At 41.8% G+C, this 72089-nt stretch overlaps 1 protein-coding gene across 1 annotated transcript; it reads right to left on the reverse strand.

Moving 5' to 3' along the window:
• Positions 1-5845: 5845 nt before the first annotated feature.
• On the reverse strand, positions 5846-57481 carry LOC117513499 (IgGFc-binding protein-like). The gene is made up of 21 exons (XM_034173671.1): positions 57464-57481; positions 47402-47456; positions 44694-45914; positions 35661-35917; positions 34962-35541; positions 34282-34880; positions 33626-34193; positions 33126-33391; positions 32948-33026; positions 25421-25671; positions 24722-25301; positions 24042-24640; positions 23386-23953; positions 22886-23151; positions 22466-22786; positions 17946-18519; positions 17638-17837; positions 10244-10624; positions 9847-10130; positions 6289-6333; positions 5846-6187 (listed from the first exon to the last, which is right to left on the reverse strand). Exons 1-20 carry the CDS (start codon positions 57479-57481, stop codon positions 6324-6326), a joined length of 7677 nt encoding a protein of 2558 aa, XP_034029562.1. The 3' UTR covers positions 5846-6187; positions 6289-6323.
• Positions 57482-72089: the final 14608 nt, after the last annotated feature.

The raw sequence follows: 72089 nt of genomic DNA on the forward strand, positions 1-72089 counted from the left end.
GCAGGTTCTGCCATATTCAGGCCAGCCACATTATCAGCAAAAGTAGTGGTTTCTTTTTGCACACTTTGAGGCATTCCATCTTTAAATGGTGTAAATGTTGCCTTGCATATTTCTTAAAGTTATGCATTCATTGGTATATTTAGAGAACAATCTTTTCAATTGTAACAAAAGAGGTTTGACCACTAAAAACAGTTTGAGCCATGAAACATCAACATACCAAAACTATTAGATCAACCCCAAAGCTAGTGCACTATTATAATAGGACAGCAGGTTGTGAAGCATTGATAAATAACAAAATTTAATTTATGATATTTACATCATAATGAGCAGCCTATATACAACACACCATTGGAGAACACAGGCTCTATGCCTGCTTACTGGCTGATTGAAAGGGTGCTGCCCCATCAGCAGTTAGAGCTACATCACTTTTTCAAATGATCTGCAGAGTACCATTGTGATACAGAAAACATGCGTTTGCCTGATACATTATGATCAACGCTAGGCAAGTGATACACATCATGTACACTCGACACTTTTATGTTGGGAAGGTGTCGTAGCACGGACCCACAACAGGGGGCGCAAATGAACGGACAATGAGTAAGCCAAAAGGTAACAATTTAATGTTGTGATAATACACAACGAAACGTGTCGTAATTTTCACAGTCAATAAACACCAGGTGATGTGTGGGCAGGCTCGAAGATAGAAGACGCCCGACGAGAGAGAAGCCGCGTCCCACACGGCCTCCACCACCAACGGTCTGAAGAACACCGGAGCCGCCAAGTCCCGAGTCCCCAGGTGGCCTCTGTCTTCGACTGTCGACCCTGGTACTGCTGGCAGAAAGCAGAAATATGATGTGTGAGTGTGAGTCCGCACACTCAGTAATTTACAGTCCAGACACCGTTAGGAGGGAGCACCTCCACCTCCAAATCACACACACTCGTGCAGCTCCTGTTTGTCCCTCTTCTGGGTCTTCACAGGAATGCGACTGCACACAGAACAATGTTAGACAACGTATTAGTCAGCAGAGAAATTACCTTGGTATTGGTAGTCGATTTCTCGGCGGAGAGGTGGAGTTGCAGTCCGGCTTTTATGGTGGTGATGATAAACGAGTGACAGCTGGTGCAGAGGATGAGTGACAGCTGTCACTTCTTCTGGGTCTGGCGCCCTCTCGTGCTTGGAGCCCGCACTCCAAGCAGGGCGCCCTCTGGTGGTGGTGGGCCAGCAGTACCTCCTCTTCAGCGGCCCACACAACACTTTTATTTTTAGAAAATGTGCAAATGTTTAGAAATACATGTACAAATTGCAAGAAAAGACAAAGCTTGATATTTTATCCAGTAAACTTTTAAAGTTTAATTTACAGCCTTCCAGTAAACTTTTAAAGTTTAATTTACAGCCTGTGGTTGAAAGCTCTCTGCTAAGAGCGAAAACCTTCATTCCAAGATGAAATAGGCTGTATTCTGATATTATATCATAGTGATTGTGTATAGGTTTTATCAAAATTCATGTGGATTGACCCCCCCCCCACCCCCCTCCCCCTTATCAGCCACCAATGCCTGGCATGGGGAGAACCCATCCTTGTTCCTGGGGACAGCATTATGAAGAGTTTACCCTGTATTTATTTTGAAGTTGATAAACATAACGCAGTATTGGCCATTAGGTACAGAAAAATCTCAATTTGAGGGTGCATATTGCCATAATGATTAAACCAGACTTAAGGACTATTTTTAAGTAGGATGGCATATCTACTCATTCACACATGATGTCAAATATCATGGGTGTAATATTGGTAGAGGGGAGTATGGGGATAACAAAGCACATGGAAGAAAGTTACTTTGTATTGAATTGTGTATTTATATTCTTACAATCAAAATGTTCAGTATATGATTAGTCAGTAAATGACAGAATACTCACATTTGTTTTTGCTATAAACAGGTCTGAAAACACTAAAGTTTGTAGAGTTGTTCAAATCTTTTCAAGGAGAGTCAAACAGGTTTGTAGCACCCACGTGCAGCATGTGCAGAGAAAGGATGCATTCATGTCAAGGGGGATATTTGAATCTGCTTGGGTATACAACCAAGCTGGCATGCACACCCACGCTATGTGTGCTAGCCAGCAGCCAGCAGCAGATAGCCCAGGAGTCTGGGCTCTCTTTATAGCAGTAGGCAGGCTACTGAGCTCCTGCATATATGCATAGGGCCAGCGGCCAGCTATTAAAGCTGAGAGATTTGTGCTGGAGTACAACTGCCACTGAGGTACATATGGTTCAACTGTATGTATCAGATTATTGTTAATATTGTTGTCTTAATATAAATTTTTTTTGTTTGAAAATAGTACCAGGTTGTAGCCCATGTCATCGTGGTTCAGAATATGTAACTTTGGGGTTCAACTGTATGTATCAGGTTATTGTTAATATTGTTGTCTTAATACTAATTTTTTTTTTTTTTGAAAAAAGTACCAGGTTGTAGCCCATGTCATGGTGGTTCAGAATATGTAACTTTGGGGAATTCACCTTTTGTAGTTTTAGAGCCTGTTCCGGACAGACAAAGACAAAACTGTATGTATCAGATTATTGTTAATATTGTTGTCTTAATATTAATTTTTTTTTGCAAATAGTACCAGGTTGTACCCCATGTCATGGTGGTTCAGAATATGTAACTTTGGGGAGTTCACCTTTTGTAGTTTTAGAGCCTATTCCGGACAGACAGAAAGACAAAAGTAGCCATTTATGTATATAGATTCTATTTTGTCATTTGATTTTTAAATGGATCACAATAGAAATAAGTGTTTTAACTTTCTTGTGCCATCCATGCATTTTTAACATATTTACAGTTATGTATGTACATTGGACTTTTTTATATAAAATCATGCACGCACATAGATGATTCACCGCCACTTGCTGGATTGGTGTGTGAGTCCAGAATGTAATTATCAATGTCCATTGTTCAGTGTTGTTAGCTAATGCCCATAGTTTCTCCAAAAATATTAGTCCTATCAATGTTCCATGCACACACACAGAGCTTTTAGTTTTTTCTGCATTCTGCCGCAAATTGTAAATGGACTGCATTTATATAGCGCTTTTCCATCTGCATCAGTTGCTCAAAGCGCTTTACAAATCATGCCTCACATTCACCCCGATGTGAGGGTGCTGCCATACAAGGTACTCACTACACACCGGGGGCAATAGAGGATTAAAGACCTTGCCCAAGGGCCCTTAGTGATTTTCCAGTCAGGCTGGGCTTTGAACCGAGGATCTTCTGGTTTCAAGCCCAATGCTTTAACCACTAGATCATCACCTCCCCCAAGCAGGTGCTTTTATTTTTACACATCCACAAACAGAGACAGTGGTGGAAGACAACCACACTACACTTCTCACTTATGGTAATGGCAACATAACATTAACTCAACTGACAAAACCAACTGAACTACAAAAACACAGTAAATCAATAACACTAACAACACTGTTAAACTAACATGAACCACGATAACATTTAAAACCACAAAACCCAAACTCCCATGGTGCATTGCAACACACCGTCCATTGTTCACTGTTGCTAGTTAATATCGCTCATTTCTCCAAAATATTAGTCCTATCAACTTTCCGTTCACAGCGTTCATCCTTGATCCAAAATATATAAGCACACCAAACAGCAAATGTCAGCTCTCCCCTAGTTTCTCCATGATCAAAGTCATACACACACGTACATACACGCTATCCTTTTTATTTTTTCAAAAAATAAATGGATTTGATTCATATGTTTTTACGTCAGACAAGCTTGAACCCTCGTGCGCATGCGTGAGTTTTTTCACGTGTGTCGGTGACGTCATTTGCCTGTGGGCAGGCCTTGAGTGAGGAGTGCTCCACCCCGCCCGTCGGAATCTCTTTGTCTGAATAGCCGTTGCGGATGGCGCACGTTGCTTTATCAACATTTTTCTGGACCTGTGAGGAATATCCGAGTGGACACTATTCGAGAAATTAAGCTGGTTTTCGGTGAAAAGTTTTAACGGCTGATGAGAGATTATGGGGTGTTTCTGTCACTGTAAGGACTTCCCATGGAGCGGGACGTCGCACAGCGCTTCCAGGCGCCGTCGTCGGCCTGTTTCGACCTGAAAACATCCTAATTTAAGGCTTAATTCACCCAGGACATTGTGAGAGAACAGAGAAGATTCAGAAGAGGCCGGCATGAGGACTTTATGCGGACATTCCACTGTTTAAGGACATTTTGTAAAGACGTGCGCGCAAATTCGCCAAGTCATTTCCGTGACGACTCGGCGAATCTGTGTGCGCCGCGACAGGAAAAACACCTCCGTGTTGAAAACGATTTGGAAAATTCAGGCGGCTTTTGATGGCTTTCAACAAGTGAGTAACTGAGAAATTGTTTAACAGCTTGGGCATGTTCCAACTTGGCCGTTAAGATTTCCAACAGAGGTGTTTTTTCTGTCGCGACCCCCCGCGGTCGGGTCTGGCCCGACATGCGACTCTGCCCGCATTCTTTCATTACTCTACTTTTAAGATTAGGCTTAAAACTTTCCTTTTTGCTAAAGCTTATAGTTAGGGCTGGATCAGGTGACCCTGAACCATCCCTTAGTTATGCTGCTATAGACTTAGACTGCTGGGGGGTTCCCATGATGCACTGAGTGTTTCTTTCTCTTTTTGCTCTGTATGCACCACTCTGCATTTAATCATTAGTGATTGATCTCTACTCCCCTCCACAGCATGTCTTTTTCCTGGTTCTCTCCCTCAGCCCCAACCAGTCCCAGCAGAAGACTGCCCCTCCCTGAGCCTGGTTCTGCTGGAGGTTTCTTCCTGCTAAAAGGGAGTTTTTCCTTCCCACTGTCCAATTGCTTGCTCACAAGGGGTCGTTTTGACAGTTGGGGTTTTTCTGTAATTATTGTATGGCTTTGCCTTGCAATATGAAGCGCCTTGGGGCAACTGTTTGTTGTGATTTGGCGCTATATAAATGAAATTGGTTTTGATTTGATTTGATTACAAAATGTCCGTTAACAATGTCCGAATAAACTCCTCATGCTGACTTCTTCTGAAAGTTCTCTGTTCTCTGACGACTTACTGGGTCAACAGAGCCTGAAATGTGGAAGTTTTCAACTTGAAACGGCGAGACGCTGCCGTCTCGAAGCGCAGATCGCCGTCAGGCGCCGTGGGCCGTCCTTAAAGCGACACTACCAGACCAAAATCTCTCATCAGCCGTTAAAATTTTTACCGAAAACCAGCTGAATTTATCGAATGGTGTCCACTCAGTTGTGCCTTACAGTTTTTGAAAACATTTTTATCAAACAAAGCAGCAGTCCCTGAGCCATTCCTAAACAATGAAAAATGACGAGAGGGTGGGCCACTCCTCACTCAAAGACTGCCCACAGGCAAATGACGTAACCGACAGGCGTGAAAAAACTCTTGCATGCCCACGAGGGTTCAAGTATGTCTGATGTAATCACACGTGATTTAAATCCATATGGTTTTTGAAAAAAATAATAAGGTACGTTACTTTTATCACAGACCTCGTAGGTGACACTCAGAATGACTTATGACTTGCACAGTTTTGATTACACTGTGAGATGCCTTCTTTTTGGCACCAGGTCTCAGCTTATTCATCAATGTGTTAAATTAGAAGTGTGTAGTATGATGTTTGAGAATCTGAGTGATTATCAGGCTGTTGAAATTCATCTAATTTATTGTTTGATTTTAAATGCAACTCTCAGGTTTGTACAGGATTTCTTGAGTTCTGCAGTCACAGTCGTGACCATGAGTGAAGTGCTGCAGCTTTCAGCAGCTATGGTGGATGCAGCAGGGCCCCATGAACATTAATAATAAAAAAAAATCTGCATACACAGTGCTGCTAAAGTATTTATTGTCAGAACAGTTAGAAGAAAACATTTTTTTTGCAAAATGTACCTATATTTAAACCATGAAAAGTCCAATATGAAATGTACGAGACAGATTATTATTAGACTTTCTATGTCAGTATCAGGCCTGTGGGACTCTGGTGATGTTGGTTGTTGGTCCACCAGATGGAGGTGTTGCTCAAAAATGATCCATAATTTGTACGGCACAAAAATGAACAGAACGGACCTTCAGTTCACAATCTTTAACATATCAAGAATCAATAGGAAGTAGAAAAGTAGGAATAAGACACAACTTCATCCAAATGACTTCACAGGCTCTTCTTCTTCATCCTGTGCAAAGGATGTAAAACACAAAGATGTCAGTAAGCCACATTGTGCAGAGATTTGGTTCAAGAGAGACATGTTTTTATTTAGCAGAAAATGATTTTTACCTGAACACCAAAGTGTCACCGTAGAACCAACAACACTACAGGCCGCTGTAATGTGAAAAAGGAAAAAAACATTTAAACAGTGGAACAAAATCTAATGAATTTTACTTTGGCAGAACAGAAATAAGCAGCACTTGTGAAATACTCCTCTTAAAGGGGTCATATTTTGAATCTTTTCAACAAGTTAACATAAGTCATGCCTCTGTGATACCACAGCCCCCCCCCCCCCCAAAAAAAAACTTGTATTCTCCAAAAACAGGAGTCATAAGGAGATGACATACGGCAAACGTCAGCTCTCACTATTTTTTTGTATAATCGAAGCTATGTACATGCATGCACGCAATGCGCGCACACACACACACACACACACACACACAGAGGCCACTTGACTATTATAATATAGTATATAAGTATTATGTACAACATATATACAGAATATGTGTCCAATCATTTGACTCGTCGTGCACTTATAAACATCCCATTCAAATAAATAGTTCACCCCTATTTATAATTGTACACATAAAACCAGAAATTGCCCTGTGTAACAGAGACCAGCAGGTGGTGCTGTGCAGAAGAAATGAAGTAAACCTCACTACCCAAGGCCAAAAGATTCTGCCTGTCACCCACAGACTGTACAGACCAGTGGTGGGCACAGTTCCGATAATCCGATAACAGATAATTATCGAAGATAATGTTTTCATTATCGGATTATCTTTTTAGATAACTTTAAAAACCATTATCGGACCAACTATCTTCTGATTAATTTTTGTCCGATAACTTTTAAACCGATAAACAAAGCTGAACAGCGACAAGCATTTTTAAAATTTAAAATCAGTTCAGCACCTACCTGTTAAAAGTTTTGTAACAAATGTACAGTTTTACCCTCTGCAAACAGAAGAGCGCTGCTTCTATGAAAAACATCTCTATCCTCTGCAAACAAAGGAGAACTCATCAAAAAAAAAATAATAACAATTTCCTTTAACACCGTACTGGTATGCTGGCAATATCACCTAAGTCATCCAGTGGCATACATTTTTACCTTATGGTTCAAATTTTAACCAAACTAATTTTGGACAAGTTATTTAAAATTACTGTCATGTCTGAAGTTTTATAAATTGAAAATATCAGATATATGTTTTAGTTTTAACGTAATATGCTAATTTTTAAGGTTTTGTGAGCACATGCTGTGCCCAGCAGTGCATTATGGGTAGGATTATGTAATCTCAGTACGTTCACAACCTATAGACACTCTGTTCAGGCTCCACGGACAACAGCATTAAACTCTAGTGCCTAAAACTCTCGTGAATATATTCTCTGGGTTTATAGACGTTATTGGATTTGCGTTTGTTAAATTCCACACATTTTAAATGTAGCAGACACGGATTTCAAGGCCTCTACCGCCATCTACTGGCCAGTAGTGTTCATGGCAGTATTCGCCCTAAGTACTAAGCGTCTGGGCAACAGTAGATGGCAGTGTTCTATTTATTTTGACCCCGGTTATATCAGATGATTGTCAAATCAACTTTTTGGCTTTGCAAATGGCTTTTTTTTTTACAAATTAAGTTTAAAAAGAAAACAAAACAGCAAAAAAAAAAAAAAAAAAAAAAAAAAAACATTACAAGACAGCTCTGCAGTGTTTGCACATGCACAGTGTGAGCGGTTGGATGCTTGTAGCTTTTCAGCAGCAGCAGGATAACCTCACGACGGCTGACCAGAATAATATCAAACTGGTTTGATTTTCATTCGACCATACAATCGGCGATCAGGAGGTGGTCGTGAGATATTAAACGCAGCTTGTTACTCCATGTACACTACACGATGCAGGACGCGCGATTAACCTGAAACTCGGTCCAAATATTTCTCGTACGAATGAAAAATCATCTGAAAAAGGGCCAAAACTCGCACAGTGTAAAGCCAACATTTATGTAGACAGTACTGAGTGCACGTTTTACAACATCATAAAACGTGTGCACAGCACTAATAAATTGAGCGCACATTCTCTCCACATGCAAAACATTTTGCAATGACACTTCCAGGGCTCCACAAAAATGCCTGATTTAACAAATAAAAAATGGAATATTTTACAAAAGCACATTTATCTGTAAACACCAACACACGACACACATCACATTAACGTGTCAGTTTACATAATGAATGACTGAACCAATCAGTGTTTAGCAAAGGCATTTTTACCCAGAATCCTTTATGATCTGTCTGTGTTTGTTACAAAACCTCAGAATTAGTGCATTATTCAACATTAAAAGATATATGTTATATTTTACCTTTGTACAAATGACAGAATTGACATTAATGGAGTTATTCTATCGGTATTAATGTTATTTGTAAATCAAAACCATAAGTCAGCATGACTTTATTTTTCAAGATCTCCGCCTGACCGGAGAGTTGATTGGTAGAGAGCTGGGGTTTATGGCTGTTCTCAGAGTGTGTCTGTGCTGGAAGCTGTGTAGAAACAAGAACTTCCAGCAGGGGCAGGATGTTCAAAGACAAAAGTGTTGCCTCACTGTTTTGGTCTGTTGTCACTTTTAATTCTAGTAGAAGCCATTGTGGTGTTAAAACTCAAATTCAGTTTATTAGTAGTTGTAAATGTACCAGAGACAACATTGGAAGTTACCGGTTATCTGTAACTTCTGATACATTTTTGGGTGGTTTATCGTTTTATCTTTATCAAAGATAACTTTTCAGTTATCTGATTATCTGTTATCGAAGTTAATTTTTTGGTTATCTGTGCCCACCACTGGTACAGACACATACTCAGTGGGTGTGTCTCACAAGGCAATGGGAGCCCAAATATGGAGTTTTGTTACACATGTCGCAGAAATGTAAAATGAGCTCCATCAGGAATATTTTTTGCTTGTAGCAGTACAGTTTTGTAAATTGATGAACACTGAGGCTGTTTAACATAAAACCCCAAACATATTTAATTGTAAAAGGTTATTTAAAACTGATTCACAAATATGTACACACTATACCTTTAAATGTATACACAAACATCACTTCTTCTTGTTGCACTGTTTCAACCCCTGAAGAAAAAAAACCCATTCTCTAAAGAACTGACTTAAAGCTGAAACACAGAACACAAGAAGAGGGCTGAAATTAATATTACACTCAGATAAGTCTTAAGTGTCCTTGGATGACAAGAGGTGATTGGATTGCCAGCTTGGATACATTTTGGCCATGCCTGACAGCCTCACTTGGTTTCTAATCAGTAATTATCATGGGGGGGGGATTCCCTGGCATTTTGTAATTACATTGGGACAAATGCAATTAAAATGCGCACTCTCATTCCTGTAAAAAAGACTCAATGGAGTCTCTGTTTAGTTCTCGGTGTAAAGGGAATAAGAGGTTGAATGGGTGTATCAACAGTACCATCACACAATAAAGGGCACAACGGTGTATAAGATGAAGATTTTCATTGTACCTGTGATTTAAGGTTAAAAGCACAGAGGAGGACGGGTTGGAGAGCTGTTGCTACATGAGGATGATTTTTTTTTCGTCATATTGCTGTATTAAATTTCAAAACAATCTGTTCAAATCACTCACCACCTAGAGATTTCCTCAGCATTCCAAGAGTCAGTCACCATAGCCACATCAGTCGTGGATTTCCCGCCTGCAGTTCTCATGTCATCTTTGGCATCGTTGTTGTAGTTTCCACAGGCGCCACACGTTTTACCAGACAGACTATGATGAACGATGACGGTGACCTCCTGAGACGAGTAGGTGACCCTCAGAGCCGACGCCCACTCGATGGTCACAGTCATGTCAGAGATGTGGATGGAAAGCTCACTTGTGAGATCCTTGGGAAGAGACACTTTCTTGCCGTTGACCTGGACGAACAGAGGAAGATTGCCAAATAAGGCAGGATAAGGATCATATTGCGGATCTTGAAATTAAACTAAATCTTTAAACACTGTTTTTAATACTTTCCAGTGCCTCTTACCCAGACCAGATGATCTTTGTTTACTATGATGGAGGTGTTGTTCAAGTACACAAACACAGTGACGACCTGCTTTGCTGCACAGTGACTGCAAACTCTGACATCCACGACCACACGGAACCACAGCGCCGTGTCCTCATCACAGAGAGACGCCAATTGAAATGCCCCTGGACCTCCTACTCCTCCAGACATGCCATCAAAGGAGGTCAGGTAGCCACCAGGGCTGACCGTGCAGTAACCCTGCTTCACGTGACAATCCTGGACTCCATCTTGTACAGTACATACTTCCTCAGCGGCACAGGTAAGTTTTGCACACTTCATCTCACCAGATTCTTGGCACACACACTTGGACTTGCACTCTTTATCCACTTCTGCTTGGCCCAACTGGAAACGTATTACATGCAGTGTTAAAATAATCACATTTTTGAGACAACACATAACTCACTACATCACAAAGTTGTGACTGCTGACCTACTTCTGAAATACATTAATAGAATCTTGGGGTCCCTCTGTAGTTAATAGGACACACTGCACCAAAATCATAACAATTTAGATTTAAGTTGTTAGTGACCATCTGATGGTAGCCTGGAAATAATTTGTGCACTTCCATGACCGGTTGCAAAGTATATGGCATTCACAACAAACAGCTATGGAGGCTGCTGAATACAAAGAACTTGTGGAATGTAGTTGATAACGTTAAGAATGGAGCCACAGTTTACATGCCCTGTCAATTTTTTTTTTTTTTTGGCCAGTTTTCATTGCCTTGTGTCAGTGAAAAGCTGGATGTCCAGCAATTTCTTAGTTTTGAACTTGGACAGACCAAAATGATGGTTCTTGGTCCAGTGAGACATCGGCATCAGTGTGACCAGGGAATGCGTAACCAAGGTTTGCGTGTCATACATCACAGTGACAAAGTGAGGAACCTTGTGGTGATTTTTGATCCAACATTGTCCTTTGACGTACTCTTTAGAGATATTACAAGGACTGCTTTCTTCCACCTGTGAGATTCGTCCCATCTTGTTGATGGCTGATGCAGAGACCCTTATCCATGCATATGTCTCTTCTAGACTGGACTACTGTAATGTTCCATTTTCTGGTTTACCACAGTCCAGCATTAGGAGTCTCCAACTGGGTCAAAATGCTGCTGCCAGACTTCTGATAGGAAGCAGAAAGTTTGACCACATTACACCCATTTTGGCGTCTCTTCACTGGCTTCCTGTCCCTGTGAGATCAGATTTTAAGGTTCTGCTACTAACCTATAAAACTGTTCACAAACTAGCACCTCCCTGCTTAGCTGACATAATTACATTATGGAACAGGTCTCTGCCTCAAATTTATCTAAATTCTGGGTCTGTTAGTGAAGCTTTGGTCAAGTGGTCAGTGATCACCTTTGTATTTTCTCTGCTTTCCCGTTGATTTACTGCTGATGAATTATATCTTAAATGTGGTTTTTCCGGCTGACTGATTCTGCTCTTTTTTGCTCTGTCCGAGGTGCAGAGGGCATTGCGTGGTATTGGTGTCTGCAGACAATGGAATGCTGGATTTACCGCAAGATGCCATGCCTGAAGCTGATGCAGCATATGTTTTGATTTCCTGTTTTCTGTTTTTCACCTTCATAAAACTTTGTGAAAACCTTGTAAGTGTCAGAATGGTCTAAGCCAGGGGTGGGCAACGAGGGCCAAGACAGTGCAGGTTTTCCTTGCAACCAATCACCTCAGCAGGTGGGTTTGCTGATGAGCTTCTCCCCTCAACATAAACACCTGATCAATGAAAGCACCTGCTGAGGTGATTGGTAGAAAGGGAAACCTGTCTTGGCTCTTCATGGCACATGATTGCCCACTCCTGGTGTAAGCAGTGGTTCACCCCTCTGAGTCTGGTCTGCTTGAGATTTCTTCCTCAATATCATCAGAGGGAGTTTTTTTTCCTTACCACTGTTGCCTGTGTGCTTGGTAAGGTTTGATCTTACTTGTGCGAAGCGCCTTAAGGCAGCTTTGTTGTGATTTGGTGCTAAATAAAATGAAATAATTTGAAAAAAAAATTGTATTTTTCAATCTGTTAGAATCTTATTATTATTATTATTATTATGTCCAAAAATGTCTTTAAATTGGCTAAAGTGGACATTTAAGGTTTTTTTGGTGGTGGGGGGGTGGGCTTACCCACCCCTGGCCCCCGTGGGTCCGCCCCTGCACCAGAGGTTTGCAGAGTGTGTGTGCAGCTGCAGAGAAATACTTTGCTGTTTGTTCTTATAGACTCCCTGCTCTCAAACAAGGACACTGACGTAAGCCTGGTTCACATGACAGGATTTTAAAATTATCTTTAGGTTTCCAAAACCTGAGAGACCACACACGTGAAGATAAAAAATCATGGATCTAACAGGTTTGGTAGTACAGTGTGTGGTGTTCAGCCACACGGTAATAACAACACCACACACGAACAGATTTAACACACGAACATTTACAGTTCAGACAGGAAATCTCGCCAAAATCTCTTGAGATTAAACGTGACTTCAGAGTAAACAAACGGAGGTACTTTGTGGACTATTTAAAACAGAGGGGAAAACGATAAAAAAAGGAAAAGGAAAGGCATTTTTTAAAGAACTGGAGACAGCAAGACCACCGGACTTTCTGGTAAATCAGAACAGCTATTTTGATTTTATTTTCCGCTCCGTACGTCCGTCACTTCGCTTTCTGATTGGCTGCACATCACATTCAGCAGGCTGTGAGCTCGTTTGTGGTCGCAGGACACAACACATACTGCGATATCGGCCAAAAAACCCCAACATGTTGAATATCCCCGATTTGCGATCGGAGCGCTCCTGATGCCCTTCCGAGCAGATCAGAGCGCTCTTAACCCACCACACACGACAAGATTATCTTTGACGTCATCACGATTGTCGGGGCGTCCTTACGATTGTCGGAAGGGGAAGATCGGGTCCGATATCGGCCTAATTATCCTGCCGTGTGAACCCGGCTTTACTGGATTTGATCAGAGCTTTAATCTTTTCAACAAGATGAAGAGCGGATTTATCAATGCGACTTTTGTAGAAAAGCTGCACTCCACAGCCACTCAGAGGACATTTTTGACAGGCTGCGGTCACAATGTGGACACGCCCCTTGTCTGGAAACTTCCAAAACTCATAATGATGCAATAAATAAATAAATGAATGAATGAATGAATGAATGATTTGACGTCTTTGGAAAGAAAAATTGGACTTGTCTGATTCAGGCAAGGTTATAAAGGATCTATGCTGTCCGATCATAACTTTTACATTAACATCGAGGGCTGTATTGTGTTAATTGTTTTTTGTTTGTTTTGCCTTTTGAGGGCTTGCAGCAGCTCCACCCAACTGGTGGCACTTTAGATGACCACCAAGACCCGGCTCTGCCACGCTGCCACCAACTCACCTGCTTTGTACCTGATGTTTTGGGCTGTTGCCTGTTTTTAGAATTCACCTTTATTTTGTGGTAAATAAATCACTTACTATCTTATTCTTGTATAGACGCCATCTGTTATTGTCAATTTTTGGTTATTTTCTATACAAATTACAACATCCAACTTGAATATCAAGATCTCAATTTCAGTTTAATTTATTTAAAAGGGACCATGTACAATTAAAACAGAAATGTTAACATTTGATGCATTGCACCAGAGTTAGCCTTTGGCTAATTTGCATCTCCAGTCCCTAGACACAAATAAATATAACACATATAAATACAACACAAAGAAAGTGTTAAACATCACTCAACAGATAAAACTTATAACAGTATGTATCGTACATAAAATGCCCCTCACAAGCACACACACACTACACAATCATAGGGTATAGCAGCACGCACAGCACACACTACACCCAGTCGCACATACTCCTTGTCATAAAAAAAGAAAAAAGATGAGCACTAACATATTAGTGGGTGCATTGTTGTGAGAGTTTTAAAAGTTTTTTTAATATTAGCTTGAAAATCACCAAATGAATCACGAATAGATTTCCATTGTGTGGCCGCTTTAACAGAAAAGGCTGCCTGCCCAAATGCTGAGTAGCAAAAGGGTAGAATGCAGTCATGTATGGAAGCTATTCTAGTGGACCTTACAAAGCCACGATAACAGACAAACTTGCACAAACAGGAGTCAAGCCTTTTAAGATTCGGTAAATAGCACATAGATTTGAAAATATCCTAAAATTTTCATAAGTTAATAGATTGTACTGGTGTAGTATATTACAGTGGTGATATCTCAATGGCTTCTTGTCAAAAATTTTCAAAGCCTGTTTGTACAGGGATTCTAAGGGCCTAATTGTTGTCCAGCTAGCCTGGCCCCAGCGGAAAAAAATGAAAGCATGCAAAAATATCTTGGCAGTCTCGGTAGATAGAAAATGATCTAATTTGTCTAAATAGAGCCATCTTATATTTAATAGTTTTTGTCATTTTTTTTTATATGTTTCTTATAGCTCAAATTTGGATCCAGTATCACACTGAGATATTTGAGTTCACCCCCAATGCAGACTTTTACATCTGAGATGTTCAGTTTCATTTTGGAGAACATACCTTTAGTTTTGCCTACATGTAAAGTGAGACAGGAGCGGTGTAACCACTCAGCCACTCCAACCAAAGCATTAGTTAATTTTACAGCTGCTTGTTGAGCTGACTTTGCATGGGTATATAAAACAGTGTCATCGGCATAGACTTGCATCTCCACATCATGACAAGACCGTGGAAGGTCATTAATGGAAAGACTAAAAAGTAGTGTACTTAACACAGATCCTTGTGGTACACACTGGAATGTGCATCTTTCATTTTCACACACTGCCTCCTGATGGCTAGGTATAATAATACCCATGCAAGTGTGTTAACGGAAAGATTAAAATTGGAGAGTGGATATAAGAGCTGTATGGTTAACTGTGTCGAAGGCCTTACTTAAGTCTATGTAAGAACACAGCTCCAACAACTCTACCTTTGCCCTGCAACAGTCAAGTTAATGTCTAGCTCCTTAAGTTTAAAATTATTTCCTAGTTCCTGAACAGACTCTACAGTGAGGAAAATAAGTATTTGAACAACGTGCGATTTTGCAAGTTCTCCCACTTAGAAATCATGGAGGGGTCTGAAATTTTCATCTTAGGTGCATGTCCACTGTGAGAGACATAATACTAAAGAAAAAAATCCGGAAATCACAATGTATGATTTTTTTAATAATTTATTTGTATGTTACCGCTGCAAATAAGTATTTGAACACCTGTGAGAATCAATGTTAATATTTGGTACAGTAGCCTTTGTTTGCAATTACAGAGGTTAAACGTTTCCTGTAGTTTTTCACCAGGTTTTCACACACTGCAGCAGGGATTTTGGTCCACTCCTCCACGCAGATCTTCTTCAAATCTTTCAGGTTTGGAGTTTCAGCTCCCTCCAAAGATTTTCTATTGAGTTCAGGTCTGGAGACTGGCCAGGCCACTCCAGGACCTTGAAATGCTTCTTACGGAGCCCCTTCTTAGTTGCCCTGGCTGTGTTTGGGGTCATTGTCATGCTGGAAGACCCAGCCATGACCCATCTTCAATGAACTTACTGAGGGAAGGAGGTTGTTTGCCAAAATCTCGCAATACATGACCCCATCCATCCTCCCTTCAATACGGTGCAGTCATCCTGTCCTCTTTGCAGAAGAGCACCCCCAGAGTATGATGTTTCCACCCCCATGCTTCACGGTTGGGATGGTTTTCTTGGGGTTGTTCTCATCCTCTAAACATGGTAAGTGGAGTTGATTCCAAAAAGCTCTATTCTGGTCTCATCTGACCACATGACCTTCTCCCATGCCTCCTCTGGATCATCCAGATGGTCACTGGTGAACTTCAAATGGGCCTGGACATGTGCTGGCTTGAGCAGGGGGACCTTGCTGCCCTGCAGGATTTTAAACCATGACAGCGTCATGTGTTACTAATGTAATCTTTGTGACTGTGGTCCCAGCTCTCTTCAGGTCATTGACCAGGTCCCCCTGTGTAGTTCTGAGCTTTCTCAGAATCATCCTTACCCCACAAAGTGAGATTTTGCATGAAATCCCAGACCGAGGGAGATTGCCAGTCATCTTGTGTTTCTTCCACTTTCTAATAAATAATCATAACAGTTGTTGTCTTCTACCAAGCTGCTTGCCTGTTGTCCTGTAGTCCAGCCTTGTGCAGGTCTACAGTTTTGTCCCTGGTGTCCTTAGACAGCTCTTTGGTCTTGGCTATGGTGGACAGGTTGGAGTGTGATTGATTGTGTGAACAGGTGTCTTTTATACAGGTAACAAGTTCAAACAGGTGCAGTTAATACAGGTAAAGAGTGCAGAAAAGAGGGCTTCTTAAAGACAAATTAACAGGTCTGTGTGAGCCAGAATTCTTACTGGTTGGTAGGTGTTCAAATACTTATTTGCAGCAGTAACATACAAATAAATTATTAAAAAATCATACATTGTGATTTCCAGATTTTTTTTTTTTTAGATTATGTCTCTCACAGTGGACATGCACCTAAGATGAAAATTTCAGACCCATCCATGATTTCTAAGGGGGAGAACTTGCAAAACCGCAGGGTGTTCAAATACTTATTTTCCTCACTGTATATTAAAAAAAAGAATTAAAAGTAGAAGCCGTTTTAGCATCATCTGTTGTCTTATGCTGAACTGTGAGCTGGATATCCCCTGTATAATGGCGATCTTTCCCTGTTAAACTGTTGATATTTTTCCAAATTTCATTGCTGTTGCCTTTAGCGTCATTCATAAGTTGAAGGAAAAAGTGTGACTTGGCTATTCTCAGTTCGTTAATCACTTTATTCCTCAGGCCTTTATAAACTAAAATATCTGTCTCTCATCTGGTTTTGGTGGTCTTTTTTAGAGCAGTGTCTCTTCTTATCAGTTGCCATAAATTTTCACTGAACCAAGGTAGGTTGACCTTGCTTGTTTTTTCGATGAATTGAATGAACAGTGAATTTATCCCTACCAGCATTGATCTTAAACGTAAATAACAGACTACACTCCAGATTTTCTGAGGATAGGATGTCTCCCCAATCCAAATGATTTATCTCATTATCAAATGTGTCCCGTTTACTTTTAGGTATCCAGAAGACATCTTTGCAATGGAAAGTTGATATAGTACTCTTAAATCTGTTTTTAGTTAATTTCCTTGCCACCAGAAATAAACTGTGGTCAGACAAACCAGGAATCAATTATTGCTTTTTGTTATCCTTTCAGATGATCATTTTGAAGGAGTGGTGAGAAGGTTGGTTATAACCTTGAAAAGACATTACATTTTGGGGCACATGTGCAACAAGAACAGAAGGGCAGCAAAGATTTTATTTTATTTTTATTTATTTATTTGGAAAAATCAGGAAATAAAGAATATTATGAGAATACATTGCACTCATTGGTTTGTTGAAGCGTACCTTGTATGTTTTTCCATTATCGTAGCAGCCACACTCAGTGTCCTTAACGCATGTCTGTCCATCAAACAGGAAGCCAGCATCACATTCACAGCCCTCAGTGCAGCTGGTTGAACACTGGACGATCTCTGTGAGGCCCAGACAAGATGTGGAGCAGGAATCTGCACACACCTCATAGTGACTGTTTGCTGGGCATTTCATGGCTGCAGGAAATAATCACAAAATGGAACATGATATCAGAGAACATCTTTCATACAACACAGCTACCAATTACACCTTTTGCAAAAATAAATCTCTTTTATGTCACTTACGACAGAATGATGGTGTCCTCCAGTTTTTAATGTCTACTCCTGCCATGTGACAGTGGAAGGCATACGCTGCCACACTATCACACAGAACCTTCCAATCACCATTAAAAACACACACGTCAAACACGCAGTCATCAAAGTAGGACTGTGGGTTAACTTTACTATGGCACGGTGCAAAAGGGCCTTCAGGTGCTGTAATAATTCCACAGTAAGTGGGCTTAGACAACACATCCTTCCAAGCTGGTTCACATACGGGACACATGTTGCCTTCACAGCCATTTTGACACCACACATTGGGGATGTCAGCCATCCATGACTTCCCAAACATGTTCCCATTTTCGGCGAGTTGTCCGTTGGGCATCTGGAAGTCATCTCGGTTGTTTCCATTGAAGTTCCCACATAAGCCACACACCTTATTCTGGTAGTTACCGGGGACCGTTACTGAAACATGGTAGAATAGGTCCGTGGTGACACGTAGGCCAAAATCAGTCTGAATGACATATTTGGTGCCATGTTGATAGATCTGCACTGCTCCATCATTAAGGTTTATGGGAAGATGGTTAACAATGCCATTGACCTAAAAGGCAAATACAGCATTGGTCAAATTCGGAATTGATAATAATAAAAATAGTATTCACAATAATAGTAATAATAATGGGCAGTACGGTGGCTTAATGTTTAGCACTGATGCCTCACAACAAGAAGGTCGTGGGATCACTTCCCTCCCTTTCTGTGTGGAGTTTGCATAGTCACCCCTCCAGGAGCTCCGGCTTCCTCCCACATCCAAAGACATGCAGGTTAGGTGAATTGGAAACTTTAAATTGACCGTAGGAGTGTGTGCGAGTGTGACTGTTTATCTGTCATTATGTGGCCCTATGACAGACTGGCATCCTGTCCAGGGTGTACCCTGTGCATAGACTGTATATGCTGTGCTGAACAGAGCCTGCATGATGTCAACCATTGGTTTTCTAGAGACCCAGTGTAACAGCCCAAAGCAAACCTCCCAGCCCAGAGTGTGTACCTGGGTTGAAAGTGGGCTGGCCTGTTTTAAACCCTGGGTATAACCACCTCCCGCCACATTCAGTAAAACAATATTAAAGGATACAGTATTTTACATTATTATCACTTACTGAGGCATGGCCGGCAGCATACATTTACACTGCCTGTCCATATCCGCCCGATACTCGCCTGCTGTGCATAAAGTGATGTCATAGCATGTGCAACCCAAGAACTGTCCACAGATGATAACATGAAAAGGTGAGTGTGTGTTGGTCCCAATATGGATATTACGGATGATTTTATCATGGACAGTCCGACAATGAACAGCAGCCAAAGCAGCCAGCTTGATGAGGACGCCCTGACGAATTTGGAGAGCGGGGCAGTAGCAGGCAACACGACAAAAGTTAAAGTGAGCCAACTTTTTATATATGTGTTTGCTGGGTGTCGTGGGTTTTGAAATGACATTAAATATTGTTAATGTGTTGTGTATCTCAGTAAGTGATAATAATGCAAATAACATGCAGTTGTCATGCGGTATGCATTTTCAGAGTCCCTCCGTCCATGCCCAGTCGCACGCAATGACAGATATTCGCCCGAGTTACCGCGCTCCAAAAGCATGTTATTGTATTATTATCACCCCATATATTTATTGATTGATAAACCTGCCTGTTGAGAAAGCTTGAGTTATACTATGCATACATATATTCAAACTGTATATGGAACAGAATTTTACAGAAAAACACACAAAATGAACTGTAAACAAAGTCAAACAATGCAAAGTAAAACACTAAAACATACACATTCAGGATCATTATACACTGTATACCCAAATTAAGTATTTAAGAATTAAATGCACTGAAATAGAAGCCAAAGTCAATTTCAAACATTTATTCCCAAACAAGGAAATGCATATGTTAACCCTTAAAATGTGAATCAGCTACAAATTGTCAATTATCCACAAACCGTTTATTGCAAAATGTGAATACTGACAAAAATATCTCCCGAAACGTGAACGCAGGTCTCGCAAAATGTGAATATATATATCCGCGGAGAGTGTCAGGTGTGGAGTTTGACTGGGGCGGTGCACCTGTCAAACAGTAATCTAGGTGTCAAACTCAAGGAGTACAGAAACCTCCCCTGGAGACTCCGGTAAAGTTGAGATGAAATGAGATGAGATTTATGGTCATTATCATTACACAAGTGCAACAACAACAAAATTATGTTTATACTCTAATTACCTCAGACAAAATACAGCAATTTATCCACAAGTATATTACTAGTTGAACGTAATAATCGCACAACACATATACATTTGATATTGTTTATGTGCACTAAACTTGAAGCTGTCTTTCTAACTTAGGGGCCTGCGCCGCCCAAGTTAGAAAGATATTCACAGATTCAAAGTTCATGTCTCAATAATCTTAAGAGAAACCTTGTATAAAAACAAGTTTCTAACCCCAGGAAGGTAGAAAATGAGCTACGACCTTATTTTTATCCATATGAGCCATCCTCTGAGCTGGAAAAATAACACTGATCTGAACGAGCAGACGGCTGAGAAATGGAAGCGTAGGGACCGTCTACAAAGTGCAAAAACAAAAAGTATTCAACAAAATTTAACAAAAATATTAAATAATTTTGTGATCACAATTTGGTGACACCAAATTCACTGATCACATCAATGATTCAAAGGCAATCAGAAAAAAAATACAAGAGGGAGTGGAGTATAAATTGGTCTAGGGGAGTATTTTCTGGCCAAGGCTATTTTAAACCCCGGTGTGTAAACCAGGCTAGGCCATTTTACACCCCAGGGTTTAAACTGGGCTAGGCCAGATTAAACCCAGGTTTATTCTGGCGTTGGTGTGTCAATCTGGGCTGCTACATGGGAACAGCCGAAATAACCCCCTTTTCTTGGCGTTGGCCTGTTAAGAGTCCCGCCAGCACTGCTTCACGATGAACTCATTAATGCATAAAGGTGTGGCATGTGGGTGGCTACGTATGTGAAGACAAAAGCCTGAACACGTGCCTCTCTGAGTCCGAACCACCAGCTAACAAGCTAACCTCAGTCTGGGTGGTTATTAATTTATATTTTTGTGGACTGCAATGGTTCTAACAGTTTACTTTGGTGTGGACAGTAAAAGTTATTTGTTGCACATTTTATTAATCGTGAATCAAGTGAACCTACCAACAGCTGCTAAAAGTGCTAACAACATTACCATACAATATTAAACAAACCAAGAGTTTCACTCAGAGTGAAAATTGCAACAGAGCTTAGATGATCAGTTAAGACCTTTCACCCCACAACATGCTAGTTTATCCCATGTGTTTGTAATAAAATACTCCAAACAGACACAAAAGCAAGTGGTTTCCTCTCGTACTACAGATTGGGGCGGACTTTACACGACGCACCCTCTGGTGGTCATTTTTGGCCAATTCGCCCTATTGACGTATCCCATAATCCCTTGCGTGCCAGAGAGTCGCTGCAGTCAAACAACATATAGAGAATCCACACGATGACAATTGTACGTAAATGAATATTATACTACAAAAATGTAATTTTTTTTATGCTTTTCATCATGTTAATAAGAGACTGCTGCATGATACCCTGAAAACTTACTAAAACAATTATAATGAATAATCCGCTACGTTTAATCTGCATGAAATTTAATAAACACAAACTGAATTTCAGACATATTATATATATTAGTCTGAAACAAAGTGGACAAACAGTGTTGTAAAGAACAATAATGAAGACGATAAAGAACAAAATTCACTTTCCCTCAGAACGACATGATCAGGAAGCGAGCGGAGCTCACAGCAGCTCCCACTAAAAATAACAGAGAGACAGCCTGTGATTCTCGCATGTTTACATAAAACAAATGCAATAACGTCTATAAACCCAGAGAATATATTCATGAGACTTTCAGGCACAATATAAAAATAGTTTTATTTGGCGATGTTAATGGTGGTGTCCTTGTGCAGCGGTTAAAGTGAAGCCTGATCAGAGCATCTCAGTGCAGTTCTCAATGTTAGTGAGATCTCGCAGTGCGGCGAACTCTCCGAAGTTTTGCGGGATTTGAAACGTCAATAGGGCGAATGAAAACATCGCGGAGCTCAATACAAATACATGTAATTTGATCACTTTTCCAAGGGGTGAGACTCATTAATAAAGTCAATTTAATGTACAGTGGTTCATTTCAGGTCAGCTTGGTGTATAAATCTCATCGCTCCAGGCAGTGAGAACTATCAGCTGGCTGTTAGAAGCAACTTCGAGACAAAACAAAACAGCATTCTACACAGCAGAACCACGGGAGGCAAAGGATATGAAACCTACTGACTTCTTAACCAGCTGAAACACAGCAATCCTGTCTCTTGTGTCCAAAGGACATGAGAAGGCACCAAACTGCATAGAAAGCTCAGCAAGACAGATGGGTCCATCAAAATTCTGAGCCTACATTTATCTTGCTGAACCTGTTAAGATTGTTACAGGATCTGACTGTTTTACAAATTCAAGAGTCATTGCTCACCAGGACTCCAAACATGGTGTTCTTAAAGATGAGACTGAAGCCATAAACATCGACAGCAACCTCTTTAGTTTTTATGTGGGCCCATTGTGCATTCTGCAACTGAACAGAGAAAGCCAGCAGGTGGCTGCCTTCGAGATTGCAGCTCTTAGATAGGGTATAGGTGCAGGTGCCATGGAAGTCAAATTTGAACCCATCAAATGACAGGAAATGGGAGTCACAAGAGGCGTAGCACACACCCTCAACAACAGGGTGGCATTTCTGAACACCATCTTTGATCATACATTTCTCATTATGGCCACATGAGAACGTCTTACACTCCACCTAGGAAAGAGGTGAGAAATAACAAAGGTGCACACTTTAATTTCACACTGCTATTTTTTCCTTTTTCTTTTTTTAAATGAATACTCCATTTCCAATTACCTCGCCATCTTTTTTGCACGTGCACTCTTCCTGACAGTTCCCATTGGGGTAAAACACCTGACCAATGCTGTAGTACTGATCATCATATTCACAGCCACAGTCTGAGAAAGGAACACACTGATCACCACTGAGGATGTACCCCTCATCACAGGAACAGCCCTCTTCACAGTGGGCCTGACAGCCTTGTGGAGGCGCCAGGCTCTTGCAGGTGGCAGGACAGGCTGGGCCACACAACTCATAGTGGGTGTGGACTGGACAATCCATTTCTGTGGACACAGACATGACAGAAGATGTGAATGACATCAGATGTATTTAAATTATTTGTTCTGGGTGCACATTAGAAATGTAGGAAGTAATCTAAAAAGTGACATGAAATCTTCCAGAGGGAATCAAATGATGTTAAAATATATTTTAAAATGGGCTTGACTCACAGAACAACCAGTTCAATAAACAGTTTCAGTTCATGTATATAAATGCTTAAGAATAAATAAAGTTCTCACCACAGAATTCTTTGGTTCTCCAGCTGTATAGTTTGGCACCTACATCTTGGCAGGCAGAGCTGTATGACGTGATGGCTTGACATAATACATCTTTTCTGCCCTTATAGATGCATGCATCAAATACACAGTCTTCAAAGAAATTATCTTGGTTCACCTTAGCATGGCAGTCACGGAATGGTCCTTTGGGGTCCTTCAAGATACCACAGAAGTCCCCTGTTTCATACTTCACCTTCTCTGTTTTGTCACAGTCTGGGCACACCCCTTTACAGCCGTCAACACAGCCTGGGATTTCAGCCACTTTCCAGCTGGTTCCAAATTCTTTTGCAGGGGCAACTTTGTCACCATTCTTTGGAATCAGATCATCCTGGGGTTTTCCATTGTAGTTGCCACAGAGGCCACAAACAGTGCCCCTATAGATACTTGGAAGTGTTACAAATACAGCACTTCTCCAGTCAAAGGAGACTTTAAGACCAAAGGATGTGGTGACCACTGCATAATAGCCACTCTTGAACACAGACACCTGTCCTTCACTTAGGGTGATGGGTAAGTTGACCAGCTCACCATTGATCTAAAACAGGAGACATCATTTAAATACCACAAAACAATTTTTGAGAAAGATGAAAGACATGCTTTTATTAGATTAATGTAAACTTTACCATAATTCGGCCATTGTGGTTCTTACTGATGACAATGCTGAGGGAGTAGACCTTGACCTCCACTAACTTAGTGAAGGAAACCACATTGCTGCCCCGGTGGTCATTTTGCACCAGTACCTCAAATGGTACCAAACTCTCAACCTTGGAGCAAACTGCAACCAACTGGTATACACATGTCCCCTGGAAATCAAACTTGTTATTGTCAAACGTCGTGTAATGAGGGTCACCTGTGGCTTGGCAGGTACTCTGGGAGACTGGATGACACTTTCTTATTCCATCAATCACTTGACATGTCTCCTCTGCTCTACAGCCTTTATCCTGGCATTCCACAAGTCTGGTTTCAGCAACACACTTGCACTGTTTCCGACAGTCCTTGTCAGGCCAAAATGTCTCCCCGGCAGGAACATAGCGCCCTTCATAGGTACAACCACACTGAGCAGCAGGCACACACCGATCCCCACTCAGAACATAGCCTGTGTTACAGGTGCAAGTCTCCACACAAGGACGTATGCATTTGGCGGGGGCATTAGGGTCAGTACATGTGGCAGGGCAGGCATTACCACACAGCTCATAGTGGCTGTTGGCTGGACATTTACCAGCTTCAGGAAGAAGAAAAAGAATTGAGTTTGTGAGATAAATCCTCCAAAGCAGTATGTAGCAATTTAGTTCATATTACTTACGGCATTTCGCAGTGTTCCTCCAGTCAAGAACTTCAATACCAGCACTCTGGCAGGCATCCATGTAATCCTCCAGTGCTCTGCAGAGAAATTGCTGAAGGCCGCCTCCCATACAGATGTCATATTTGCAGTTCTCCAGGTATGCTTGTGGGTCTATGACACTATGGCATTGACTGAATGGCCCATTAAGTACAAGTGTGATGAGTCCACAGAAAGTATCACCCTCCCAAATCTTCATCATGTCATGTTCGCAGCTTTCACACCCACCCACACAGTCATCTCTACAATTGTCATCGTTCATCAAACCTGGCACCTTCCAACTGCCTCCAAACTCTACAGCACTACCAGCCTGTGGTCCTGATGGAGTGGCAAAGTCATCTTTTGGGTTGCCATTGAAGTTGCCACAGAGGCCGCAAGTCATACCAGCATAATTTTTAGACAAGGTAACCACCAATGCATGTACCCAGTCATATTTGACAGTGAGACCAAACGTGGTCTGAATGACCACGTAGCGACCAGACTGGAATATCATCAGATTGTCATTGTTCAAAGTGATGGGCAAGCTCCACAGACTGTTGTCAATCTGCAAGAAAGCAAATAAAACTCAATCAATGTCACACTCAAAGCACATTTGTAAAGTAGAAGGTCCAACAATAACAATAACAATGACTCTTGCCTAATTACACAAACAACATTGCTTACCCTCACATGACCTTTCTCAGTCCGGACAACTGTGATGTCATAGCCATACACCTTCACTGTGACCAAGGCAACATATGACACCCTGAGGCTTCCCCTGTTCTCATTCTGGGCGATGACCTCAAAGTCTGGAAGTTGACTATCTGTTGCACATTTCTTGCTGATGACATATGTGCATGTACCCATGAAATCATAACGACGTCCATCAAATGTTAGGTAGTGGGGATCTCCCATGGACCAACAGGTACCAGGTTCTAATGATTTGAGGACACAAGAAGGAAACCCCATTTTAACTGACATAGTGGTAAAACTATTCCCAAATCTATATAATTATTTCTGGTTTTGAGTTAAAATTATAATAGTTATTTCTTTTCAGTTTTCCCTTTTTGCTTAGGGTCCTCACAGCACAACTGATATGGATCCACATGTCAGTTTAGCACAAGTTTCCTGCATTGTTGACATGTGTGATCATGATCTTGTAATCTTTTCTTTTGGAACCAAGTGCACTTGGCACTTATGCCTACATGCTGCCCCAAAGGTACACTTCTGATCATGTTAAAATACAACCCCAATTCCAATGAAGTTGGGACATTGTGTAAAATGTAAATAAAAACAGAATACAATGATCTGCAAATGTTCTTCAACCTATATTCAAATGAATACACCACAAAGACGAGATATTTAATGTTTAAACTGATAAACTTTATTGTTTTGTGCAAATATTTGCTCATTTTTAAATTGATACCTGCAACACGTTTCAAAAAAGCCGGGACTGTGTTACATCACATTTTCTTCTAACAACACTCAATAGGCATTTGGAAACTGAGGACACTAACTGTTGAAGCTTTGTAGGTGGAATTCTTTCCCATTCTTGCATGATGTATGACTTCAGTTGTTCAACAGTCTGGGGTCTCAGTTGTGGTATTTTGCGCTTCATAATGCGCCACACATTTTCAATGGGTGACAGGTCTGCACTGCAGGCAGGCCAATCTAGTACCCACACTCTTTTACTACGAAGCCACGCTGTTGTACTCTACTGGTGGTTGGCTCTCACTGCGGTATTGTATCACTTCCTGTTCCGGAGCACAGCAGTGTTTTGCTGTATCTGTTAGCTGTTTAATCTGCGCAGTTAGATTGATCTAGTTAACTAGATAACGATTTGTTTCACAGTGTAATCTTCACGTGCCTTAACTAAAGCACTCCCTCTGCCGAATCACCTCTAAATTATTTACACATTATTCACTTTGTGTGTTTTTAGGAATCCGCTAGCTTAGCGCAGCTACTAGCTCTTAGCCGGTTTAGCATGGCGGCTTCTCCCGTTTCTCCCGCACTTTTCTGCTCTGGGTGAGAAATGTTTAGTTATTCCTCAGCCTCCTTTAGCAGTAATGGTACTTGTAATAAGTGTAACTTATTCGTAGCTTTGGAGGCCAGGCTGGGCGAATTGGAGACTCGGCTCCGCACCTTGGAAAATCCTACAGCTAGCCAGGCCCCTATAGTCGGTGCGGACCAAGGTAGCTTAGCCGCCGTTAGTTCCCCTCCGGCAGATCCCGGGAAAGCAGGCCGACTGGGTGACTGTGAGGAGGAAGCGTAGTTCTAAACAGAAACCCCGTGTAGACCGCCAACCCGTTCACATTTCTAACCGTTTTTCCCCACTCGGCGACACACCTGCCGAGGATCAAACTCTGGTTATTGGCGACTCTGTTTTGAGAAATGTGAAGTTAGTGACACCAGCAACCATAGTCAATTGTCTTCTGGGGGCCAGAGCAGGCGACACTGAAGGAAATTTGAAACTGCTGGCTAAGGCTAAGCATAAATTTGGTAAGATTGTAATTCACGTCGGCAGTAATGACACCCGGTTACGCCAAGCGGAGGTCACTAAAATTAACATTGAATCGGTGTGTAACTTTGCAAAAACAATGTCGGACTCTGTAGTTTTCTCTGGGCCCCTCCCCAATCGGACCGGGAGTGACATGTTTAGCTGCATGTTCTCCTTGAATTGCTGGCTGTCTGAGTGGTGTCCAAAAAATGAGGTGGGCTTCATAGATAATTGGCAAAGCTTCTGGGGAAAACCTGGTCTTGTTAGGAGAGACGGCATCCATCCCACTTTGGATGGAGTAGCTCTCATTTCTAGAAATCTGGCCAATTTTCTTCAATCCTCCAAACCATGACTATCCAGGCTTGGGACCAGGAAGCAGAGTTGTAGTCTTACACACCTCTCTGCAGCTTCTCTCCGCCTGCCATCCCCTCATTACCCCATCCCCGTAGAGACGGTGCCTGCTCCCAGACCACCAATAACCAGCAAAAATCTATTTAAGCATAAAAATTCAAAAAGAAAAAATAATATAGCACCTTCAACTGCACCACAGACTAAAACAGTTAAATGTGGTCTATTAAACATTAGATCTCTCTCTTCTAAGTCCCTGTTAATAAATGATATAATAATTGATTAACATATTGATTTATTCTGCCTTACAGAAACCTGGTTACAGCAGGATGAATATGTTAGTTTAAATGAGTCAACACCCCCGAGTCACACTAACTGTCAGAATGCTCGTAGCACGGGCCGAGGCGGAGGATAAGCAGCAATCTTCCACTCCAGCTTATTAATTAATCAAAAACCCAGACAGAGCTTTAATTCATTTGAAAGCTTGACTCTTAGTCTTGTCCATCCAAATTGGAAGTCCCAAAAACCAGTTTTATTTGTTGTTATCTATCGTCCACCTGGTCGTTACTGTGAGTTTCTCTGTGAATTTTCGGACCTTTTGTCTGACTTAGTGCTTAGCTCAGATAAGATAATTATAGTGGGCGATTTTAACATTCACACAGATGCTGAGAATGACAGCCTCAACACTGCATTTAATCTATTGTTAGACTCGATTGGCTTTGCTCAAAATGTAAATGAGTCCACCCACCACTTTAATCATATCTTAGATCTTGTTCTGACTTATGGTATGGAAATTGAAGACTTAACAGTATTCCCTGAAAACCCCCTTCTGTCTGATCATTTCTTAATAACATTTACATTTACTCTGATGGACTACCCAGCAGTGGGGAATAACTTTCATTACAGTAGAAGTCTTTCAGAAAGTGCTGTAATATGATTCCTTCTTTATGTTCTCCAATGCCATATACCAACACAGGGCAGAGTAGCTACCTAAACTCTGTGAGTGAGATAGATTATCTCGTCAATAGTTTTATATCCTCTTTGAGGACAACTTTGGATGCTGTAGCTCCTCTGAAAAAGAGAGCCTTAAATCAGAAGTGCCTGACTCCATGGTATAACTCACAAACTCGCAGCTTAAAGCAGATAACCCGTAAGTTGGAGAGGAAATGGCGTCTCACTAATTTAGAAGATCTTCACTTAGCCTGGAAAAAGAGTCTGTTGCTCTATAAAAAAGCCCTCCGTAAAGCTAGGACATCTTACTACTCATCACTAATTGAAGAAAATAAGAACAACCCCAGGTTTCTTTTCAGCACTGTAGCCAGGCTGACAAAGAGTCAGAGCTCTATTGAGCCGAGTATTCCTTTAACTTTAACTAGTAATGACTTCATGACTTTCTTTGCTAATAAAATTTTAACTATTAGAGAAAAAATTACTCATAACCATCCCAAAGACATATCGTTCTCTTTGGCTGCTTTCAGTGATGCCGGTATTTGGTTAGACGCTTTCTCTCCGATTGTTCTGTCTGAGTTATTTTCATTAGTTACTTCCTCCAAATCATCAACATGTCTATTAGACCCCATTCCTACCAGGCTGCTCAAGGAAGCCCTACCATTAATTAATGCTTCGGTCTTAAATATGATCAATCTATCTTTATTAGTTGGCTATGTACCACAGGGTTTTAAGGTGGCAGTAATTAAACCATTACTTAAAAAGCCATCACTTGACCCAGCTATCTTAGCTAATTATAGGCAATCTCCAACCTTCCTTTTCTCTCAAAAATTCTTGAAAGGGTAGTTGTAAAACAGCTAACTGATCATCTGCAGAGGAATGGTCTATTTGAAGAGTTTCAGTCAGGGTTTAGAATTCATCATAGTACAGAAACAGCATTAGTGAAGGTTACAAATGATCTTCTTATGGCCTCAGACAGTGGACTCATCTCTGTGCTTGTTCTGTTAGACCTCAGTGGTGCTTTTGATGCTGTTGACCATAAAATTTTATTACAGAGATTAGAGCATGCTATAGGTATTAAAGGCACTGCGCTGCAGTGGTTTGAATCATATTTATCTAATAGATTACAATTTGTTCATGTAAATGGGGAATCTTCTTCACAGACTAAGGTTAATTATGGAGTTCCACAAGGTTCTGTGCTAGGACCAATTTGATTCACTTTATACATGCTTCCCTTAAGCAGTATTATTAGACAGCATTGCTTAAATTTTCATTGTTACGCAGATGATACCCAGCTTTATCTATCCATGAAGCCAGAGGACACACACCAATTAGCTAAACTGCAGGATTGTCTTACAGACATAAAGACATGGATGACCTCTAATTTCCTGCTTTTAAACTCAGATAAAACTGAAGTTACTGTACTTGGCCCCACAAATCTTAGAAACATGCTGTCTAACCAGATCCTTACTCTGGATGGCATTACCCTGACCTCTAGTAATACTGTGAGAAATCTTGGAGTCATTTTTGATCAGGATATGTCATTCAATGTAGGACTGCTTTTTTGCATTTGCACAATATCTCTAAAATTAGAAAGGTCTTGTCTCAGAGTGATGCTGAAAAACTAATTCATGCATTTATTTCCTCTAGGCTGGACTATTGTAATTCATTATTATCAGGTTGTCCTTAAAGTTCCCTGAAAAGCCTTCAGTTAATTAAAAATGCTGCAGCTAGAGTACTGACAGGGACTAGAAGGAGAGAGCATATTTCACCCATATTGGCTTCTCTTCATTGGCTTCCTGTTAATTCTAGAATAGAATTTAAAATTCTTCTTCTTACTTATAAGGTTTTGAATAATCAGGTCCCATCTTATCTTAGGGACCTCATAGTACCATATCACCCCAATAGAGTGCTTCGCTCTCAGACTGCAGGCTTACTTGTAGTTCCTAGGGTTTTTAAGAGTAGAATGGGAGGCAGAGCCTTCAGCTTTCAGGCTCCTCTCCTCTGGAACCAGCTCCCAATTTGGATCAGGGAGACAGACACCCTCTCTACTTTTAAGATTAGGCTTAAAGCTTTCCTTTTTGCTAAAGCTTATAGTTAGGGCTGGATCAGGTGACCCTGAACCATCCCTTAGTTATGCTGCTATAGACTTAGAGTGCTGGGGGGTTCCCATGATGCACTGTGTGTTTCTTTCTCTTTTTGCTCTGTATGCACCACTCTGCATTTAATCATTAGTGATTGATCTGTGCTCCCCTCCACAGCATGTCTTTTTCCTGATTCTCTCCCTCAGCCCCAACCAGTCCCAGCAGAAGACTGCCCCTCCCTGAGCCTGGTTCTGCTGGAAGTTTCTTCCTGTTAAAAGGGAGTTTTTCCTTCCCACTGTCGCCAAGTGCTTGCTCACAGGGGGTCGTTTTGACCGTTGGGGTTTTTCCGTAATTATTGTATGGCTTTGCCTTACAATATAAAGTGCCTTGGGGCAACTGTTTGTTGTGATTTGGCGCTATATAAATAAAATTGATTTGATTTGATTTGTAACAGAATGTGGCTTGACATTGTTTTGCTGAAATAAGCAGGGACGTCCCTGAAAAAGCTGCGTGGAGGGCAGCATGTGTTGCTCCAAAACCTGGATGTACCTTTCATCACTGATGGTGCCATCACAGATGCATAAGCTGCTCATGTCATGGGCACTAACACACCTCCATACCATCACAGATGCTGGCTTTTGAACTTTGCGCTAGTAGCGATCTGGATGGTCTTTTTCCTCTTTTGTCCGGAGGATATGATGACCATGATTTCCAAAAACAATTTCAAATGTGGACTCATCAGACCACAGCACACTTTTCCACTTTGCGTCTGTCCATTTCAAATGAGTTTGGGCCCAGAGAAGGTGGCGACGTTTCTGGATGTTGTTGATGTATGGCTTTTCCTTTGCATTGTAGAGTTTTAACTTGCACTTGTAGATGTAGCGGCGAACTGTGCTAACTGACAATGGTTTTCTGAAGTGTTCCTGAGCCCACGCGGTAAGATCCTTTACACAATGTTGGCTTTTAATGCAGTGCCTCCTGACTGATCAAAGTCACAGGCATTCAATGTTGGTTTTCGTTCTTGCCGTTTATGTGTAGAAAGTTCTCCAGATTCTCTGATTCTTCTGATTAAATTATGGACTTTAGATGATGGAATACCTAAGTTCCTTGCAACTGAACGCTGAGAAACATTGATCTTAAACTGTTGGACTATTTATTCAGGCAGTTGTTCACAAATGGGTGATCCTCACGCAGTCTTTGCTTGTGAACGGTTGAGCCTTTTGGGGATGCTCTTTTATACACAATCATGACACTCACTATTAGTGTCTTCAGTTCCCAAACATTTATTAAGTGTTGTTAGAAGGGAAGTTGATGTCACACAGTGGTAAACATACCATTGTCCCAGCTTTTTTGAAGCGTGCTGCAGTCATCCATTTCAAATGAGCAAATATTTCCACAAAAACAATAAAAGTTGTCAGTTTGAACATGAAATATCTTATCTTTCTGTTGTGTTCAACTGAATATATGTTGAAGAGGATTTGCAAATCATTGTATTCTGTTTTTATTTACATTTTACACAACGTCCCAACTTCATTGGAATTGCGGTTGTATTAAATCTTTCATAATCTTGGAAATATCACAAATGAAAGTGTATTTTCATTCATATGGAGAGTACTTTAATCATGTTTTATGTACAATTGCTTGGACATTGTTTGAAAGAATGCCACACACAAAGGCATTGCATGTTACATTCAGAGCTACAGCAAAGTCAAATCAGAACCCCAGTATGCAGGCAGCACAGACACAATAGGCTGGTTGCAACCACGGTGATTTAATTATCCAAACAGGAGGTGAACAAATGATCAAACAGATGAAGTGCCGGGGTGAATATAAAAAGGGTCAAAACCAAAATCCGGGGCAGTTATTTAACAGGAAGTGCGAAGGAGTAGTAAACCAATCATGGATGACAAAACACAGGAGACAATAACTCAAAATACGTACAATGGCAGCAGGTGAGACTAAGGAACATGTAGGCAAGATAGACCAAGTTTGCAACATCAAACATCCCACGACCAGAGGAAGGAAAAGTGCGGCTTAAAAGTAAATGAACTGACTGCAATGATCAATATGGAACGAAACAACAGAGACATGTGAAAACTAGAAGAATACAAGGAGACAGACCTCAGAGTTTATATGGAAAATAAAACAGAACAATAAAACATAATCAATGACATATGACCAAAATACACATCCAGAACAAAATTCTCCAGCAGCCCCCTCCCCATGATTTAATTGCAGCTCTTAGATAGAGTATCAGTGCAGGTGCTGTGGAAATCAAATTTTAACCCATCAAATGGTAATGGGAGTCACCAGAGGCGTAGCACACACACTTACCAACAGGGTGGCATTTCTGAACACCGTATTTGATCATACATTTCTCATTAGGGCCACATGAGAACTTCTTACACTCCACCTAGGAAACAGGTGAGAAATAACAAAGGTGCACACTTTAATTTCACACTGCTATTTTTTCCTTTTTCTTTTTTTAAATGAATACTCCATTTCTGATTACCTCGCCACCTTTTTTGCACGTGCACTCCTCCTGACAGTTCCCATTGGGGTAAAACACCTGACCAATGCTGTAGTACTGGTCATCATATTCACAGCCACAGTCTGAGAAAGGAACACACTGATCACCACTGAGGATGTACCCCTCATCACAGGAACAGCCCTCTTCACAGTGGGCCTGACAGCCTTGTGGAGGCGCCAGGCTCTTGCAGGTGGCAGGACAGGCGGGGCCACACAACTCATAGTGGGCGTGGACTGGACAATCCATTTCTGTGGACACAGACATGACAGAAGATGTGAATGACATCAGATGTATTTAAATTATTTGTTCTGGGTGCACATTAGAAATGCAGGAAGAAATTTAAAAAGTGACATGAAATCTTCCAGAGGAAATCAAATGATGTTAAAATATATTTTAAAATGGGCTTGACTCACAGAACAACCAGTTCAATAAACAGTTTCAGTTCATGTATATAAATGCTTAAGAATAAATAAAGTTCTCACCACAGAATTCTTTGGTTCTCCAGCTGTATAGTTTGGCACCTACATCTTGGCAGGACGAGCTGTATGACATGATGGCTTGACATAGTACATCTTTCCTGCCCTTATAGATGCATGCATCAAACACACAGTCTTCAAAGAAATTATCTGGGTTCACCTTCGCATGGCAGTCACGGAATGGTCCTTTGGGGTCCTTCAAGATACCACAGAAGTCCCCTGTTTCATACTTCACCTTCTCTGTTTTGTCACAATCTGGGCACACCCCTTTACAGCCGTCAACACAGCCTGGGATTTCAGCCACTTTCCAGCTGGTTCCAAATTCGTTTGCAGGGGCAACTTTGTCACCATTCTTTGGAATCAGATCATCCTGGGGTTTTCCATTGTAGTTGCCACAGAGGCCACAAACAGTGCCCCTATAGATGCTTGGAAGTGTTACAAATACAGCACTTCTCCAGTCAAAGGAGACTTTAAGACCAAAGGATGTGGTGACCACTGCATAATAGCCACTCTTGAACACAGACACCTGTCCTTCACTTAGGGTGATGGGTAAGTTGACCAGCTCACCATTGATCTAAAACAGGAGACATCATTTAAATACCACAAAACAATTTTTGAGAAAGATGAAAGACATGCTTTTATTAGATTAATGTAAACTTTACCATAATTCGGCCATTGTAGTTCTTACTGATGACAATGCTGAGGGAGTAGACCTTGACCTCCACTAACTTAGTGAAGGAAACCACATTGCTGCCCCGGTGGTCATTTTGCACCAGTACCTCAAATGGTACCAAACTCTCAACCTTGGAGCAAACTGCAACCAACTGGTATACACATGTCCCCTGGAAATCAAACTTGTTATTGTCAAACGTCGTGTAATGAGGGTCACCTGTGGCTTGGCAGGTACTCTGGGAGACTGGATGGCACTTTCTTATTCCATCAATCACTTGACATGTCTCCTCTGCTCTACAGCCTTTATCCTGGCATTCCACAAGTCTGGTTTCAGCAACACACTTGCACTGTTTCCGACAGTCCTTGTCAGGCCAAAATGTCTCCCCGGCAGGAACATAGCGCCCTTCATAGGTACAACCACACTGAGCAGCAGGCACACACCGATCCCCACTCAGAACATAGCCTGTGTTACAGGTGCAAGTCTCCACACAAGGACGTATGCATTTGGCGGGGGCATTAGGGTCAGTACATGTGGCAGGGCAGGCATTACCACACAGCTCATAGTGGCTGTTGGCTGGACATTTACCAGCTTCAGGAAGAAGAAAAAGAATTGAGTTTGTGAGATAAATCCTCCAAAGCAGTATGTAGCAATTTAGTTCATATTACTTACGGCATTTCGCAGTGTTCCTCCAGTCAAGAACTTCAATACCAGCACTCTGGCAGGCATCCATGTAATCCTCCAGTGCTCTGCAGAGAAATTGCTGAAGGCCGCCTCCCATACAGATGTCATATTTGCAGTTCTCCAGGTATGCTTGTGGGTCTATGACACTATGGCATTGACTGAATGGCCCATTAAGTACAAGTGTGATGAGTCCACAGAAAGTATCACCCTCCCAAATCTTCATCATGTCATGTTCGCAGCTTTCACACCCACCCACACAGTCATCTCTACAATTGTCATTGTTCATCAAACCTGGCACCTTCCAACTGCCTCCAAACTCTACAGCACTACCAGCCTGTGGTCCTGATGGAGTGGCAAAGTCATCTTTTGGGTTGCCATTGAAGTTGCCACAGAGGCCGCAAGTCATACCAGCATAATTTTTAGACAAGGTAACCACCAATGCATGTACCCAGTCATATTTGACAGTGAGACCAAACGTGGTCTGAATGACCACGTAGCGACCAGACTGGAATATCATCAGATTGTCATTGTTCAAAGTGATGGGCAAGCTCCACAGACTGTTGTCAATCTGCAAGAAAGCAAATAAAACTCAATCCATGTCACACTCAAAGCACATTTGTAAAGTAGAAGGTCCAACAATAACACTAACAATGACTCTTGCCTAATTACACAAACAACATTGCTTACCCTCACATGACCTTTCTCAGTCCGGACAACTGTGATGTCATAGCCATACACCTTCACTGTGACTAAGGCAACATATGACACCCTGAGGCTTCCCCTGTTCTCATTCTGGGCGATGACCTCAAAGTCTGGAAGACTACTATCTGCTGCACATTTCTTGCTGATGACATATGTGCAGGTACCCATGAAATCATAACGATGTCCATCAAATGTTTGGTAGTGGGGATCTCCCATGGCCCAACAGGTACCAAGTCCAACCTCTAATGATTTGGGGACACAGGAAGGAAACCCCATTTTAACTGACATCATGGTAAAACTATTCCCAAATGTATATAATTATTTCTGGTTTTAAGTTAAAATTATAATAGTTATTTCTTTTCAGTTTTCCCTTTTTGCTCAGGGTCTTCGCAGCACAAATGATATGGATCCACATGTCAGATTACCACACATTTCCTGCATTATTGACACAGGTGATCTTGAACTTATAATCTTTTATTTTGGAAACAGGAGCACTTGGCACTTGTGCCACCATACTGCCAAAAAGGTACATTTCTGATGGTGTTAAGATATTAATTCTTTCATATTCTTGCAATTAGCACTTGTGAAATTGTATTTTCATTCATATGGAGAATACTTCAATCATGTTTAATGGTACAATTGCTTGGATATTGTTTGGAAGAATGCCACACACAAAGGCATCGCATGTTACATTCAGAATAACAGCAAAGTCAAATAGGAACCCCAGTATGCAGGCAGCACAGACACAATAGGTTGGTTGCAACCAAGGTGATTTCATTATCTAAATGGGGCGAACAAATGATCAAACAGATGAAGTGCCAGGGCAAATATAAAAAGGGTCTTAACCAAAATCCGGGGCAGTTATTTAATAGGAAGCACAAAGGGGTATCAAACCAATCACGGATGACAAAACAAAGAAGGAGACAATAACTCAAAATACTTACAATGGCAGCAGCCAAGACTAATACCCCCATCACACATAGCCAGAATCATGCAGAATGGCATCAGAATGACGACCCGGCACACATCTGAAAAGTGTTGGGTTTCAGTTCCGAAATGTTCTGACAGGCATCTGTGAGAGTCCACACATTTGGTACAGTTTGTATAGTTGGTCAAAATCGGCCAGCGGCCCCGAGTGTGATGCACATGTTCAAAACCCTCCGAGCGCCATCAGGATGGGACACCTAGCCGACGGCTGTTCATGTGGAACCTGAGGACCATCTGACCGCAGTTTACGTATTCCGATGGTGTCAAAACGGGATCCAAAACAATTTGAGTGCATACAAGGGAACCTCGAGATGGATCTGGCACAGCAAAGCCTGCTGGTAAGACCTACACGTGCCACGTATAATAACGTTCACCACCCCCCGGAGTGCAAAGGAACTGTTAAAATGTATGTGGCACACTTCATCATGATAATAATTATGAATTAATATCATGTACAGTGAATGTGAACAGCGGCTATCAAACCAAAAGCACCATGCCCTACTGTGCGCATGCCGCCGCAAATCTGAACAGGTTGTTATATCCACAACAGACCTTACAGTACAGATATTTGTCCATTCCTTCCCATGTGCAACATAAGTAATATGAATATTGCCTCCATCATAACTGTATATAACATGGGCAGCTGCGCCTGTCTGTGGTGCGCAGTAACGCATCATTGCACGCGTCAGGCTCGGAGCTGAACGGATCTCACCGCTGAAATATATAATCATCTTTTAACTGTGTAGGAGATATGACATGGCACTACTGTGCCAGGCTGTGATAAAACAAGTGTGTACACATGAATGTCATGTCCAAAACCGGCCCAGGAGTGTTTCACAGCGCGGACGTGGAGCCGGGACCACAGCCTGTGGTTAGAATCCTCTTACCCAACGGCTGTGTGCTGCAAAAATAAATCCCATGTGATAATCCAACCATCATGGTGCCCAGAGTTGTGTTGTGCTTGCTGAAGTGAGCCAAAACACACAACAAAAAAGAAATTAAAGTTCCCTGGAAAAGTTCTGGCTGATGCATGGGACTACTTGGCCCACTGCCAGTAAACTTTCAGCAAAGCTGTCCATTGGCAAGTGTGCGCACACGTATGGCCCTGCATGCGCTTCGTGGCTCATGCAGCATTATGCATACACACACACACACACACACACACACAGCTGAGTGATCAATTCAGCCCCACATGTGTGCGCGGGGTGCAAGCACGTGCACGTGAGGAACACAGCGCTCCCTCCGACTCTGGTCCTGTGTTTGCCATCCAGACATTTGGACATGGGGCAGCCTTCAGTGCCTTTTATGGCCGTCTGACAGCATTCTGTGTCATCTAAACTGCCATCGTGCAGGTGCGGACGAGGTAATCTGGATGCATTCTGACACTGCTGACTACTCTTTTCCTCCCGACTGCATCGGATTATGGTCATATTTGCCGTGGCGGGCATGGTTCCTGCACATTCTTGCTATGTGTGACGGGAGCTTAAGGAACATGTCGGGAAGTGACCCACAACCAGAGGAGGGAAAGGTGCGGCTTAAAAGTAAATGAACTGATTGCAATGATCAGTATGGAACGAAATATCAGAGACGTGGAAACTAGAAGAACGCGAGGAGACAGACCTCAGAGGTTACATGGAAAATAAAACAGAACAATAAAACATAACCAAAGACATACGACCAAACTACACATCCAGAACAAAATGTAAAAGCAACTGTGGACTAAGTGAGCAACGTCAAACAAACCACGACCAGACGAGGGAGAGGTGTGGCTTAAAAGTAAATGAACTGGTGAACAACAGGTGCAATGATCAATATGAAATGGGACAGCAGAGACACGTGAAAAGTAGAAAAACACAAGGTGACAGACCTCAGATTATATATGGAAAAATATGGAAACAAAATGCAAAAACAACTGTGGAACGCAAGTGTAAGTGCAGCACTGGTAAAACAGACAGACTTAAAATAAACAGGAAGACAACCAAAACACCAACTGCAACATGAACTAAACAATAATGAAAAACTAAATCCAACAACACACATAAATAAGACACATGGAACTCAAAAGGGAGACAGAATGCAAAACATGAAAAACCTAACACATAGTGACACTACAAGAGCAAAAAGACACGATGAACTTGAGACTGAGGGAATGTCACGACAACACAGACAGCAGACTGCTTACATAGACACGGGGGAGTGACAACAACGGAGTGCAAACATGCACACACATAAGGCACAGAGATGAACTACAGAAGCACACACACACGAAAGACAGACAAGGGAGGACACACACACAACAGAAAATCCAAGGAGCGTGGGTAGCAGACAATTACACCAAAACACAGGAACGACCAAATCCAAATACATACACATAACACACATAACAGACAGAGCGCACCCACAACATCACATTTGGATTAAGTCCAGCATTATTACTCACTCATGGACAGGGTTAAAATGACATCTTCAGAGTTGAATCACCATTGACATGGTCATTTATGAGAAATAAGTCCATCAGCATGCAAGGTTTCACACAGAGGACTCATTCGTCCATCTGCTGGACAGTGAAGTATTGTTGCTAGTTTCCACCCAATGCCCAGTGCTTTTCATGCATAGTGTTTGCATCATGTGAATCATGAGTCCGTGTGTACTTGTATGGCCAATTTAGTCTAAAAATGAGGCGTAGTCAGTTTCAGAGCTGGTGCATTCGTATCATCTGACACCAGAATGTGTGAATGTAAATGCACATCAGTATCCTTGACAGAAAACATCTCACTCCTATTTCAAAATCACCTGTGCCATCTGTTACGCACCTGGGCCCGGTTTCATAAAGCAATCTAATCTTTCAGTCTGCTAAACTTAGTCAACTATAGCTAGTACATTTATCCATCTAATCACCATTTCACATTGATGGTTAAACTTGTAGATTACCCATCTTACCTTAGTCAATGGTTTTCATGGCCATAACGGCCTAAAATAAGCTTAGCCTCCTCTGTACCAGGCCGAAAACTTTATCCGACTAAAAGCTTTGTGCAACGACTAATGTCAAAAAATCAGACAACTAAGTGAGTTTATTCGACTTAACAAGATTAGACTGCTTCATGACACTGGGCCCTGGACTTCAGCCCAAGCCCAGAGTGTTAACATAACCCTTTAAGAATTGAATTCAATTCAGAAATAACTGACTCTGAGACTTAAACTCTTCAGGTGTTTTGTGCAGTGGTGGGCACAGTTACGCTAATCTGCTAACCGCTAATTACCGAAGATAATGTTTTCATTATCGGATTAGCTTTTCAGATAACTTTGAAAAACATCGTCGGACCAATTATCTTCTGATAAATTTTGGTCCGATAATATTTAAATAGCTAACGTATTTTTACAGGTGAAGTAAATAAAGCTTTAACAGATAAAAACTAGGGATGGGCAACAAAGCCTTGTGAGGCTTTTGGATGTTCTTACTGATATTATCACAAATAGGTTTGATGCATCAAAGCATCAGGGACAACTGGTGTCATCTGGTGGTTTGCTGAAATTACAACAGGCAACAAAAAAACCCCTAATGAAACAGTATTGACACATCCGTAGAAATGCAACTTATTTCAACTTTGAGAATAAAATGTTACGACCCGGAGAATTCATTGTCTTACTTGACTCCCTGTGAATTGACAACTGTAATATATTTTAGATGTACATCTTCTATTTTATGGTTGTTTTTAACTGTGTACAGCACTTTGATCAACTATGGTTGTTGTAAAATGCTTTAGACATAAAACTCGATTGATTGATTGATTATTAAAGAAATTGAATATGTTTACCCAGTTGTTTTTTTGTCTATCATGTCTTTTATGTGTAGTAATTGCAGAAAGAAGGCAATTTCTCTACCTGTAGCCTAGAAACAGCCTATAGTGTAGGGTTGACGCTATCGCTGACAAACTCCACATAGATGGTGGTGTCATGATGGGAATGAGTTCAGGGTGGGGAGTGAACTTTTAGCCAATGGGCTAAATATTCACTATAGGTGGCTTGTGGAAAAGTGCTTGTTAAATCTGATATCAAAGATTTTAGCACTTACCTGTTTTGTAGCAGATAAACAGCTCTGTTCTCTGTAAACAGAGAAGAGCTGATTTAGAGAGAAACCGCTCTATCCTCTGCAGTCAGAGACAAACTAGTCACAAGATCATTGCTCCTGACCCCATACTAATTCAAGGGCAATATCACCCAAGTCATCCAGAGGCATACATTTTTAACTTATGCTTTTGTTTCTTCTAGACTACATTATTGTAATGTTCTATTTTCAGGGTTACCACAGTCCAGCATTAGGGGTCTTCAGCTGGTTCATAACGCTGCCGCCAGACTTTTGACACGTAGCAGAAGGTTTGAACATATCACACCCATTTTGGCATCTTTGCACTGGCTCCCTGTCTCTGTGAGAGCAGATTTTAAAGTTTTGCTATTGACTTATAGGGTTGTTCATGGACTGGCGCCATCTTATCTGGCTGATCTGGTGGAACTCTACGTGCCGGCCCGGGCTTTGCGGTCGCAGGATGCGGGACTTCTCTGTGTTCCCAGGGTGAAGAAGTAGTCAGCAGGTCAAAGAGCCTTTTCGTATCGTGCACCCACCCTGTGGAACAGTCTTCCTGCGACCGTGAGGCAGTCTGATTCTGTGGACATTTTTAAGTCAAGGCTCAAAACCTATTTTTGTTCTCTTTCTTATGGATAGTTTTTATTTTTATTTGTTTTATTCTTTTACGTCTGTTTTTATTTATGTATTTGAATTTTTTTAATTCATTTTTAATTATTTATTCAATTTTATGTTGATTTGTTTTATGTAAGGCGCCTTGAGATGGCTTTTGCTGTGATTTGGTGCATTATAAGCTAATTAAATTAAATTAAACTTGTGGTTAAAATTTTAACCAAACTAATTTCGGACATGCTATTTAAATTAACATCACTTCTGAAGTTTTATAATGTGAAAATATCAGCTATATGTTTTAGTTTTAAAGTACTGCAGTCATTTTGAAGGTTTTAGTGTGGACATGCCCTAGTGCATTATGGGTACAGTCACGACAGGAGAAAGACATTTGAGACGCTCTGATCAGGCTCCACATGGACAAGAGCATTAAACTCTTTGTATATTGTGCGTAAAACTCTCATGAATATATTCTCTGGGTTTATAGACGTTGTTACTTTTATTGTGTTTGTTTTAAATGTCAGAAGAAGCTCAGGTTGCTTTTCCAATATTTTCCTGTTTGCTCTACGACCTCTACTGCCATCTACTGGCCAGTAGTGCTCATGGCAATATTCGCATTAAGTATTGAGATATCCCATAAATTATAATTCTTTGCGTGCCTGAGAGTTGTTTCAGCCTCTTACTGCAGCTAAAGAAATAAAAGTATACATTTTGCTTGTATAATGTTCATTTACAATTGTCGTTGTGAATTTTGTTGTTTAACAAAAACTAAACAAAACAAAAAATTGGTACGCAAAGGATTATGAGTAAGGGGTTGAGCATCTGGGCACCAGTAGATGGCAGTGTTCTATGCATTTTGACCCCGGTTACATCAGACGGTTCAAATCACAACTTGACTTAGTTGGCTTTTGCAAATGGCTTATTTATTTATTTTTTTTTTACATATAAATAAAATGGCATATTTCACAAAAGCACATTTAAATACCAATACACGTGTCACATCACATTAATGTGTTGGTTTTTACATACAATGAATGAGTCAACCAATCAATGTTAGTGTAAGTAAGTAGTAAGTAAGTAAGCTTTATTTATAAAGCGCCTTTCACAGACCAGGGTCACAAAGCGCTGCACATGGCATACAAAAATAATCTAAAAATAACATACGAAAACAATAAAATACAATATTAGGCTAAAAAGCTAACTTAAAGAAATGCGTCTTTATTTGCCTTCTAAAAGTATCTATACAATCCAGAGAACAAAGGGCACAGGGAAGCTCATTCCAGAGGCTAGGCGCCACCACTATAAAATATCTGTCCCCGCGAGTTTTAAAACGGGTCCGAGGAACCATCAACAGGTTCTGATTGGACGACCTGAGGCTCCTGGAGGAAGCATAAGGCTGGATCAGGTCCCTGATGTACTCCGGTGCCTGTCCATGCAGAGCTCTAAAAGTCAATACCAGGATTTTGTAATGAATCCTGTAGGAGACAGGCAGCCAATGCAAAGTATTAAGAATAAGAGTAATATGGTCCCTCCTGCGGGTGCGGGTAAGCAGGCGCGCAGCAGAATTTTGCACAACCTGCAGGCGGGCCAACCCCTTCTTATTCAGACAGGTGAAGAGACTGTTACAATAATCCAAATGCGATGAGACGAACGCATGAACAATCATCTCAAGCTCTTTTAAAGTCACCATCTTACGGAGCTTAGAGATGTTCCAAATTTGGAAAAAACAGTTCTTAACCAGGTAATTTGTGTGCTGCTCCAAAGACATCCCTCCATCCAAAATGACACCCAGGTTACGCAGGCTGCTTTTGACTGTGCAGCTTAGGCTACCGAGATGCTGCTTAATTCCAGGTACAGCACTATCTGGTGCTACAATCAGAGTCTCAGTCTTATTGGAATTTAACTGCAGACTGTTCTCAGTGAGCCATTCCTTAATTTTGGCCAAACAATTTGTGAGAGAGCAGAGTTTCTGTGGCTCAGTTGTCTTAAAAGAGCAGTACAGCTGCAGATCATCGGCATACAAATGATAGGACACATCACTGAACTGCTGGATCAGCTTGCTGAGAGGAAGGAGATACACGAGAACAAAACAGGTCCCAAGACCGATCCCTGTGGCACACCCCACAGAAGATCTGCAGATTCCGACACTGCATTGCCCACCGTCACACTAAAAGTTCTACCAGTCAGGTAAGAGGTAAACCACTCTAAAACACAACCTGACATTCCAACCAAATCCCGCAATCTGTTTATCAGAATGCCATGGTCAACGGTATCAAACGCCGAAGACAGATCAAGCAGAATCAGCACAGAACATTTGCCAGTGTCAGCTGCTATCATCATGTCACTAGACACCTTCAACAGGGCTGTTTCAGTAGAATGAAACTCGCGGTACCCAGATTGAAAAGTGTCATGGATGTTGTTAGCCTGCAAAAACGATCTCAATTGAGCACAGACTACCTTTTCCAAGACTTTGGCCAAGAAAGGGGTTTTAGATATTGGCCTAAAGTTCTTGAGCTCTGTAGAATCCAATCCAGCTTTCTTTAACTGTGGTTCCACAATGGCATGTTTAAAATAACAGGGAAACACACCACTCGACAAAGATATATTAAACATTTTAGCAATGTAGGGCCCGATGGAGTCAAATACATTCACAAACAGTTTAAACGGAAGAACATCCAAAATACCAGAGGATGGCTTCATTTTATTCATGATGGTTGAGATGTCCTCTACAGTAACAGGCTCAAATGGAGGCTCATTTAGCCATAATCCCTTTTGCATCTGTCTGTGTTTGTTACCAAACTTCAGAATTAGTGCATTATTTAAAATTAAAAGATATATGTTATATTTTAACTTTGTACAAACGACAGAATTGACATTAATGGAGTTATTATATCTGTATTAATTTTATTTATAAATCACAAACCATAAGTTAGCACTACTTTATTTTCCAAAACCTCCTCCTCACAGCAACACTGCTATTGAGTAGAGAGATTTCCTGTTCCTCTCAACTGGTCCACTGCTGTAAGCTATGTAGTCAATAGGAGCTTCCAGCAGTGGGTAGGGCACTCAAAGACAAAATTGCTGACTCATTCTTTGGGTCTGTGGTTGTCTTTGACACTACCAGAAGTGATTGTGTTAAAACTCAAAATTAGCTTGTTAGTAGTTGTAAGAGTATTGGAGACAATACTAAAAGTTATTGGTTAGCTGTAGCTTCTGATAAATTTTTGGGTGGTTTATTGGTTTAGCTTTATAAAAGATAACTTCTATCATCTGCTATCAAAGCTAACTTTTTGGTTAGCTGTGCCCACCACTGGTTTTGTGTGTAGTGATATGAATCATACCTGGTTGCAAACATTGAGCTGGTGAACCATAACTTTCCGCGTACTTGAATCCGATGCTGTAGAGACCAAAGCTGGAACCAGAGCTGGTAACAGTGTATTGCTTGTTGCTAGACAGTAGTTCGATCTGTGTCCACATGAAATTAGTTCCTGCCACCTTTTGCCACTGGATGTCATGGGAAAGTTTTTCACCATTAACACGTAGCTGTGCTATCTCACTGTCCTTTGCCACAAGCATGGCCTGGTTTATAAATCCATTTAGAGCTTCAAGAGAGTAAGATGAACAGAACCGGTTTGTGGGAACGATGGTCATTAAGAAAGGGTCGTAGTTCTTGACACCATTAAAGAGCAAGAGGACCTGGATGCCATTATCTGCCTGAATGGACAGTATCTCAGGATAGCGGGACTGGATTTCTTTTACCTGTCCTTTAACTAAACTCATAACATCAGTATGCTGACCATTCTGCACTTTAACCTGGGTGTTCTGGGACGCCTGGATGTAAACACTGTCAAACTGATTCTGGAAGTTCACAGAAGAAACAATGAAGTTCGTTCCCCATCTGCTTACTGGCAGGAGCTGTTCGTAAACATGGTCACATGTAGAGAAGCGCCATGTGCAAGTGTGGCCTGAAAAAACAGCAACAGGGTGCTGCGTAGCAATTCTTGATCCAGACAAGTCACCTGTGCTCTGGAGCTGGACACTCTGATAGGGCTGCAGTTCTATGACTATGGTTGTGCCAGGCTGGTAGTTTCGACCTTCGAATATTATCTGGCTTTGTGGAAAAACCTGAACTGTGTTCTTCTCTTTTCCATTTGTCACAGAGAACTCTTTGAAGGTGCCACCGGGTGATATAGCAGGTGTGAAGATGTAATATTCAGTTCCCCATTCAGTGACAGGATACACCACAGAGGTGTCTGATGTGTACTGTTTGCAATTCAAGGATGTTACTGCTACATCTGCAGAGGCTTCAATAAACACAGTGTTGGAGGACTTCATGCTTCCAAATAACTCAACACCAGTGGGGAGATCAATGGTGACCATCTCCCCAGGTTTGAGCGATCTCTCTTGTTTGAAATTTAAGGCAGGTACTTTCACTGTCACCTCAGCACGTTGATTTAGTGCAGTGATGGATAAATGGAAGTTAGGAGTGTCGTAGTTTGGTGCGTAATTTTGCATGAAGGAAAGATAGAACTCTTGGCCTGCCCATTCAGCATGAGATGGACCTGAGAGACAAGAAGGATATCAAACAAAATTAAAACAAGTATGAATTTATATGTATTGTATAATTTATGTATTGTGCAAAATCTTAACTGTGACAAAGAAAATCATAAAGCAACTGTGTTGCAACAAAGAGCCTCTCAATATGTAAAAAGAAAAAAATTTCCACACAACTGACAAACATCTTGTTGGAATCTATATATTATAAACTACCATAAGAGCCCCTTTACACATAACATGAAGTTGGGTGAAAGAAGCAGAAACCGGTCGAAGAACAAACAAAATAGGGAACCGCGAAACATTCCACCTGCTGCTGTCAATTTTCCCACTAGTACAGAGGGAAAATTGAGATTTCCAACATTTTTTCAATGTCCCTGAAGGCAACCACAGTCACCTGGTTACTTCCAGCCAATCACAGGTTTTGGAGGGAAAATAGCTTTTGGAAGAAAAGTATATATGCTCTCTCACTTCCTCTCCTTGTCAGTTTTGTGGGAGAGGAACTGAGGACAGCTGCTGCACAAGTTAGTCTTTGCAAACAAATGTCCAAACTGTTTATAAAGTTGCTTTTTAGTAACTTACCTTTTCAATGTAACTACTTTTAGATCCAGCCTACCTAAACTTGAGGATTATAGGACTTGTCTGGAATTTATGTTGTTTTGGAATTGGTGAGCATGAATATTCTGACTTTGTCAAATGCTAAAAAATGCTACATGTGCTAATAATGCTAACATGTGGTCAAGGGCCCTAGAAAGACCTCATAGTAATGAATGATCTTTGGGTAGTCTCCATTTTGAATGCTGATGTTAGCATTAGCTAATGCTAGTATATTGATTTTATTCTTGAATCTTTTTCAGTGAATTGGAATACTTTGCTCTTGATATCAACTATATCATCTTGTATGACTTGTGTACACAGGGAATTGTTGTAATTGGAAGTTTGTATTTTATTATGAATTTGTATTACTATCATGAATTCTTATTGGGACCTGCTTATATTATACAGGCCAGGTGTCCTGATTTGGGCCTTACTATCTTCATGTTTGGTCCCCCTGATGGTGAGTTTGTGAATTACCAGGAGCCTCAAAACCTAAATGCACTGGTCTTTTCAACAGTCTGGTAGGAGGCTGAAGCAGCCTCCTTTCTTTCCTTCCACCTACTGCAAATTCTGGTTCACCACAGCCCATACTCACCCTGGTCTGGACAATTGCACTGTATTCAATTTCATCCATTTCCAATATTCAAGCTGGACATTTGCAGTGAGTGAATAGAAACTGTTGCGAAATACTGGACATAAAGTCCAGTCGGACAAAAAAAGACCTTGTGGACATTTTGATTTTTCTTGGCTCATACCTACCTGGAACAAACTGAGCTCAATTAATGTGCACATCTTCACTGTATATATTGATGGGTTGTTGTTTTTGTTTGTTCCCCTCCCTTGCAATACAATATATGGTACCATACTCATTTCATATGGCTGTCTTGTTTTCACTTACCTTTGCCCTCCAGTAGTCGTTCCTGGTCTTCTGACTCATATTTATTAGCTTCTATCTACAGGTTTTACACACACGAGCGGACAGGCGCGAACGATCATGCGGCAACAGTTTCATGCACTCACACGAACACGGTGCGAGCACCTGGAATGTGTGACACCACATCGTGCCACTGCTGTGGGGGAAAAGAAAAACCACACACCCAAAAAAAAAAAAAAAAATTTGCAACTTCTAATATTTAATCCCTCTTATCAAGCGGACAATACAGGTATGATTCTTCTGTTCCTCTGTATATGGCTCATGGTCATAGATGTAGCGGAAAGCTGTGATCAAACAACCACCATCTTCAGCTTGCATTAAGATGGGGCCCTTGAATTCCATTAAACAAAGATAAGCTCCATACAGCAAGGCCTGGTATATCTTCAGGTGTCAGAGACGACTTCTAAGCCCGGCACGGCTTGGATCTGTCAACAAACCCCCAACACTTTAAGGATTTAAGATCACCAAAAAGCATTCCACAAGGAGCCGTGAATGCTTATCAGCACTCCAGACCAGATGTGACTCAACTCCCCTCACATAAAAAAAGGCCTTCACAGAAAGACACCTTCCTCAACAAAAAGTCCTGAAAAGAGCTTTTCCACACTAAACCCAAAGGAAAACAGCTCACTGAAAGATTATCCTCAACGGGACAATCATTTCAAAGGTTTTGTGGTTGAAATCGACCCAAAATTACCAATTTTATAGCACAATTAGATAAATGCCATTTCTGACCATGGAACAAGAGCGACCCCTGTGGAACAATTTGGGAAAGGCAAGTTATGGACATCCTGCAAACTTCAATCGTCTGACTACATTTTAAAAGGAAAATTCATTGTTGTTGTGACAAAAGAAGAAAAGTAAACATGTCACTGTTTTCTTTATGCATGCATGAAAGTTTTATATTTGATGTGTTGTACTTTGCTCATTGGGAAATGTTTACTTAATGCGTTCTCTCTCTCTCTCTCTCTCTCTCTCTCTCTCTCTATATGTGTGTATATGTGTGTGTATATATGTGTGTGTATATGTATATGTGTATATATGTGTATGTATATATGTGTGTGTATATGTATATGTGTATATATATGTGTATATATATGTATATGTATGTGTACGTGTGTGGTTTAAAATTCCAGGTAAACCAGTTACAAGATTTATTCTGCAGGACTTGGTTTGGTTTCAAAGCAGAATGTTGGAACCTCGCTGATTTATATATAAAAACTAGACAAAGGAACTCCAGAAACTACGTTACCCAGAGTTCTTGGGGGTGGAGCTTATTAACCCTTTTAAAAGAGCTTGTGCCCGGGAACTCGCGCTCTTGTCTTCTCAGACTCTTACGCTTTCTCTTACTTAATCTCTTTTTATCCTTTGGGTTTAACGACGCACCTCGCCATCCAGATATTTATGACCCTTTGTCTGAAGCCAAGTGCTACTTAAGTCATTCTTGCTGGCGGACCGACAAGAATTTACTTTATTTTTCGACAGATAACTTTTGCAACCTTTGTCAAGTTAAATGCGCTGGACGCAATTAACTTCCTTTTTCAAATTAAGACCCTTTTTCTTCTTAATACTCCAAATTCCTTTACGAACCTTTTCTTCTAAAGTCAACTCTTTTTGCATTGAATTCTGATTCAACCAAGCTTCCAAAAGACTACGACGAAAGACGAATTTTTGATAGAGAATAAAGACGCTCAAACTTTTATTCTGACGAGCCATACGCCAGAACGCTGCAGAAGAAAAACATCCAGGTCAGGTGAGACATCCCAAAGCGACTTGAACTGCCACCGCGAAATCACAGCAATAAAAGAATTCATCCCCGCCACTGATGAGACCGAGCGGGTCGGACCGGCAGAGCCTTTGTCAAGGTCCCTGACGAAGCTGTGTGGTGGACAGTGTCGACTGAACTAGACAATTCCAGCATCAGACCTCACGAAGACGGCGCAAAGTAAGACCAGGCTATGTTGTCAAATAAACTGAGTGGCTTTATTTAACTCTATTCAAAATCATTAACGCTCTCTCTGGTTAACAAATAACAAAGTAAACTACCTGTTACATTAGGACAAATTTTACTCCAAAACTCCCGCTACGAAACAAAATGATCAGAACATCGTATAATTATTGCTAATTGAATGTCGTCATAATTACATTGCTCACTGTGATATGTCCTGTTATTTAACTCCTGCCAGGGTTAAATATCTTAAACTTGTGAAGTTGTCTGTGATTTTTGTATGGTTTTATAGAGGGTGTCGGATCTGACTTGCGGAGCTTACTCCTTTAAAAACTTGAGACTGATTAATTAACGAATAAGGACCTATCCTTTGAAATAGGTGGTGCCCCTGAGGTAAAATTATCCACAAGTGATAATTTTCCATATTCCAAAATATTATAATATTCATCCTGTAGCCTTTTCTCTCTACAGTATATTGGTGCAAGCCCATGTGAGGCGCGCTTATCAGGGCTGAAAATCTGAGTCATGCAGAAAATACAGTCAATTAAGTTGGAAGCGTATAGAGCAACTTAATCTGTCTTTATTCAACTGTGTGCATGTGTGAGAGAAAAAGAAACAAAGAAAGCGCTGTTATTTTCACATGAGATATTCATGTTAATGTGAGGCCTCGGTGACAGTTAAATTCTGCGAGTTTCCAGATTTAAAGTGGTCACCCGGATACATATTGCGAGATTCCAATTATTGTAATCACTGTATTCGTGACTCCAAGGGACTAGTTAAATTAGCTACTTAACCAGTCACAAAAGTTGTGAGTCAGTCAGCATGTTGTGCTCTGATTGTCCAGCCACAGCTTGCTGAGCTGAGATTCTGATGTTACACTGAGCCTATAGTCCAGAAGAATCGCCAGTGGTTGCTTCCCTAATTCAGGAGACGTCCCGATCAAAAGCTTGTTTGAAAGAAAAGGGAGGGGGACCGCCGTGTCCACCATCTTGTATTTTAAAAGTGCTGTGTTCTTCCAAAGGACCGCCGAGTCCGCCATTTTGTGAAGAAAAACAAGCACGTTTTTAAGAATTTATTGTTGAGTGGAAACGTTTGAAGAGGTGGCGCTGTCTGCTTCAAACCCCCTCTGTGTGCGAAACATGTCACGACGCGCCGACGTCAACAGCTTGACGCACTGCCGTCAAACTGCGCTACGTCACACGCGCGACGTAAACAATCGCCATCTTAGTACGCCAGCTCTGAACGGCTTAGCGGCCTACGAGCGGTGTTGAAAATCATAAACGATTTGTTTTCATTAAGCATTACTTGGTGAACCAAGCTGCTTCTAACGGTCACTAACTTTACTTTACTTTACTGATGGCAGCTATATCTGGGATCAACATCGGGGAAGGTTGGTGTGTGGCGACCGGATTTGTGGTGGTGGAGACCACGAGTGGGAATTGCTTTACAATTAACAGTGGCCTGTACTGAGCTACAGGAGTTAATATGGCACCAACCAGGAAGACAGAGAAATTAGAGGAAGACTTGGAGGAGATAAAGACCTCATTGAATAGTATTTCAAAAGACATGTCCAATTTAGACAAGTTGATTAAGGAGCTCCAAAATTTTGTTAAAGAAAAGGACAAGATTATTAAGAAACTTGAGCAACGGGTGGATGAACTTGAACAATATACTAAAAAAGATGTTATAACTGGTTTGGAAACAAAACATCGGTCGTACGCAAGGGTGGTGGATTCTGGTGGAGCCAGTGGGGAGGATGCACCACCTGAAGAACTACACACACTAGAACAGCAAGTTACAAATTTTTTAAATCAAAAAGGTGTTGTCATACATCAAGACACTATTTCAGAATTCCATCCAAAGACAGTAAAAATAAACTACCAAATATAATACGATTTATAAGCAGAAAATACAAAAATGAATTATTAAGACAGGCAAAGAATCTGAAAGGAACAAATGTGTGTGTATGTGTGTATATATATATATATATATATATATATATATATATATGTATGTATGTATATATATATATAATATAAATGAGCATCTAATGAAAAAAAAATGCAGATATTGCCAGGGAAGCAAGACTATTAAAAAACATTGTTGCTACATGGGTCTGGAACTGTACGGTTTGGATTAGAGTGAAAAGAACAAAGGGTATACAAATCAGAGACATGGAGGACCTTACAAAGTACAGACTTGAGTAGACAAATGAATGTCAGTATGACCAACAAAAAATGAGATTAAACATGGAAACAGATGATAAAATATGACAGACACCAATATTGATGAAAGTATATTTGACTTGACTACAATTGGTTGAGTACTATACGGAAAAACAGTTAAATAGTGAAAAAATTACTGAAGATACCCTGTCACTCATACATATAAACATTCGAAGCTTGTACTGTAAAATGTCAAAAATAAGATTTAAACCAGTTTAAAAAATAGATTCAGCATTGTTGCAATCACAGAATCTTGGCTTAAATGATCTCATGGCTGATGGTCAAATGGAGGGATATGTTATATTTTGTAAATAGAAGAGAGAAAAAAAAGGCAGAGGTATTGCTTTGTACATAAAAACAGATCTGACATGTAAAATTGTAGAAGAAATGACAATTATAGATGTCATAGAAATTGACAGTGGAAATTGTACATGAAACATCTAAAAATATTCTAATCAGTTGTGTATACAGAGCACCAGACTCTTGTGTTGTGAAATTTACAGATAAAATAATAGAATTATTCCCTCAAATCAAAAACAAAACGCTCTTTGTGTGGAGACTTTAATGTTAACGTGGAAAGCTCCAGTTGCCAAAGAGTAAGTGATTTTGTGAATTCAATGAATAGCTTGGGTTTATTCCCCTTGATAACAAAACCAACCAGAATTACATCACAAAGTGCAACTGTAATTGACAACATATTCACAAATAGAACAGATGAAATTAAGAATGGAATATTGTTGACAGATCTCAGTGATCATTTACCAGTTTTTTCAATATTTAAATATAAAAATAGGTACAAAAAACTGCTATAAACTTTAAAAGAGAAGTCATTAAAAGCCTTAGACATTAAATTATGATCTTAAAAATCAAAATTGGGAAGAGGTTTGTCGGTGACGTTAATGTAGCATATAGCTCATTCATGAAAATACTGATGAAATCATATAATAAAAATTGTAAATTAATAAACTAGTAAAAGAGTAAATAAACCATGGCTGACCAAGGGAATAAAAAACCCTTGTGTAAAGAAACTAAGTGCTTTTTAAAAATGCAAACAAAGGAAATAGAACACAGATAGAAAAAAATATAAAAATAAACTATTAACAATAATTAGGAAAGAAAAGATTATTATAGTGAACAATTGAATAAGAGTAAAGTTAATATGAGGGCAACATGGGGAATTATAAAAAGTGTGACGGAGTGAAATCAACTTTTCTGAATGACCTTGTCAAGGAAAATAGAGATAAATGATATAAAAGAAGTTGTAAATGAGTTTAATGATTATTTCTCAAAGGTGGGATCAAATCTTGTGGGAAATAAACCAATAGAAGAGAAATTAAATACAACTGTAAATACGGTCAATAGTATTTTCCTTGACAATGTGGAAAAAGATGAAATAAGGAATATTGTAAAAACTGTAAGCAAAAGATCAACTGACTATGAAGACTTAGACATGATGACTGTAAAAAGTATAATAGAAACTGTTACTGAACCATTCACTTACATTTGTAATCTGTCTCTGTCAACAGGAATTTTCCCAGACGAAATGAAAATTGCCAAGGTAGTCCCATTATATAAAAATGGAGACAAACATAACATTTCAAATTATAGGCCAGTGTCATTGCTTCCACAGTTTTCTAAAATTATGGAAAAGGTTTTTGTGACAAGGTTGGATAAATTTATTGAGAAACATATTTTAAATAATGCTCAGTATGGATTTAGAACAAAACATTCGACAGCTATGGCAATTATGGAATTAACAGAACATATCAACAGCAATAGATAAGGATTATATGGTAAATGTTTTTATTGACTTGAAAAAAACTTTTGATATTGATCATTCAAGATTGCTTCACAAGTTACAATATGGAATAAGAGGGATTGCACATCAGTGGGTAAAAAGCTACTTAGAAAATAGAAAAGTTTGTTCAGATAAATAATACTAAATCAGAATTGTGTAATGTGTGGAGTACCACAAGGGTCGGTACTTGGACCCAAACTGTTTATTTTGTTATCAATGATTTTGTGAATATATCTAATATACTTGGTGGTATTTTATTTGCTGACGATACATTATTTTACTCTGTATCAGATATACAGGAAGTAGCACAAGTGATAAATACAGAGTTGGAAAAAGTGAAATATTGGTTTGATATAAACAGATTGTCACTTAATCTTAATATAACAAATGTCATATTGTTTAATGACAGTTAAAAAAAAATGTCATTAAAAATAGATGGACTGGACATTCAAAGGGTAAAAGAAACGACATTTTTAGGAGTTATGATTGAAGATTTTACATGGAAGTCACACATAAATTACATAAAAGGAAAGATAGCGAAAGCCATTGCTGTTTTGCATAAAGTTAAATATTAAATAGTTATGGATTATTAACATTGTACAATTCATTGATTGTTCCATATTTGACTTATTGTGTAGAAATCTGGGGATCAACATGTACAACTTATACACAACCTTTATTTATTTTGCAGAAAAGAGCTTTAAAAGTGATTGGCAACAGTCGATTTAGAGATCCATCTAATCCATTGTTTAAGTATAGGGTACTTAAATTGGTACTCACCCCAATAGAGCGCTTCGCTCTCAGACTGCAGGCTTACTTGTAGTTCCTAGGGTTTGTAAGAGTAGAATGGGAGGCAGAGCCTTCAGCTTTCAGGCTCCTCTCCTGTGGAACCAGCTCCCAAGTCAGATCAGGGAGACAGACACCCTCTCTACTTTTAACATTAGGCTTAAAACTTTCCTTTTTGCTAAAGCTTATAGTTAGGGCTGGATCAGGTGACCCTGAACCATCCCTTAGTTATGCTGCTATAGACGTAGACTGCTGGGGGGTTCCCATGATGCACTGTTTCTTTCTCTTTTTGCTCTGTATGCACCACTCTGCATTTAATCATTAGTGATCGATCTCTGCTCCCCTCCACAGCATGTCTTTTTCCTGGTTCTCTCCCTCAGCCCCAACCAGTCCCAGCAGAAGACTGCCCCTCCCTGAGCCTGGTTCTGCTGGAGGTTTCTTCCTGTTAAAAGGGAGTTTTTCCTTCCCACTGTAGCCAAGTGCTTGCTCACAGGGGGTCGTTTTGACCGTTGGGGTTTTACATAATTATTGTATGGCCTTGCCTTACAATATAAAGCGCCTTGGGGCAACTGTTTGTTGTGATTTGGCGCTATATAAAAAAATTGATTGATTGATTGATTTGAAATTACTACAAATGTACCAAGCAAGTAACAATACCTTACCAATAAACATTCAAAATATGTTTGAAAAAAGAGTAAGTTATAATTTGAAGGGCACAGAAGTCTTTAAAAAACCAAGATAAAGGAACGGAGTATTGCAGTGAATGGTGTAAAATTATGGAACAACCTCAAAGAATCAAGGTCACTTAAATTATTTAAAAAACGTATTAAACTTGATTGATTTCATAAGTATGAAACTATGAAATAAGTCAGTGGGCTGTGACAAAGCCAAAAATGTAATTTGTTAATGTTTAGAATGTTTGAAGTTTAAAATGTAATCTATTAGGGATGTAGTCTTTTAAATAATGGTTAAAATTAGGAAAGAAGTCGTTGGCATGTGACAGTCATAGAAATGCAATGATGTCGATTGATGATGCTTTACAAGATTGTATTGTAAAAAAGGGGCAGAATATATGACTTGTTCTTCCAAACAGCTCCTTTTCGTTCAATGGTTTGTAATGTTTTAATTTTGCTTTACTGTTTTTCTTGTAAATGAATGAAATAAATCCTCAATTAAAAAAAAAAAAAAAAAAAACTGCACAAAACCTGCATGTTAATCAGTCCGTATAATTTCGTTCAATCGATTTCCGCTGTCGGCGCGACAGTACGGGCCTGCTAACAGAGCGCTAATGCGCACTAGCTTCTACAGCCGTGCTAACGGTCCCTTAACTCGGATTGAACACTCATCAGCCATCGGAAAGCCGGAGGCAATAGCGTGCTAACAGGCCATTAGCCGCTCTCAAACGCCGAGGCTCCGATCATTGAATTAATCCAGGTGCTAACCACCGCAGCTAAGCGCCTGACCAGTTAGCCTAGCTTCCGCTAACAACATAACAACATGCTACAGTGACCGGATAGTCCGCCGACTGCTGGTAACTAGCCTGTACTGCATGTAAATTTCCAGCGACTTAACTTTTTCCTACCACTTAAAAGAATAACTACCATTAACTGAAACATTTATTATCAAGTCTTATCTTGCATAATTTTTTTTTTAACTCTTTTGATGTCGCTTTTCCAATTCTAATTGGAAAAATTAATCTTTTATTCTACTGTCTGGATACTAACCAAGTGTACGCACTTATATTTTTAATCTCGTTTTCACAACTAACTAATGAACTTTACAGTTTCAATCCTATTTAATTAGGATTAACCAGGAGATCATTTAATAACAAAGAAAATTTTATTGTTTATAATACTCCAACCTCACTAAAAGAACACCTCCTTCAGGAGTTTTTTTTTTTTTTTTTTAAGCGAAAGCGCTGACGCTTTACCGAAGTGTAACCCATAGCAGTTCTAAACAGAGAACATTGGTGTTACATCACAGTAACTAAACAAAGAAAAGTTCAACTTGTGTGTAACGAATAACACTCAACAATTTCCTCTTTTTGAATTCTCCACTGCTGATTTCACCTGCAGTTAACTCCCTAATCCCTTTCACACTTCTGCAGCTGGATCATCTGTAAATATTTTTATTGTCGCTCATCTTATTTTGTTGTCAATTCTTTGTTTTGTTTCTGGTGGACGCGATCTAACCACCATCCCAGAAAGCCAACATGGCCACGCCCAGTGACAACAAATCAAGAACTTCTACCGACCTGGAAAGCCAAGGTCGTAGCGACTCAGGTGAGCTTTTAGAAGAGGTCTTATCCGACCTGACTGCTGAAATATTGCCTGGCTACTTGCACGACATGCAACAAGCCACGCGCGAAAGCATGGTTGCTCAGATGTCTGAGCTCATCAGACATTAGCAGCAACTGTGGACAAGAAAAACCTGGCTACAGTGCTTGGCAAGCTAGCCATTGCCACAGCCCTGAAGCTCAAACGCTGAATCACTCATGGACAAATCAGTCCTTTCTCTAAAAAGGCAGAAAGAACAAAGTATTGAATTGCGTGAGGAGAATAAACTCCTGAGATGGCAATTGGAAGAAAAACCGTCCTTGACCCTTGCTGAAGAAAAGTTGGAAGACCTACAGGCTTCCCCAGATCAGCCCAATGAATCAGATACCGCATCTGATCCTGGAACTAAAGACCAAACCTTACTCCTGAAAGAAACTCTTCAGGAACGTGACGATGAAATTAAAGAGTTACAGACTGAACTTAGCTCCGCGTATCAAGAACAAGGAGAAGCTCATGATTTACTCCAACAGGTGTATGGTGAGCTTAAAACACTAGTCATGCTGGAAAGCATGAAGACATTTTGGAGTCTGAAAAGCTGAAGACTCGCGAGGTGCTGAGACGTCTGACAGACACAGATAGAACAAAATGAGCGCCTCAATGCGGAAATGCAATCATTAAAGCGCGAATGACAAACTCCCCACCACTGGGAGACCCTGAACAAAAGGTCATGTGGAAAAGCAGAACGCAAACATTCACCACGACAGACCACAAGGAAGTGCGCCCTGAACCCCTGTCAGGACCCATGCCGTATCCTCAGGAGTCCCAAGCTCCTTATCATGGGTATCGAGAGACGCCGCCTCTCCTTCACCCTCAGATGCGTCCTACCACAGTCCTTAATGACAGAACTGGACAAGATTGCACGGCTTATTAACTGTTTTAAGCAAACTCCAGGAGGCTCCCCTGACACATGCGTATTTAAACGATATACGCTATTACCTCAGGGATTTCACTCATGCTACCGGTGAACATTACATGTACCTCATCAAGCTGACTTCCAGCCGCGAAGTCAGCCGGTTCGTTGAGCGTCAACCCGCGGAGGTACGACGAGACTTTGCTAAACTTACCTCAGCATTAGAAAAAGAATATTCGGATCACTCCGTTCGGACAGGCCTAGCCGCCGCTATGGCCGTCAAACAAGGCAGGCGCGAACCGCCCCAACAATATTACAACAGGCTTCTCTGTACCTATTTCGGCACCAGGTATGGAAGAGGACCTTAATTTTAAAACCTTGTTCCTTGAACCTCCACCCTAACACGAGTCATCATCTGGGAATCCTAGGAGATCCCAATGAGGCTCCCATACAGTACCTGCGTGACCTTGCTACGAAACGATTCACTAAACAAATTGAGAGAGGGTAAATCTGAGGACAAAATGATCCTTAGCCTTGAAGCACCTAGGCCTACCCTCGAGCTTGAAGGTACCTCCAGGGGGTCATTTAAGTCTCATGCTGGCTTTGCCACTACCTCCCCTCGACAGATGAAACCATCTGTCAAGAGCCGACCCAAGGACCGAGGTGGACCACGAGCAAAACCGCAGTGGTCTCCACAAAACCAAAGTGACTTCGGAACCAGAGAGGGCTCCGAAACTGCTGAAAATCGGGGAATAAGTTCAAACCCAGACAGTGGGAGAAGCCCACCACATGGGGAGATCACCCCAATGACAGACATGAGTACCCAGGTGACCGATCCCAAGGATGGCAGGGTTCCAGACACCCACATCAGGGACCACCTAGACGCAATAATAAGAGGACTTGGAACTGAGACTCCTGAGAAAGAGACCCGTCCAAGCCCTCAGATAAGTATGTGGACTCAAGCCTCCAAGAAATCCGGAAGATCATGAAAGGCCTCCTCCAGGAATTTGAGGACGAAAAGGCCAAAAAGAAAGCTAAGGTGCTGTGTGTAAACCGCATAGCTCCAACCACCCGCCCGGTGTCTTCACAAACTCTGCCATAGGCGTCAGAGGAAGACCTATACCGGTGTGTAGACAACCCGTTAGCATCACCATCTCAGGATCCACATCCTGAGACACTGTACCTTTCAGATGGGGATCAAGAACCAGGAGAGACCAAGTCTGGTCCTCCCAGTGCCATCTTGGTAGTCCAGGTTGATCAGGACCAGAGATCATGCGCTGATCCAGCATCCGTTATAACTGGACAACCACCCATACGGAAATTCTTAGGCAACCTCTCTGAGAAGGGGATTGCAAAGAAATTCTACTTGTCCCTAATCCTGAAAAACTCACTAAGACATGAGGCTCTTCTGGACACCGCTGTCGATGTCACCTTGATGACTACCTCACTGTTTAAACAACTGCAGGTAGCAGCACGGCAGGCCAACAGAAGCCTCAAACTATCGCCGTGTTCGTTGGAGATCCAGCCCTACACGAACAACCCGGCAACTTTGTCCTCAATGGCTCTGGTCAACATCACTGTTGGACCCATGAGTCTGGTACACCCCGTGTACATATCCGCACTTGACACCATTCCCTTCCTCATAGGGAAAGATTTTCCAATGTGATGTCCAAACCATCTCGATCTCGCCTCTCTGACTTTGTCTCCAAACCGTCCCACCTGAGCTGTCTCTCTATGTTCATTCCTAATCTTGTCCATTCTTGTCACTCCCAAAGAGAATCTCAACATCTTCAGCTCTGCCACCTCCAGCTCTGCCTCCTGTCTTTTTGTTAGTGCCACTGTCTCTAAATTCTTGGGTCACAAATCACTCCTGCCACCTTTCTCCACCCTGCCTGCACTCTCTTCTTCACCTCTCTACCACACTCTCCATTACTTTGAACAGTTGACCCCAAATATTTAAACTCATCTACTTTCACCACTTCTACTCCTTGTAACTGCACTATTCCACTGGGCTCCCTCTCGTTCACACACATGTACTCAATCTTGCTTCTACTGACTTTCATTCCCCTTCTCTCCAAAGCATATCTCCACTTCTCCAGACTAGACTCAACTTGCTCTCTACTCTCACTACAGATCACAATGTCATCTGCAAACATCATAGTCCATGGGGACTCCTGTCTGATCTCATCTGTCAACCTGTCCATCACCACTGCAAACAAGAAAGGACTCAGAGCTGATCCTTGGTGTAATCCCACCTCCACCTTGAATGAGTCTGTCATTCCGACTGTGCATCTCACCGCTGTCACACTATTCTTGTACATGTCCTGCACTACCCTAACATACTTCTCTGCCACTCCAGACTTCCTCATACAATGCCACAACTCTTCTCTTGGCACCCTATCATAAGCTTTTTCTAAGTCCATAAACACACAATGTAACTCTTTCTGTCCTTCTCTGTACTTTTCCAACAGTATTCTCAGAGCAAACATTGCGTCTGTAGTGCTCTTTCTCGGCATGAAACCATATTGCTACTCACAGATCTTCACCTGTTTTCTAAGCCTAGCTTCTACTACTTTCCCATAACTTCATGCTGTGGCTGATCAGCTTTATGCCTCTGTAGTTACTGCAGCTCTGCACATCACCCTTGTTCTTGAAAATAGGAACCAGCAAACTTCGTCTCCACTCCTCAGGTATCCTCTCACTTTCCAAGATTTTATTAAACAATCTGGTTAGAAACTCTACTGCCATCTCTCCTAGACATTTCCATGCCTCCATTGGAATGTCATCTGGACCAACTGCCTTTCCACTCTTCATCCTCTTCATAGCAGCCCTCACTTCTTCCTTGCTAATCTTTTACTTCCTGATTTACTCTTGCCACATCATCCAGCCTTTTCTCTCGCTCATTTTCTTTATTCATCAACTCTTCAAAATATTCCCTCCACCTTCTCAGCACACACTCCTCACTTGTCAGCACATTACCATATGCATCTTTTACCCCCCTAACCTGCTGCACATCTTTTCCAGCTCTGTCCCTTTGTCTGGTCAATCGGTACAAGTCCTTTTCTCCTTCCTTACTATTCAACTTCTTGTACAGCTCGCAATATGCCTTTTCCTTTGCTTTTTCCACTTCTCTTCTCACCTTACACCGCATCTCCTTGTACTCCTGTCTACTTTATTCATGTCTCCGACTATCCCAAAAATTTTTCACCAACCTCTTTCTCCTTATGCTTTCGTGGACCTCTTCATTCCACCACCACGTCTCCTTGTCTTCCTTCCACTGTCCAGATGTCATACCCAGTACTGCCCTAGCTGTCTCCCTCACCACATCTCAATCAATCAATCAATCAATCAATCAATTTTTTATATAGCGCCAAATCACAACAAACAGTTGCCCCAAGGCGCTTTATATTGTAAGGCAAGGCCATACAATAATTATGTAAAACCCCAACGGTCAAAACGACCCCCTGTGAGCAAGCACTTGGCTACAGTGGGAAGGAAAAACTCCCTTTTAACAGGAAGAAACCTCCAGCAGAACCAGGCTCAGGGAGGGGCAGTCTTCTGCTGGGACTGGTTGGGGCTGAGGGAGAGAACCAGGAAAAAAACATGCTGTGGAGGGGAGCAGAGATCGATCACTAATGATTAAATGCAGAGTGGTGCATACAGAGCAAAAAGAGAAAGAAACAGTGCATCATGGGAACCCCCCAGCAGTCTACGTCTATAGCAGCATAACTAAGGGGTTCAGGGTCACCTGATCCAGCCCTAACTATAAGCTTTAGCAAAAAGGAAAGTTTTAAGCCTAATCTTAAAAGTAGAGAGGGTGTCTGTCTCCCTGATCTGAATTGGGAGCTGGTTCCACAGGAGAGGAGCCTGAAAGCTGAAGGCTCTGCCTCCCATTCTACTCTTACAAACCCTAGGAACTACAAGTAAGCCTGCAGTCTGAGAGCGAAGCGCTCTATTGGGGTGATATGGTACTACGAGGTCCCTAAGATAAGATGGGACCTGATTATTCAAAACCTTATAAGTAAGAAGAAGAATTTTAAATTCTATTCTAGAATTAACAGGAAGCCAATGAAGAGAGGCCAATATGGGTGAGATATGCTCTCTCCTTCTAGTCCCCGTTAGTACTCTAGCTGCAGCATTTTGAATTAACTGAAGGCTTTTTAGGGAACTTTTAGGACAACCTGATAATAATGAATTACAATAGTCCAGCCTAGAGGAAATAAATGCATGAATTAGTTTTTCAGCATCACTCTGAGACAAGACCTTTGTGATTTTAGAGATATTGCGCAAATGCAAAAAAGCAGTCCTACATATGTTTAATATGCACTTTGAATGACATATCCTGATCAAAAATGACTCCAAGATTTCTCACAGTATTACTAGAGGTCAGGGTAATGCCATCCAGAGTAAGGATCTGGTTAGACACCATGTTTCTAAGATTTGTGGGGCCAAGTACAATAACTTCAGTTTTATCTGAGTTTAAAAGCAGGAAATTAGAGGTCATCCATGTCAGGGCTTGACAATAAGGCAATTTATGCACTGGTCCACAGGGCCAGTAGAATTTGAAAGTTACTGGCCCGGATGAAAATATCACTGGCCCAGAACCAGGGGGTAACCTATATGAATTTTTTAAATCAACACTCAGACATTAGAATTGGGTTTCCTTAATGCAAAAACACTTGAAAACAAACACAATATTCTTATACTACATGATAAAAACCTTAAAGTGAGTCAACTTTGAAAAAAATGTCGGTAGGTAACTGATAGGAATTTTTTCAACACTCAGACATTAATACAAAAATAAATTTATTTCTTGATCATTTACAAAATTAACATGTTAAATTTCATATACCAAGCTCCCTTGCTAATGTTGTCACCGTGGGGTTTCCACAAGGTCATACTGATTAGACTTTTAAACTGGCGTATGAAATCATACCAGATGTCTACCAGGACTTGGTATATTTATACTTACTTGTCAGCATATTCTGGCATGGCCCTACAAGTTCCACAGAAGACAACCTCGCTCTCCTCATCACACTCCAGCCATGGCCGTCTTTTCTTCCATGAAGCTTGCCAAGTTTTCCTCACCCTTTTCTTCTCATATTCAGCATCAGCAGCCTTCCGCTTCTGTGCTTGTTTTGAGGGTGTTAGCTGTTCTTAACCTTTGCTTCCCTGGTTTCTGCCCAGGGGCAGGAGGTTTCAAGAAATTCATAATATTCACTGCGCTCGATCTTGCTTAAGCGAAAATCATCGACGCACTTCGCAATGTTCCAAACATTGCGAAGTGGCGCAACATGTCCTGTCTCAGGAGCCTGTGAGCAGGACTTATGTCTCTTTTGTTCTTTATTTCACAATTATGACAAGAGTTTTTGGAGCGAGCAGCAGCCCCACAGCAGCGGAAGCGGAGTTTCTTTTTTTTTTTATTATTATTATTGTTTACATGTGTGTGCGTGAACGGGACAGTTGGTCCTCAAACTGGGTCCTGCAGAGGCAGAAGGACCGCTGAAAACAGCCGTCATCCAGACGCAGCTCCTGCAGCAAATAATGATACTGCCTGAATTGGGAACGTCTCATGACGTTTGTCAGCTTTCCACAACAACTCGCTCCGTGTGATCAAGGTCCATCTTATCTTGACTGACAACCAGAGCCAGCGAGCTGAATGGAAGCTCCTCCTATTTGATGACGCACCGGGGCGAATTTTCGCAGCAAAAGCAGAGCGACACACCCGGCGAAGGAGGCGTGTCTGTTGCCACGCGACCCCCGCGAATTTATAGCATCTGATCGCGCCCGGTGTGAATGCAGCATTAGACTAATAAATTTGCCCAATGCGATTTTAATTCTTACTGGCCCATACGGACCAGTGAAATATGAACTTCACTGGCCCGTGGTGGCCCGGAACGTGTAAAAAAGGCCGCCGGGCCATCGGACCAGTGCTATTGTCGAGCCCAGCATGTCTTTATGTCTGTAAGACAATCCTGCAGTTTAGCTAATTGGTGTGTGTCCTCTGGCTTCATGGATAGATAAAGCTGGGTATCATCTGCGTAACAATGGAAAATTTAAGCAATACCGTCTAATACTGCCTAAGGGAAGCATGTATAAAGTGAATAAAATTGGTCCTAGCACAGAACCTTGTGGAACTCCATAATTAACTTTAGTCTGTGAAGAAGATTCCCCATTTACATGAACAAATTGTAATCTATTAGACAAATGTGATTCAAACCACCACAACGCAGTGCCTTTAATACCTATGGCATGCTCTAATCTCTGTAATAAAATTTTATGATCAACAGTATCAAAAGCAGCACTGTTGTCTAACAGAACAAGCACAGAGATGAGTCCACTGTCCGAGGCCATAAGAAGATCATTTGTAACCTTCACTAATGCTGTTTCTGTACTATGATGAATTCTAAAACCTGACTGAAACTCTTCAAATAGATCATTCCTCTGCAGATGATCAGTTAGCTGTTTTACAACTACCCTTTCAAGAATTTTTGAGAGAAAAGGAAGGTTGGAGATTGGCCTATAATTAGCTAAGATAGCTGGGTCAAGTGATGGCTTTTTAAGTAATGGTTTAATTACTGCCACCTTAAAAGCCTGTGGTACATAGCCAACTAACAAAGATAGATTGATCATATTTAAGATCGAAGCATTAAATAATGGTAGGGCTTCCTTGAGCAGCCTGGTAGGAATGGGGTCTAATAAACATGTTGATGGTTTGGATGAAGTAACTAATGAAAATAACTCAGACAGAACAATCGGAGAGAAAGAGTCTAACCAAATACCGGCATCACTGAAAGCAGCCAAAGATAACGATACGTCTTTGGGATGGTTATGAGTAATTTTTTCTCTAATAGTTAAAATTTTGTTAGCAAAGAAAGTCATGAAATCATTACTAGTTAAAGTTAATGGAATACTCAGCTCAATAGAGCTCTGACTCTTTGTCAGCCTGGCTACAGTGCTGAAAAGAAACCTGGGGTTGTTCTTATTTTCTTCAATTAGTGATGAGTAGAAAGATGTCCTAGCTTTACGGAGGGCTTTTTTATAGAGCAACAGACTCTTTTTCCAGGCTAAGTGAAGATCTTCTAAATTAGTGAGACGCCATTTCCTCTCCAACTTACGGGTTATCTGCTTTAAGCTACGAGTTTGTGAGTTATACCACGGAGTCAGGCACTTCTGATTTAAAGCTCTCTTTTTCAGCAGTACTTTTCCAGTTGTCCAAAATTGCTTCCCCTCCAACTAGTGCGTCTCTCACCTGCTCGCTAAATTTCACACAACAGTCTTCCTCCTCCAGCTTCCACCATCTGATCCTTTGTTGAGCTCTCACTCTCTTCTTGTTCTGTACCTCTAAAGTTATCCTACAAACAACCATCCTATGCTCTCTAGTGACACTCTCTCCTGCTACCACCTTAGTCTGTGATTTCTTTTACCTTGCATCTCCTATAAAGAATGTAGTCCACCTGTGTGCACCTTCCTCCACTCTTATGTTACCCTGTGCTCCTCCCTTTTCTTAAAGTAGGTATTCACCACAGCCATTTCCATCCTTTTTGCAAAATCAACTACCATCTGTCCTTCCCCATTCCTATCCTTGATACCATATCTACCCATTACTCATCACCTCTGTTCCCTTCACCAACATGCCCATTGAAGTCTGCTCCTATCACCACTCTTTCATGCTTGGGCACACTCTCCACCACCTCATCTAATACACTCCAGAAATCTTCTTTCTCCTTCATCTCACAACCAACCTGTGGGGCATATGCACTGATGATATTCATCATCACCCCTTCAATTTCCAACTTCACACTCATCACCCTGTCAGACACTCGCTTAACCTCCAACACACTTTTAACATACTCTTCCTTTAAAATGACCCCAACACCATTTCTCTTCCTGTCCTCACCATGGTACAACAACTTGTACCCACCGCCGATGCTCCTGCTCTTACTTCTCTTGCACACACAATATGTCTACCTTTCTCCTCTCCATCATATCAGCCACCTCTCTCCCTTTACCAGTCATACTACCAACATTCAAAGTCCCCACTCTCATTTCCACCCTTCTAGTTTTCTTCTTCTCCCGCTGTTCGTGGCAACGTTTTCCTCCTCTTCTTCGTCGTCTTCGCCCAGCAGTAGCCCAATTTCCACCGGCACCCTGTTGGGCAATAGCACCGGTGGCGGACGTTGTTAACTCGGGCCGCGACCGATCCGGTATGTGAATTTGATTCTGAGTCTGCATAGTTGGGTTGGCTTGTTTTACGCCGGATGCCCTTCCTGACGCAACCCTCATTTATCCGGGCTTGGGACCGGCACTCAGAATGTGCTGGCTGCACACCCCATGTGGCTGAGTTAACCCCTCATCGATTTCAAACGGTTAAAACTGTGGGCACAGGTCCGTCACCCTCACCCGCCTGAGGTGACTCAACCGGCCAAGCCCCAATGTTATGGTATTGAGATCCAAAATGATGCAGAACCCCCATGCGACATGGTCACAGCGGACATTCCATCTGCAGTCGACCCGCGGAACGCTTCATGGCCCCCAGATGCACTGCTGGCCGAGAAGGACACTAATGCGAGTGAGTACCGCCCTCTGGTAGTAGATGGTCTCCATTTGGAAAACACACACACACTGCTGACGTAGCTCTGGCTCTTTGGGCTGAAAGATCAGCTATTAGTCAGTCTGTTTGACTTATTGAGCAAACCCAATCCAGACATTTTATGTGTGGAAAAATCTTTACGCTTTCCAAAGGACCCTCTACCCCAGACCGTACTCAAGGCAACTGGAATCTGCACACTCAGAATGCGTTGGAACCGACGAGAATTGAACCACTCATTCTTAGTCGTTCCAAACTTACCACACTCTGTCTACATAGGAGGTGCAGGCTGACAGAGTCAATCAGGTCCTGTGGTCCTTAACCAGAGGGCGCGATGACCCCGTTTACTCCAATCCGGAGTATCTAAGGTCTGGTCAGTTGATCCCTGATGCATGTCAGGTAGTGAGTGATGGTCACGATACCCGCCAACCTGAAAAATGCACCACTCCACCTTGTGATATGTCCAGGACAACGGCGCCGACACTCACAGGCAGTCTTCCAGCCATCCCCGCTCTTCACCAAACTGGGACTATCTCTGGAAGCTACTCCACTTCTGAGTCTAGGAAGTCAGACAACTCGCTTGATGGTGCATAACGATACTGGCGAAGACATTCTGATTCCCAAAGCCACCCCACTGGGTTGGTTAATCAGCACTGAATTCCAGGACTTTGAGCTGAACATCCCAGTTCTTGGCCAAGTCCCTCCATCGCTTCTTCCCTGTTCCAATGGGGGGTTGCCTTTTCAAAACCCTCAGGAGCGATCACTGTATTTCCAGCGAACATCTCCGAGGAAGACACTGTCAGCAGAATAGACTTTGATGATCCTGATCATTATGGTCCTCCAGACCCTTACGGTCCTCACGGTCGACTCTAAAAACAAAACGAGTGCTGGAAATGACACTGAACCAGTTCTGAACCTTAACCCAGGTTCTGATTCTGAATTTGCATCTCAGAACAAGTTGTAGCAGCAGCAGATGCCTTAAAGAATGATGAGGAACGAGGAGGTTTAAGAGACCTACTCTATAAATACCAAGTGTCCTTTGCTACTGATTTGTTGGATTGTGGGCTCACCCACATCCACTCTGTGCGCATCCCAACTCCTCCAAATGCACCGCCCACCTTCATGCGACAGTACAAAATTCCTCTGGCATCCTATGAACCTGTACAGGAAATCATAGATGACCTATTGGAAAAAGGGATCATAAGACTGTGCAACAGCACCTATTCAGCCCCTGTATGGCCGGTAATCAAACCAAATGGTAAGTGGGGACTTACCATCGATTACCACAAACTCAATCAACAGGTGTCTCTATCTCGATGGCCGATGACTCGGTTAGAGCAGGAACTTCCTAAGGTGAGACGCAAAATACTTTTCCACGCTTGACGTGGCCTCCGGGTTCTGGACAATCCCTGTCCATGAAGATCAACACAAACTGGCATTCACCTTCACCAACCGCCAGTACACTTTCACCAGGTGTCCATTTGGCTATGCCAACTCACCTGCAGAATTTAACATTTTCTTGATCAAGGCGTGCCCCGATGCAAAAGAGCGAGGCACCCTTATCTATGTTGACGATGTCCTAATGTGAAACCCAACATTAGACATTTGGACGAGATAAACCACATCCTGAGCCAACTCATGAATGCTGGTGCAAAAAGCTCACTTTCAAAGTATCAATGGTGTCGGACCAAGGTCAACTATGTGGGCCTCCTTGTCGGACCAGACGGAGTGCAACCACAAGTTGGACGAGTCCAAGGCATCACCAACATCAAAACGCCTACGAACATAACAGAACTGCGCAGCTTTCTGGGAGTGTGCAATTACTCCCGCCAGTTCATTAAACTATGCAGATTTGGCAAAACCACTGATAGACCTGCTCAAAAATGATACGCCGTTCCTATGGGGTGAACCCCAAGAACAGGCCATGCAGGCTCTGAAAGACAACCTCTGCTCAGCCCCATGCCTAGCATACCCTGATTGTAGCAAAGAATTCCACCTAGAGGTGGGATTCTCCAATCAATGCCTAAGTGTGGGACTGTACCAGATGTACGACAAAGATAGGCGAGTGGTCGCATACGCGAGCAAAATGCTATAACCGCCGGAACTTAAATTCAGTGACTGTGAAAAAGCCCTACTAGCAATGGTCTGGGCTGTGAAGTATTTCGCCAACTACCTGGGCGGACAAAGTCATTGTAGAAACCAATCACCAACCAGTGACATTCCTTAACAGTCAAAGACTGCGAGAAGGTGTAGTAACCAACTCACAAGTTGCCTCATGGTTGATGGCACTACAAAGCTTTGACATGGAGGTGCGGTACGCACAAAACCACAAAACTCCCCTAGGCACAGGGTTAGCTGCTTGCCAGCGCTGCACCGAAGACACACCAGCTGCAAACCATTTAACAAAGACATGTCACCACCCGACTCCACTAATCACCACTACTTGGACCACAATGCCTGCCAAGGCATGATCACTGCATACGTGGACGGCTGCTCATTTCACCATCAAACAGTCACCCGGGCAGGAGTGGGGGTCGCGTGGATTGACAACACACCACATGAGCCACAAATTCCAGCTGGGACCACAGTCCTCTCAGTATGCCGAAATTGCGGGCATACTCATAACATGCCAATTAGCTGTGGTGCAAAATGTCAAAACATTTGTGCTATGCACGCCTTAGCTTCTTGTCCCATCTACCCTGCTGGAAACGCAATGGTTTCATGACCTCCAACAAGAAATTGGTCAAACACAAAGAGCTGTTTGTGGCTTGTGATCACCTCCATAACCATGCACGACCTCCAGATACACTGGAAAAAGGTCAGAGGTCACTCCCGCACACCATGCCAAGACAAAGAATTTAATGACTTGGCTGACACACTAGCCAAGCAAGGCGCTCTGGACGGCATGCCGTGGGCATTCGATGAGACACTTTTGCCCCACCCACCCATGCTGTATCAGTGGTGACTCATGCCAGGACTGCTGCCGCAGACCCTGCCACAGCCCCCGTCCACACAACAGCCTCAGTCACTCCAGCTTTCTCTGACTCCGACCTGGCTTCACTCCAGCCTCTGGATCCGGCCATAAACAAAATGGTGCTAAACCTCACTGATCCTTAAGTTCACCCACTCACTGAGGATGATTTTGCTTCCGTCCCTGACTTAAAACAGCTGTACCATGCCCAAGATGCTTCCAAGGATCTCTCTTCACCTGCGTTAGTGGTTCCTCACAACCACCAGGGGGTGATGTTGATGCACGGACACGATTCAGCATGCGCAGGTCACAGAGAAAAGCAAGAGCAACATACAGTGCGATATGACAGGTGGCATATTGGCCAAAAATGCAGAAGGATGTGAGCAATTACATCAAAGGCTGCTTGGTCTGTTGCCATTTCCAACCTGTGAACCCAATTCAGAGCTCCCTTACAAAAAAGAGGTATTGCCTTCCCTTGGTCAGATCTACAAATCGACTGGGTAGGACCCCTCACAAAGTCTGCAAGAGGAAACAAATATTTCCTCACTGTCACATGTGACTTCACCAAATGGTTGGAATGTCTACCAGCTCTGAATGATACAGCCTTGACGACAGCCTATTTGTTGATGAATCACATCTTCTCATGATTTGGACTACCTATCCGCATAAACTCGGATAGAGGCACCCACTTCACCAGCCAAGTCATGCAACAGCTCTGGCAAGTGCTGGGGGTAAAGGCGAACTTCCACATCAGCCACCACCCTCAGTCGTCAAGACAGGTGGAAAGGGCCAACCAAACTGTGGTAACTAACCTACGCAAATATGTGGCAGACAACCACAGAGACTGGGATGTGAAACTTCCCCTGGTCCTCATGGCCATCCGGGCCAGCAGATGGCCATGGAGGCCCCCCTCCACCTGCTGTATCAGCCAGGTGAGGCAAACATTGCGACAGCGTATATGGCTCAACAATACATGACCGACCTGACTGAACATCTGAAAGCGACCTTCTCCTTTGCTCAGAAACACTTGAACAAAAGCGCAGAAGGCCGAAAAGCCTACTATGACCAGAAGGCGTCCCACCATGAGATACAAGTGGGGGACAAGGTGTGGTACTACTCATTCGGGCAACCCAGCCAGAAAACAACCAGGTTAACTCGGAAGTTTCTACCCCGTTGGACCAGACCGTATTTGGTGACTGACAAACTCTCCGCCGTCGTATACCAAATTAAGGTCAGCAAGGGTCAAAGAGAATTAGTTTTCAAGTGGGTACACCGCAACCAAATTAAGCCTCACAAAAACCCCATGGGACTCGCCGGGGACGTCACAGTCGCCGATAGAACTTAAAACAACTCAGTAGGTCGAGAGGAGGCAAAGAAGGAATATCGACACCTGCCGCGTCCCAAACAATCGAATCACACAGATCAAGACAAATTAAGAAAATCACTTTAACTTCCAACAGGACGAACAAAACAACTCAGGTGATCTCACCAACACCACCGTAGTGGGGGTGAACCACCACGTGAATTCCGTCCTTAACATCAAAAAAGAAAAATAGGCAACAGCCTAACACTCTAGTTAACCATCAGTCAGATAGCTTAAACTCTGTGCTATAAGCCAGAAAAGCAAAAGAAAATCTCTGACCACTTTAAGACAAATTTCTAATCATGCTTGTTGTTTGCCAGGTTGACCTGGCTCGTGACCCTGCTGCTCCTCAGCGCAACCGTCGCCAACAGCTCCCCAGATGTGGTTGAATTTTGACCAGAATCGGGCATCGTCCTGAAGTACCAGCCCGGCTTATTGATAACAAACTGCCGCCTGCACACACAGAGGGTGTTCGTCAGACTCGACCCCACAGAAGTGTACAGGGCCAACTTCGCCAGCAGTACAGTGAACCTGGTCTCCTGGGCAGGTAGCCGGTGGACCAGGTCTGTCCTGAAGCATGCTGAGGCAGACATAGTCCACATGCTACGCCAGATGGAGAAGTTCACAGTAACACAGGCAGAACTGAGTGGACTCAACAAAAGAGAGAAGAGGTTCATTGGAGGTCTGCTAATGGTAGCCTCAGCTGTAGGATCCCTATTCAGTTTTGGCTTATCAGCAGTTAACACCGTCACACTATCAACGGTAAAGAGACACGTTGGCAAGCTCCAAGAGGTAATCCCTGAAATACAGGCTCAACTTAACATACAGAGAGAAGGTCTTGAGACCATTGGACAAACCGTATGAGACACCATGGTAATCCTTAACACCCATACCAATGTGCTCAAAAAGACCGTGGGCGTAATCGACCAACTAACGTCAGTGTTGCAGGAAGACTATGCACACATACACACAGATGTTGAATATGCTCATGGCAGACATGACCAGGGACGTCGGATCTTCCATTGACAGCCTCGCCGTCGGTAGGATTCCACCCTACATTGTCCCTTTAACCCTAGTCCGCAACTCAGTCTAGTCACGCCGTTACAAGCTCACTTCGCGTACGCATTGGGAAGCTCAATCCCAATCTATGTAGACCCAGAGGATCTTGAAATGGCATTTCTAATTAACTTACCGATTGTCACTACTGAAAACATCTACAGGCTCAAAAGTGTTGTGAACGCAGGTCTCTGGCAAGGAGACAATCACCTTAAGATCCACACACCACCCATAGTGGCTTTCAACGATGCTAACCCAGAGCTATACTAAGTGCCAAATCTCAAAATGTGCACTGTCACAAAAGACATTCATTATTTGTGTCCCAGCAAACCGTTCATTCGGGATGACACTGCCGGCATCTGCGGTCTCAAAACACTTACTGGGACAAATGGCTGTCCAACGACCATCACGCCGCTCCGCCAAGTTACGGACACTCAGGTAGAAATAGTAGGACAACGCTGGTTAGTCAACACCCCCGAAAAATCAGCCCTACTAGTGTACGACCGTCATGACACGTCGACTCGCATCGAACTTCCGCGGAAAACCTTGTGGGTCACGGTACCCGAAAACGCCCTGCTCCGTATTGGTGAGGTATCTCTCTACCACCTGCATCCTGACCAATACGAAGGAGCCATCGAAGTGTCCGACTTTTACAATCAAACCGCTATCGAAATAGACCAACAGACTCTGGAGAAAATCCAGTATGAGGGTTCTCAAGTCATCGACGTGGCC

The sequence above is a fragment of the Thalassophryne amazonica genome, chromosome 7, assembly GCF_902500255.1.
Source record: "Thalassophryne amazonica chromosome 7, fThaAma1.1, whole genome shotgun sequence".
Classification (NCBI taxonomy): domain Eukaryota; kingdom Metazoa; phylum Chordata; class Actinopteri; order Batrachoidiformes; family Batrachoididae; genus Thalassophryne; species Thalassophryne amazonica.

Coding starts and splice junctions, on each gene's coding strand:
- LOC117513499 (XM_034173671.1), bottom strand. Junction 22,787..22,885: donor CGTGCAAAAAAGATGGCGAG/GTAATTGGAAAT, acceptor CCTCTTTCCTAG/GTGGAGTGTAAGACGTTCTC. Junction 10,131..10,243: donor ACAAAGATCATCTGGTCTGG/GTAAGAGGCACT, acceptor CTGTTCGTCCAG/GTCAACGGCAAGAAAGTGTC.